Source organism: Liolophura sinensis, chromosome 6, assembly GCF_032854445.1.
Source record: "Liolophura sinensis isolate JHLJ2023 chromosome 6, CUHK_Ljap_v2, whole genome shotgun sequence".
In the NCBI taxonomy this organism is placed as follows: domain Eukaryota; kingdom Metazoa; phylum Mollusca; class Polyplacophora; order Chitonida; family Chitonidae; genus Liolophura; species Liolophura sinensis.
Window position 1 is genome coordinate 48,976,644 of NC_088300.1, and position 53,240 is coordinate 49,029,883.

The 53,240-nt window shown below is 37.7% G+C and overlaps 1 protein-coding gene across 1 annotated transcript; it reads left to right on the plus strand.

The window, feature by feature from the left end:
• The first annotated feature begins 11,289 nt into the window (after positions 1-11,289).
• On the plus strand, positions 11,290-41,244 carry LOC135468746 (uncharacterized). The gene is made up of 3 exons (XM_064747153.1): positions 11,290-11,327; positions 14,939-15,419; positions 39,833-41,244. Exons 2-3 carry the CDS (start codon positions 14,963-14,965, stop codon positions 40,099-40,101), a joined length of 726 nt encoding a protein of 241 aa, XP_064603223.1. The 5' UTR covers positions 11,290-11,327; positions 14,939-14,962; the 3' UTR covers positions 40,102-41,244.
• Positions 41,245-53,240: the final 11,996 nt, after the last annotated feature.

A 53,240-nucleotide genomic window follows, 5' to 3' on the forward strand; every position in this document is an offset into this window, starting at 1 on the left:
AGATACATATCTTGATTAGAGCAAAACAGTTTTCTTAAAACGTTCTGCTTTCCCTTTGAACTGGGACTACTATATATACAATTGTCTTAGGTTTTAAGCCCTCAATGTGACGGTTACGTATTACTGTACACGCTGAAAGCTGTGAAGATTACGGATATGGGTACGTGCGTAATTGTGTGAAACATAATCGGCGTGAAACTGAAAAGCATTCAAGTAAAATCCTGGAGACAAACGAATACACTTATGACTTTCCGTGTATTTTTATAGTCCTTTTTTAAGTGATTTTGAAAGGAAGTCTGACACACTAAACCGCTCAGGTTGGCCTGAGTAAACCAGATCCGACTGAGTCTTGCATTCTTGAGTTTTCAATGTAATAAACGTAGCCACGTACTTTGAAACTATACTTTTTACAGAGTGTAACAGGGAAAATGCCAGAAAACAGGCCTGGGGCCCAGAGTATTTAATGTTGGTGGCTGGTATACATATTAGAGGCCTCTTTCACACAGCTGTCACGACGTCGCAAATTTCGAGCTCCGACGTCGCTGGACTATGTGAGATTGCATGCCATTAGCAGCGAGTCGGGCCATAGTACAAAGTTCTCAAGGTTCCACTCGGGATTGTATCTGGCACAACAGAAAAATTTCACTAAAACTGTACAACTAATGTTTGGCATACATTGAATCCACAAGTTATCCGATTTCAAAAGATGTCACAACTTGCTAGTCAAACCCCCTTCTAGCAAATAGTCTACCGGTTGAAAATTTTGAATTAAGAAGTCAAACTGACGCCCGTCCTGTTTTATGCTCGAAACTCGGGCAAGGTATACACAGTGCCGGCTGTTTGAAAGATCAACTGTTAACTATGAAATCCAATGACTACAGTTAAGGATCCCTCTCTAATATTTGACGGTAAAAGAAAAACAAAAATAAATTCCCGAATAAAAATCTCGTTGGAAAAAATTTCGAACCTCTTTGCCTCAATCTTGCTCGAACTAGGCAACAGCTTGATTTCGAAACTTGGAGCACGTTGGTTTGACATGTTCGATTCAAAATTGTAAGCAGCTGAATTACTGCGAAAAGGAGTGACAGGACGACTAGGCTAATTAGTCCCTTGATAGTTGAGTTTGTGACTGTAAACAAGTGCTTAAGGATCTTGTCTCAGTGCATGTCATCATGCCTGAAAAACGTTTTCACGACCATGCAACAATAAAGAACAAAAACACGCAAAGTAAACTTTATCTTTAAAATTGTAAAACAACAATTATACAAAGACGAATTTCTTGTCCAAAAAATAAACCATATTTGTTAATTAAAATCTGCACCTTTTATCAATACAGGTTTTGGTGGAAAAGTATTAAGAAACGTCGGAAAAACCCTAACATTTCTGCATGGTTCTGTGTGCTAACTTTTGTCAAGTAGTTTGTTAGAAGTGGACCTAAAAGTCATTGAAAAAATTAATATCCACACGTTTGTCCATAAAAACAATGTTCCGCCATCCGGATTCGCCCTTAATCCTGAATTTCATCCGAATCCTAAAGAAGGCCGTCTCACAAATTTCTTCGTGGCAGATCTGAAATGTATTTTGCGATGCCGTTTGAGGTTACTAGATTGGCTGAAGGCTTTCTTGCATATCGCGCATGTGTACGGTTTCTCCCCTGTGTGTAGGCGGGAATGTTTCTGCCACGATGAATAGTTCGAGAAAGCCCTACCACAGTCATGGCAAGGGTAAGGTTTTTCGCCTGTATGGGTCCGTATGTGGGTGGTTAGCGACGGCCTGTGGGCAAACCGCCTGTCACAGTGTGGACATTCGTAAGGCCGTTCTCCAGAATGGATCCTCATATGCACGTTCTTACTGGCTCTGCAAGTGAAACGTTCCCCGCAAATGGTGCAAATGTGTTCTACCCGTTTTCTCCGACGTTTCTGCTTCTGTTGACGCCCCGCGCCAGCGTCACTGACATCTCTTGTCGTCGATCGCTCATCCTTGTTTCGCTTTGCATCAGTGTCCAACAAATCCGACTGAGGCTCAACTGTCGTAGTGTTCTTTCTATCAAGACTGTTTATAATGTCGTCCAAATGTTGGTCAATGAAGATAAGCTCCTCTAAATCTTTATCAGCGAAAACGGTCCCACTTAAATTGAGGGAAACAGATTCGTTCACGTTTTGATGGCGAGAATTCCCAACTTTCTCGTCTTCCAGTAGGTTCATTGCGATTTTGGAGTCTTTCATCAATGGCACTGCGAGATGGCCTTTCCCGGCTCTCTGTAATTCCCTCTCTAGCATTATTTGACTCATCGTATCCCTGGCAGCGGCAGAAATGTTCGGTTTAGATAAGTACTCAGACTTACCAAAGTTCTCTTGGTCTGCATTGTTCGTTGGGGTTTGCCTGGAACAAGAGCTTTCTTTGTGAACATATTTGAGGTGATGGCTTTGCCATGGTTTCTCACTAGTCTCGTAACCTGTTGCTGTTTTGGCACCGGGAAACAAATACCCTTCTCTGCACTGTCTTAAGCTTGATCTTTTGTCCTCCATTATCATTTTTCTTACATTTTCAGCATTTAAGACTTCTTTACCATGGACAATTTTTGTTGGGTTCTGCGTTCTCGACTCTGCGCCAAAGATTGGTGACTCTGTTCTTTGCGTCGTGCATTCCAAATTCTGATTACCATGTCCCAAAGAACTCGGAACCGTAATTTCTTTTTGTTGTGATTGTGGAATCAGATGAGATGCAGGCGAAGACTGCAATGAAGGTTGATGGAAGAGAAGGTACGGAAGCTGATGTTGATGTTGGTAGTTTTGATTGCGTGAAGTATCGTTGCGCCTCGGCATCCCCCAAGGCTGCTGGGAATATCTGGCCATTCCATAATGCTGATACATATAGTGGCACATCCATGGGTTCCGAGCTTCTCTTGCTAAGTTGTACCATTGGTACTGTTGGTGCAATGCGGCGTATCTTGCTTGGTACTCATTAAGTCCTTTAGCTGTATACGGATCATGCATCGCAGCCTGGTGGTAAGCTTGGTATTTCATGGCATCTGAAGTAGTATACGACCGGTACCAGTTAATCGCTGAATCACCTGTACCCTGGTAGTGAGCCATGGTGATGTTATTGCTTCTGTTTCAATCTGAAAAGATGAATATACAAATATGTTATTGACAATATATTTATTTGTGTCGTTGGTGCTTAGCACAACACTCGAGAATTTTTCACTTATGCGATGGCGGTCAGTTTAACTGGTGGAGGAAAACGGAGTGTGCGAGTAACCCATCTTTGTCACGTGAGCAAACGAACTTTCCCCCCATGTGACACACAAATATGCGCAGCATATCGGTGTCAGGATCAAACCGAATGCTTAACCATATACACCGATACACACATCGATTATCCTACGGTAGTGAAGGGACCATGCTGACTCATGCTGGCCCAGACGGTTTAAGCTCAGTGGCCGGTTTCATGAACCTCATTTAGCTAAGTAAGCCCTTAACTACCATGGTAACGTATGTTGTACAGATATAAAGTGCACTTAGATAAGGGTAACTTAACACTAAGTAAGCTTCATGAAACCGGGCATTGTTTCGCAAGCATGTCTGAGCCCTTTCACCATCAAGGTCGCGATAATATATATATATATATATATATATATATATATATATATATATAAACATATTTATTTGAATGGCTTTTTTTATACTTGTATATTCTTATTCAAGAATATTTAACTTATACGACAGCGGCCAGAATAATGGTGCGTGCATGGGAGGAAACGAGGAGTCAGGGAGAAAATTCATCAGTACGCTGTCAGATATGATGAAATAAATATTCTATTTATTTATTTATTTATTTATTTATTTGGTGTTTTACGCCGTACTCTAGAATATTTCACTTATACGACGGCGGCAAGTATTATGGTGAATATAATAAGTATACTAGCATTAAAGGATGATATCATAACAATCGAATTAAATGTTGCTATATAGGCATTTGTTTAAACTTCTTAACAACAATTAAATATTGCAGTGGACAAATCAATGCTCGGTTTCAACACATTTCAAGGAAACAACAAATGGTTGAATTACTTTAAACGAAAAATTATATAGTATTTAAGGTACTCACGTACCTGTAATCGTTAGTATGTAGGTATTCTTCTTTTTTTCCGTCGTACTTAAACAACTTTTCAGTCGTGTGACGACGAGGAGGCATTAGGTATGAGTGTGCATATACTGCGTTTTCTTCGGGCATTAGATCAAGTGTCAGCTATACATCGGTGCAGCTAGTCCTTATCCGGGCAGTTTAGTATACGATTAGCCTCATTCCCCAACCTCTACGCATGTGAAAGTGCAACCTTCAGTGAAATTTTTGGTACATTTGTATAAAACTACATTGGTTGGATTGGTCAGTTACAGGGCCTCACAAAAAGTATGATTTTAACAGTCTGCAAAGAAGAATGTCCAAAACAGGACAATGGTGTGGAAAGCTGCATATATTCAACATTTTCAGTAAACCCTACGATTTCTACCCATACGTGTACACGTGAATGTGTCAGGGGAACTTGGTTTAGATGCACAGCAGGAAATTTACTCAAATAATTTATCCTTCACGCATGTGAAAGAGCAACCTTCAGTGAAATTTTTGTACATTTGTATAAAACTACATTGGTTAGATTGGTCAGTCACAGGGCCTCACAAAAGTATAATTTTAAGAGTCTACAAAGAAGAATGTCCAGAACAGGACAGGGGTGTGGAAAGCTGCATATATTCAACATTTTCAGTAAACCCTACGATTTCTACCCATACGTGTACACGTGAATGTGTCAGGGGAACTTGGTTTAGATGAATATCAGGTAAGTTACCCAAATAATTTATCCTTATAATTATTACATGTGTGTACAGAGTTTAAAGCTGCATCAGTGATATACTAGGCCGAAATGAATACTCAGGACTACCAATTTTTAGCAATGTTCTGCGTAGTAGGGTTATTTATTTATTTATTTATTTGTTTATTTATTTATTTATTTATTTATTTTTTTGATTGGTGTACTCGAGAATATTTAACTTACACGACAGCAGCCAGTATTGTGGTGGGAAGAAATCCGGCAGAGCCCCAGGGGAAACCAACGGAAGAGTTATGAGGAACAATAATTAATTAGGTGCTTTACAGAGATGCCTGGTTCAGTGCAATACAAGTCTACGCTACGTGTGGGTAAACTGAATTAAAATCGCAGGAAAAGCATAATTGACAGGCACACTCAGAATTTAAAAAACGACAAAATTATGTAAAACACAAAGAAAACAAAAAAATAACAGAAAAAAAAATTGACAAACAGAAGTCCGAACTAATAGGAAATACCGCAGACCAGGTAGTCAACAGGTCTATTTTGTATACTTGTAAGTATCACCCCAAGCGTCAAAGCCAGCGCAATACTATTTTGAATCTCAATGTTAACCTCTCCAATTTTCTGCCCTAAAAAAGATTATTTCCATCAAATGATTAAATAACCTGACAATCCTTTGTCCCAGTAAAAATTTCTGTTCCTTATTCTCAACTATATGGTGAGACAGGAGATAAACAAGAATTGACATAGTCATGTCTAATGATACTTTGATTGACCGACTGATTGACTGACTGACCGACTGATTGACTGATAGATGAATCTTACATGGCTTTATGCATGTGCCCTTATAAAATAATCTTTATAGTGATCGTTATAACACAACCAAAATGCGAATTCCCAAGGAAACCAAAATGCGAATTCCAAAGGAAACTAAAATGCCTCAGTTATTGAGCAAAATCCATGTGCTAATCATATCTGCCTTGTGTGTTGAAAACATACTTTTCGTCTTGCATGAAGGACTATTTAGCCTGACCCCATAGTGAATACGTCAGAGCAGAAAAAGCATGCAATTATTCACAGAAAACAGAGATCGGAATTCCCTCAAATAGCGTTACTAATTAATATAGAATCACATGTACTCACAATACTGGCCTAAGCTTTGCTTTGTACAGAACACGATAAGACAACCATCTCTGTTGCTTCCTGGCTTGTTCTACTTCACAGCACATGTCACCTGCGCAACCGTCTGCGCTTGTGACGTGGATTAAGTGCTAAAGTAACTGGGCAGTCACATGCAACTTCAGCCGGGAGCTGCCTGATGTGAGAACAGGGGCAGCAACTCTGTAAGGCTTATTTTATGCAACACCACACAGACCTGCCTAAGTTACCTCCAAGGTTAAGTTCAGCTGGAAAAACGCACATAAATTTCTGGGGTTGTCCTACCCCATCTATATTGGCACAGAACAGTATGTGCGATAAAGAATGTTTTACCTGCGAAAACCTTATCAATACACATACACGAGTTTTTCCTCTGTTGTAGCGAAAGTATACAGTTTAAATATTCACTGCATTGTTCAGGGTCGGTTATCTCCCTTGGGCAATGAGATCGCTACACTCAAGGAATTAATCCGGTAATTTCAACGGAAACTCTTTTGTCTGAGTGATGCTAGAATGTATTATGTTATTATAACACAATATTATGTTATATTCAACATAATATCCTGCTAGTCTAATAAAATCTTTATGTTATATTTAACAGAACAACTTGCTACAATAACAGAATCCATTCCAGCATCACCCAGACAACAGACTTTCTGTTAAATTAACATATTAATTTCTTGGCCTGTACTGAAGACAACATGAACTGTATTAAAGTTATAATAAATTTATTTATTTATCTGGTGTTTTACCATATATTTTACTTATACGATGGGGGCCGGGCACAACACAAGGGAAACACATGGCCATCCAAGGATTAAAAAGGATGAAATCCTTTGATGTGTGTTTTGGCCTAAACTTTATTGAAAACAATGTCCTCTAAACAATTAAGAACAGAAAGATCTCTTGATGAGGCATAATTTCTTTCAAGGCTCTGTAAAAGCACTGGATGGGGGTTTGGAGGTAACTCATCTTGTTGTATATGTTCTTTCTTCTTGCCCAGTGGTCTAATATCCTGGAATAGTACTTAATACAAAAATTGTCTGTGCAAATTCCGGGATTCAGAACGAGACAAGGGTCATCCTGGGATAAAAGTCGTATATCTAGAACGCACCACAGGTGCGGGGTACGTAAAAACCTTACACAGGGCACAAAATAACAGTTGTTGTATAACTGAACAACTCACAACTTACAAAAATTTTAACCGTGTAGGTACTGTTTTTATGACTTTTTTTTTTTTAAGGTGTGCGTAACTGTTTGTTTTATACTTCTTATAACAGTACATCCTTCTTCGGAGAAAGTGAACATGTTCTGCTTCTTTTCGTGAAGACAAGATACATGCCGCTGGCTGAATGCTTCTCCATGAGAGCCGTTGTATGTTTAACTGTGTGTTTGAATGGAATTTAGGGTTACTTTCAAAATTATTTCGATCTTATCAAAATGTGTCTCGTTGTAGCAGGCCGGACCCAATGCCGACACATTTATAGAGCTGCCTCACTGCAACGCCATGCCGAAGACAAAACACACACCACACTCCACCCAATCACAATATACAGCATCACACCAACCGACCATTACTTTGTCCAATCTTCGAATGCTGAGGGCCAAGCCAGACGGCACCAGATGTTGAAGTGTTTCATGTGGAGTCCATCCAGGATTGAACCTCGAATATACCGTTTAAGAGGAAGGCGGAACAGATGCCCATCGTTTAAGTATATAAGACTAGCACAGGACTACGCAGTTCTAAACCCCATAATGGAGTATGGGTTAACATATAAATTGTCCCTGTTTGATTTTAAACATCTTTAAAATTTAATTTTTGGTAACAATGTTAGAAGGGCCTGGTCAATTCGACCAAACCAACTTTGGTACAGATGCGTCCGACCAAATAATGGGTCGAAAAAAGGGTCGAAATGATCAGGTATCTTAGGGTCAGATTTTCTTTGGTCGCCAGAATAGGGTCAAAGTATCCATTAATAGATTGGCCCAAGGAATAAATACAATTTTGTTTATAATCTTTGCCATGACCCTATTTTGGTGACAAAAAAATGCAACCACAGAAAATGCGAACTCATTTGTTTTGGTTGCTTTGCCCAAAAGTAATGGTTACTTTGACCCTATTATACTGACCATTAAAATCCGACCATAATGGCTCTGATCATTTGGACCTTTCTTTTAATGGTTACATTGACTCTGTTTGGGTGATCAAATAAAATCTGACCCTAAGATATCTGTTCATTTCGACACTTTAATGTTTGGTCGCCCCATTATTTTGGTCAAACTTGTCTGTATCAAAATTTGTATGTTCGAATTGACCAGATCCTTCTAACAGTGTACAAATGAAATAAATCATAGTATGCATTTTATTTCCAGTGCAGTTGGGTGCACCGGCTGTAATATCTAAACTGGCATTTGTGACGCACAATGTCAGCTTACTACATGTACCTGGCACCAAAAAACAATCTGTTAAATTTAACAGAAGTTTGGTGTCTGAGTGAGTGTATGTATTCTGTAGCGGATGGCTCTGTTAAATAGTGCACATCACATATCATATTAATTCAACACAAAGATTGTAACAATATGATATTATGTTGAGTATGACACAGTATTATGTAATGATGACAGAATACAATCTAGCATCACTCACACAACAGATTTTTGGTTAAAATAATAAGATTATATTTTGAACGTACAGGCCTACATGTATATTCATCTACTGGTAACTTTCCAATAGGGAATTCCCCTATATGCCAGGACTTGCCCAGACTTGTTTCGCTTACAGCCTAGATCAGAACAGTAATACAAACAAATCCAGGTTAACAGGAGATTATCTGCACAAATACAGATTGCTTGGGAAAGCTAGATAGGTCTGTAAACTGAGCGATATGTCCTCTCTTGTTAACTGTCCTTCGTGACCTAGATTGTGGATGAATGAAAGTTGGCCCGGTCTGACCTAGTTGTTATTACCTTATAAGGCACACCGAGCCTCCCGTCGTAGTTTGATTGGCTCAAAGTTATGACGCTTCATGTGCGAGTTGTTGGCGGTTGGGGATCATGACAGGACATGTTCAGACAAGTTGAACAAGTGGTTAGATCCTAACGCCGCTCGGCATTGTTTCCTTTATGTTACCGCTTCATAAAAGCACAGCGTGAGATAGTGTCATTCATTAATCCATGGAAGGTAGGTCTAATTTGATAATCCTTACTTTTTGTAACCCAAGACAACGGTTTTTTTTTTCTCCACAACTCTGGACAATTTCTACGCTATGCTTTTTTGGCTTAATAACACGTCTGTATAAGAGGACAAGTAAGAGTTTCTATAAATAGCTCCGTGTTGTGGAGTCTGGGTGGGTGAAGCTGATTCAATCACGATGTTAAACATCTTCTCGGATTTTTGCCATGGCAACACCACCCCACGTCAAGGAGGATAGCTGTTCCCTGGAACCTTGCTCAAGTCACTTTTGACAAAAGTTCAGCATAGGGCGGTTTGTGTTCCGCCTGTTTTATTGAATGGATTTCACAATTCACAACTGCACTGCCTGAAGTTCGCAAGTAGAAAAAGTTTGTAGCTTTTATTCTAAGTCATCAAGTGCGTTAAATCTGCACGAATGGCGTTAATAATATAGGTATTACAATCGGCTATTGTGCGGCAAGTTGTGATTAGCACGTGATACCTTATTACATTATTAGGCGTATTCGACCCATTCAGGCGTGTAATGTATTACCGAATCGACCACGTGTGGTATATTACTGACTCCATTAAGTGGTGTAATATATTACTGAATCTAATTACACGTTTATACATGTACTGTTGTATATTACTGGCTTGGTAACGGCTTTACGTCAGGGAGTTAGTGGTTACCTGATTAGACAGGGTGGTTTCACCCAGAAAGTATGCGTTTACCACTTAAGCCATTGACCATTGTATATTCCACGAGGCCGTGTGTTCGGCTCCAACAACTGCTGAGTTGGCTGTACTTTTGGAAGTTGTTGATGTGTCTTGCGAGGTGGGATAATTTCTCAGGCCGTGCCTGATTTCATCGCCTTATTTACCTGACTGTCGCAATATTCTTGAGGAAGTCGACAGTTATCAAATTATCCAGTAAATAAATATGTACCGATTTAATGACGGATTTATACACGGAAACTCTTCAACTGACACCATTGGTTAACAAATTTAAGCATATATATGGTGAATGGGTTTTACTGCAAAATGTAAGATTAAATATCGTGAATACTCTTAAGAAAGCAGTAACCCTACTATACAATTAGAGCGAGATAAAGTGAGTTTCCCTTTTAAATCAGTCGCTCATGACGAAGTTATGCAGATGTTATCTTATAAGCTAAAAACAAACTCTTACACAATTAGTTTTCACACCAAGCTGAACCCACACACATTCCAATACGGCTATAAGCTATTTATGTGATATCCATGTAAGATACATTTACAAATTACGACACGCTTTTCCACCGTGCCATCGTGTTTGGGATCCTCTTAATCAATTTCATACCTTATTCGTCCATTCTTTTACGTAAATTCCCACATCTACATACATTATACCGCTGACTTTTTCTTCCATGCATTCACCTATTGCATACCGTACAAGTATGTCTTTATCGGATATACATTTTCTACACTGTAAACAAAGCAAGTAAATAAGCAAGTATATACAATTGATAACTTCTATATACCCACTTCGGACATCGACCAACTTGTCTTTCCTTTTATAATCTGACCACTGTTAAATAAATATAAAATAAAATAAGGTGCCATTTTAAGTAACGACTATATGCAGAGATATCCTTCGATATTCCTGAACGTTCTTCCACTCAGAACCCACACAAAGTCCAAAGTCACGTCTGCTCGATACGTCTTCATAAACTACGCTTAACACCGGTCTCCGTCGGTCCTAGAGACGCCCCCAGGCTTGTATTTATGCCTACAGCATGGGAATTACACCTAAAGCTTCCTGCGCGATTGTCAGAAATAGATGATGTTAATGATATAAACAATCCATCAACTATCTATCCACGTCAATGTTTCTTTTCCACTTGTTTTTCGTCCCAAGCGAATGTGTAGACACTTGCCTCCTATATTTGTTTTGTGTGTGCATATATACGACGGGATGTGAATTAATCGACAGTATCAACGGAAAGAGACTTTTGTGTAAGCTTAAGTCCAGACAGGGATCTGCCTCCCATGCACACAGACAGACGTGGACCAAGGAGCAGCTAAAAACGCTCGGTCAGAAACAGACGGACATTGCATGCATTGTATTCGCACCCTGGGTACAGTCACGAGTTCGAATCTGAACACCTCCTGTCTGTCAATGATTGGGTGGTAAGTTTGAGTGACAATCTCAATTCTCCGTTTAACCCTCTCTGTGTATACAGTAAATGACATGCCATGGAGTTTTTATCCATGGCTAAGTTGTACATTTTTGCCTGACTGAGAGTTCTGTTGATCTTGGAAAAGAGTTTTGAGGTTTCTTTGGCTGGTAAAATAATATTCTGTACTGGAAAAATGTAGGTACCAGAAGCAAAACTAATAGATTATTATCTTTTTTGAGTATATATTTAATGTGCAAATATTGTGTTTACCGTACAAAGTTTGGCACGAATAACAGTCTCACTATAAGGAAACTGTGCTTGTGTGCACACAGGTATAGGCCTATATAGCAGCAATACGCGTTTGTTTGTTTGTTTCGACTGCACGTGTACACGACATCGAATGGCAGTTTTAAGAATATTTCATTTATTTGCAAAGAAATGACGTACATACGAGTTTGAATACTATAAAGTTTCCAGTAATCATATACTACTTCAATACTGCAGTTTCCTGTTGAAAGACCTACCACAGAACTGTTTTATATACATCAATCGATCTCAATTTTATCGAATCGGCGGGTAAGTTTTTACACAGAAACAAGTCATTCGTTGGTCAGCATAATTTAGAGTCTATTCCATGGCTCGGGATTTAAGGGACAGCACTGGACGTCACAGTAAACAGAAGTGTAGTTACATGTGGCATTATGTCTGTTGTTTTCGGCTTCAGTGGTACTTCAATGAGAGGAGATACTCGCTGCAATGAGATCACATGAACATTTGCCTTATGTTATTCTATGTGATGCTTAAAAATATTTCTCACATAATATACCACTGTGGTCAGAAAACTGGACAGAGCCATATATATATGGAAGCCGTCAGATGTCTAACAAACATCCTGACGTAAAGCTACAGTCGGTCAATAGGGATCAGGCGATCCCATTGGTCAACGGCCAGCTGTTAGCGAGCATAAACTGAATGAATAATCATGGCTTAACGCCACCTATGGCCTTCGATGTGAAAAAGAGAACATCTGAAACCAAACGAAAATTGATGGTCATATTTAAAGCAAGCTATAAAAACAACAACTTAAAAGTTAAAATTCACGTCCAAAAATTTCTTCAGTTAAAATTCATGTCGAAAACCATAATTAAAACAGTTATTACATTTTATGATACTTACCAGTGGATCACGGACTTAGAAAGTGAGGCCCCATCAGAATAACGTAATAATTAAGAAAGAAAGTTATATTAGGTACGCCAGGCCTTGACAGCCGTCATTCCTGCTTGTATACACTTGCATGCACGGGCCAATGTCTATAGAGTCAGTTTATGTAAGGACCTAGCAGAAACTTTTACACAATACAGGCCTATTGATTACTGAATATGAATTTGATGTTTTTCTCGTTGAATGTTGAAGCTAGCAGGCAGCTCTCTTCTTCTTTTGCCATGGCTCGTATGTATATGTGCTCATCGTTCATCATTTGCACGCAAGTCTTGTGTCCACTTGTTTACAGGCATGCACACGCAATGACCGGAAATATATACCCATATGAAGCTCTTCATAAGGAATTCCAGTGTGATGAGGATGTTATTGGATATAAACAACCACTAAGAAACAGTAGTAGTGCAAAGTTCCTCAGATGGTTTAATAAAATTCTCGACGGCTTTCTGAAGTACTGCAGAGATTACTGATAAAAGGCAGATACTGACAAGCAGCTATGTAGGTTTGTATCCACTGGTGTGGAATTTTGGTCCTAAATGTAAATTATGATGCATATTATTATCTGTGAAACATTTTAAATTTCGTGTCTCACAGTTATATATGCTATGTACAAAGTTTAAATTACATTATAATCCGATTAGTTAATTTGATATGTGAAGACATTCGCCCGTGTTTGGATGAAGAAAACGTGACCAAGTCGGCGGGATAACCTGACCATTTCTAGACTGTAAGTCGACATAAGCTCAAACCAGGAGCAGTATAATGGTCTACAGTGAACAACGTTTATTCGGTCGCTATTGGAGGAATTCGCGCCTACTGCAGCATTTATAAGGGCATGTTATTCATGCCATGGCGTCGATATATGCCACAAGTATTTATTTTAGAGAATAGTTTATCGTTTAAAGTTATAAGATTGTGCAACGTGCATATGCAGCGCTCTTAATTCCCGAATTCCGCATTACCCGGGGTTCGATATATAGGCTAGGGCTCTATCAAACTGTTTTTCATCGGTTAGGTGCTTACTACTCTCTACAACACACTATATAAGTTCCAGCAAACGAAGGCTACAAATATCTGCCAGAGGAGACTAGATGCTTACATGCATGAACAGTCGAGCCACAATTAACCAATGAGGTCGGGCGTTCAAACCCAAGTGGTATTTTGTGAAGGTATAGTGCACCGTTTCCTCCACACACAGATATTAATTGTTGAACACTGCTGAGTTCAACATTTCAAACATTATGCATGTATGTCTAAATGCAATGTTTTCAATGTCCCTGAATTGTTTCATGGTTCGATGATATGCCCTCGCGATATGGCTGAAATACTTTCAATGTGATCTCATTTTGTTTTATAATTTAATCATTCTGATGGCTCAGTCTTCCCCTCAATGCAATCTGTCGGTGTTTTTTGTTACCTGCATTGGATTACTACACGTCTTTGGGGTCTCAGGCAGGATAGCTGTCCCCAGCTGTACCGGTTACCTCCTCCACTGAATCTGCAAGAGTGGGGTATGGGAGATATTCTGTTTTTGTGAATATTTCTGCGTTCACCCAGTGAAAATTTCCGATTGTAAAGATGGCTGTTTGTTCTGTACTTATATTTCTAACCTTTCCAGGCCTGTGCTAAATTATTCTTGCTGTGTGAGGAAGTAAGTTTGATGGAACAGCCAGTTCAGCCCGAGACTGAATTGAAGCTTCAAATTTTAACAGCTGTGCTATCTGAGCGTAAATATAGAAACAGGGGAATTTTATAATTTCACCAGCGGCCTATTGAGTCACGTTTATATTTAGACAGCCCCAGACTATAAGGTCAATGGAGGATCGTACTGATTCATGCTGACCGTGGGTTTGGGCGGGACCTCAACGAGGTTTCTTTAGGGTCACGTGGTTTGAGCTATATGTAGTAGGAACGTAATAGGTACGTCTTTATCGCAACAGTAGCGTTTATTCAGTTGAACTGTTGGATGAATGATAAGCAGACCTATTGCATCAGCTTGTTTAGCCTGTCTTTTACAGGTTAAATTGACGGAGAGGTATGAATTCTAGCCATTGTCTAAAGCCAGGGAAAGCAGTCTGGAAATAATATCATATATTGCTAAACATAATATGCTTGTAACTTCATTAATTTGACCTGAAAGAAGACGTCACTGAAACAAGATTTGAGGAAACCTGATCATAGTAGCTGTGTTGATCCCCTAGTTCAGATCTAATCATAATAAAGGAGCATAAATGAACACGTTTTTTTTAAGCCCAAATATATACTGTAATCTTTTCGTTTTCTTCGACAAGTGTGGCCAACTTTCAATTGCCAATCTGCTTGCTGTTTTATTTTTATGTTTCTTACTTGAATTTTGAATTATTTTAGGGTTTGATACTCACAGTTCTATACTTGTGTTATCAGGTTCGATGTGTCTGCCTTGACAAGATGAAGAGCGAAATCATTTTACCTATCATTTTTACCCTCACCGTGGCAGTGGCAGTGGCAGAGGGCGAAGTTTACAGAAAGCGACAGTGCAAAACGGGCAAATATTTCGATACTTCCATTAAACGGTGCAAACTTTGTTCAATTTGTCCACAAGACCAAATCGTTCGTATACCGTGTGGTGGCACCAGTGACGTTCTTTGTGGCGATTTTACGGAATTCAGTGAATTTAATCAACATGCAGGACAGGGTTTGGTTCAAAACACGACCTTGGCTAACAGAGACAATCAGCACAACCAACAGGACACGCTGTCGCCACAGCCTGGCTGGATAAACATGACAGTGGTCATTGTTTTGTCTCTAATTGTAGCATTTTTAACATTTGGTGCCCTGACATTCTATTTATGGCGCAAAAGGCAGGCGGGTACCAAGGAGATCACCACCGTTGTCTACCAAATAGGTAAGGTCATTGATTTCTGTGATACGTTTATAAGTCCGATTAATTCGCGATCAACCATTTTGCAGTCTGCAATTTTCTTCCGCTGAAAACAAGATTTTCTTTCTTTTAACCAGCTAATGTTTTCCGCCCATCAGATTTGTAGTTTGTCAGAAACAGTTTTTTGTCATTCTGTCACACGACAATCACCTGCTCTTAGTGATCTTCCTGGTAACCAAGATTTTTAACTTCCCTTAAACCATTGTCAGGTCGTTAGGCTTTTAAAGACTGAGACTTTCTCCACGGTTATTATCTGCTCGTTCAAGCCAATCTCCTGTGTTCTTCGCGCAGTCGCAAACCGCCTCATTGTCACGCGCAGCGAGTTCACGCGGGGAATCGGAAGGGGCGTTGATAACAGATTATTCCGTGCGTGAAGAAAGTTGATCTGCCTCCCTGCTCTTCCTCGCAATCCTGTGTGGTCCAGTTTTATTTTCCCACTAATCTCGGTGTTCAGAAAACGCTATAATTAAGCATGCACGTGGTAGTCAGTAAAGAAATCCATGCCAAGATTCCAAATGTTGCCACCTGTTACCTTATTGTACAGTCAATCCTTCCAATATTAGACTGGCTCTATACAACATCATATTATGAGAACAAGTGGGTTGTTTTAGCCGTCACTCGCAACATTATACCTAAGATGAGTCTTTGCTTAATTATTTCAGCTTTTAGGATGTACCTGTAGGATATGCTGGAATTTTAATACCTTTAATACCCTAAATGACCATAAATTTCGTTCATGACTAGCTTGCCCATTTTTCCTGATTATGGGAATTATATTGATTTTAGAAAAGTGTTTTGAGGTTTGCTTAGAAAATGGTATGATATTCTCCTCGAAAATTGTAAGTTACAGCACCAAAAAGTCATATTTTGTGACATTTATTTGCCTCTAGAAATGCACTTTTACATCCTGTAGGGTATATAGAATACATATACAAGTGTGACTGTATATTGTCAGAATAAGCGCAGTTAGAAAGAGTTAGTACAAAGTTGATACAAAGTATTTGGTACATTACCAGTTAATGTTTCGTAAGGGAAATGAAGTATGAAGTTTGCTGGAATAAGATGAAGAAGTAGAAATATGTCAGGGTATCTTATTTTTATGAAAAGAGATTAATTTATCAATGATGATGTTCAGTGTTTGGCACTCTGAGTATTCACATCTGAAAAGATGAGAAAGGTATTTCAAAAATATCATTGTCAATAATACAGCATATGTTCAGTTGAATGATTTAGTACATTGGGCCTGCCTATGATTAGTATGAATGGTGAAGGGGTAAGTTTGATACGCAAACGTTGAGTGTTGATGTACTAAAGCAAACAAAGAGACACTGAGTCATCAAATAATTGATATTCATCCAAAAATACATGAGTTACATGTATGGAAAATGATTTATAAATATTTTCTCAAGGATTTAAGAAGGTTGTGTTTGGACATGAGTTTGTCACGTTTTCATCCATGCGAGGTATTCCCTCATTATCTAAGCTGAACTGTTATCTGACAGTGTAATAAGGACACTGGTTAGTATGCATATTTTTCACATAACTTATGCATTTGACTGTTGCCATCAGCTGGTTGCATAAATTAGAAAGCTTGATCTACCACACTGATATTAGTGTTTAATGAGTCATACAAATCTCTTCCTGAAATAAAATCATTAAATAAGATGATTTTTCTTTGATAAAGGTGAATTTCTATCAGTAAAAACAGGGCTTTAGAATTTAAACACAGGAAATTAAAAGTGACATTATTTAAGTAAATAAGCTTTTTATTGGATTGTTTTGAGATTCTCAGCAGATTATAAAGGAAGTGACTAAAGTAAGTGAATTATATGCATGAGCAAGTTGTTATGTAATGAATGTTATTCATAGTGGGTTTTATTAGTAATTTTAATAAAATCATTTTGTGGGAAATTATACAAACTGGGACAATTCAACATTTATTCTTTCCAGTTTTTATTTTGAGTTAAACTGATAGAAATTGTATCTGAGGATAAACTTTTGTCTATCTCTGATGATGTATTGAATCTGTCTTACTATTTCATAAGTTTTTCATGTATACTTCATGTAAATTCATGAATTGCTGTTATTCCTCAAATGGCAATCACTGTGAATATTTTCATTCTGCGATAGCTGTCAGGTTTCTGGGTGGTGGAAACCAGCAAGAACTCTGACAAAACTTCCACATTTTGCCAAGTACCTGACAAGCGAACTGTCTACATTTTATTTTTAATAATTGCTTCAATCTGTTTGAAACCCAAACGGTGCGGGTCTGCTGAAAACAATATGGGACAAATCTTAAGACAAATTTTAAATCAATACCCAAGCATTAATCTTCTGAAGAAAAAAGAAAAACAAACTACAAAACAGAACATTGCTAATTCTTACGATCCATTCTATCGAGGTGCATGAACTATTCACTAAATTTTACAGCAGGATGTAGGGCAGTTAAACCTTTATATCGAGACTGCTAACGCTGAATATCGCTGAAGAGCCCTCTTCATGGAAGGATCGCCCACTTCCTTTAGAAAAGCTCAGCCCAAATATAAAGCTGATGCAATGGTGGTGGCCTATTTGCTGACATAGATCTCTGGCTAAACAGAAACATGTGGTTCATGTTGCCAACACCAAAAACATCTAAAGTGCTTTTACAAGGGGGGTAGTTTGCAATCAGTGTTTATATAAGTACCTCAAAGCAGGGTCCTATTTGTCGCAGTTACATACTCAGCAGGATTTCATGATTCAGACCTAGAGTTTTTTCTCCGTTAGTTGCATTCTTTATACACGTTTTGACATTCACTGTTGTATGCTGTGTTTCCTGTTACTATAGTCCAGACTCTGTGCCTGTTGTGGCCTGTAAATGGGTGTGTTGCTTCAAATCAAATTGGTATTAATCTAATTTGTGGCACGTACATGTATGTCTGGCATTTCATTTGGGTCATCTGTGTTTAGATGGTGGTTTCTGGGAAGAAGACGGTATGGGGTATAGTTCATAAACCTTGCATTAATGGAAAAAGTATTTATACCCTAAATCTTCAACATTTTTGACCAGTACAACAGTTTCTACCAGTACAACGTTAAGCCTAATTTGAAAGCATAGTTCATAAAATATTGAAGACTAAAATGTATTGTTCAGGTAGAAGCACTTATGAATTCCAAAGAAATTCTTAAAAAACCTGTTTGAATCAGATAATATTCCTCCAATAGTCAAAAACGTGTGCTATATTTGTGGTTGAATTTGTTAAGGATTTATGCTACGGCACACACATTGCACAACTCCAGCTTCCAGATCTGATGACCTCACCTCTCTGTCATGCTTTTTGCCGAAAGGGATAACAAATCAAGAGAGCAACTCTACCACAACATATTAATTCGAGAAGATACGCTGCCCAACAGACATATATTATTGAAACAGCATACGTATAGCTACATATGTACAACACTTCAGTGGATTTACTCTGTTAAATATAGGTTGGCAGCATGCATATCTCTTGAAACAAGTTTTGCTTCCTTTTTTGCAGTTAGGTATAGTGTTATCATACTCACAATTACATTGTATGAAATAGTAATTTGTCAACAGTACATGCTGTCCCCTTGTCAGGTTGCGTGCAGGTACATGGAAATTGTGTACAAAGATCTCTGTTTATTTTAAATGGATTATTTACATTGGAGACCATATCTTGACCCATGCCCCTGGTCTTTAGATTTTCCCCAGAGTAAGACCCATTTGGCCATGAGGAAAGGGCATCAGAAGGAGAACATCATGGGAGGGTGGGTACAGGACAGGAAGTGAGGGAGCATGGGCCCAGGTGGGCCTGTGTACTGTTAAACCAGATCAGATTCAGCCCCATCTGGTTTACATTGTAAATGTATGCTGGTCAGTGGAGCACAAGCTTGGTGTAAGAGATGGATGAGCTAAAGGGATTTAGAGTCAGGGTGGGGTCTGAAAGACACAGAAGATATTAAAGATCCAGAGAATGGAATATAGAACTGTATTTCACCCCAAAAGTGCATTTGTTTAGAGGCAAACCAAGGTGATAGAGTATTACTTTTTGGCTAAAATTTGTGTTTTCCCAAACCTCAATATACCTTTCTAAGATCAACATAACTCTGAATAACAGATTTTTAGGTCAAATAAGCAGTAATGTGAGAGTGTGGACTCAGAGCAAACCTTGGACACTGAAATGTATCAAGATGTGTGAAAACTTGAGAAAATCATTCAGAAGAAAATATGCTGGTTTATCAATGAAAAAACATGTAAAGTCTTTCATTCAAAGGCATAAAAGTTCTTTAACAACATCATTTTGATGTGTATTTTGTAAACACATTCTTACAACAGGGTTGCAATGCCACCTTTACATTTTTTTCTAGATCTGGCCCAGGTACTGTCTTTTTATTAGGATGATTAAAGGAGTCAGTTGGTACCGGTACCACAATGAATAATCGCCTGTAGGCTGATATGTCATCTAATCCTCTTGTCGGGCATCAAAATAACTACAGCAATAAACAGATAGGATCACATTTAGCAAAAGTGTAAATTAAGTATCTTAAAGTATTATATTCCCTTATGGAGTTTGTCCTTTTTTGCTTTCTGTAACTGATGAGCGCATTTAACACATTTAAGCTGTTCTAGGGAGAAACCATACTGACTACATTAACATTCATTGAGTTTTTATCACCAGTGTGTTGGAGAAACTCACTAAAAGAAAATTAAATAAGTGGTAGTAATTCTGGCAAAACCTGGCGTATCTATATCTGATTCCATCCTAGCCATCCTCATCTACACCTGTCCATCAGTTCACTCTGCCCAACCTCAAACTGATCATCCCTCTAAAACCTGCCCTACCCAGCAAATCATGCCTAGTACCCTTAAGAATCCCCCCTAATGGGTACCCTTCATGAAGAAGTGGGGGGTAAGGATGCTTCCCCATGATATAGCAAAGAGATCATCATTAGTGATAATCTTATACCAGAAAAACCATTTCCTGGTTGGGCATGTGCAACTCCACGTGTCTTATGTCATACATATGTTATTATAAAAGTGTGCAAATGTGCTTGAGATGAGTTTTGATGTACAGAACACTGTCATTTCACAAATGTTGACATAAAACATGCATGCAGATAGCAAAGGAGCAGCTGTTTATGGGTTTTCAGTGTGTGTTTATCAAATGAAGGTGTTGTGAAATTGACTTGTGACTTCATTAGATATCATTTCAGTGAAATGATATTTCAGGTTTTCACCCTTTTTTAGGTGTTTTCCAAGTAATTTTTTGGAAATTTGCCAATCCACTAATAACCTTTATTGTGGCTTAGATTAAAGAAACAATCAAAATACTTTTTTTTTTCTTCAAGATTTCAGATAATTGTAAGGAAAAATTTTACAACATGCTATTTAGAAAAAAGTAGGAAAACAAAAACAAAAGAACTGATTGAAAGAGTATTTTTGTTTCCCTTTAATATTTTGCTACGGTTTTAGGGGGTTTGTGGATGGTATAGGAATGTCTACCAGAGTCTGCAAATTACCATCTTCTTTCAAGTTTATGGGCTTTTCCTGTGGGAAATAAGCCACCCTGGTCCACCCCACTCCTCCCAATCCCCTCCCACAGCCATCAGTCCCTCACCACCACTCATCACCTTTAATTACCCTCAGAACCAGGACTAAGGGTGACAGAAGGGCCTGCCTCTGTCAGCAAGCCCCCATCTTTAGAGTGTGTTAATACCATCCACTCTGAATGCCTGGCACAAATCAGTACATTTGAAAACTAGAGTAAAATCTCTGCTGTGGAACGTGAATCCTGGGATTACCCTCTCTTCGGAATACTCTGATCACACATGTAGACTAACGTGACTGATGTAGAACTTCTCACACATTTGCTAAAACCTTTAAGTTATTGGGTGTAGAAAGAATACATAACTTTATTTCATTTCATTCAGTTTATTATTTGTATGCCTACAGAAGACTAAAGATTGAATAATTCTGAAAGTTCACAGTAAAGCAGTTGCAAAACAATTATTTACTTGAAAACACTTGTTTTGCCACAGTATTTACACATGAAGTCCATGAGATAACAGTGTTGAAACTTCATTCAAGGTTTTTACATTAAAGCTCTCTTGTTGGATTCCACCAAGAGAAAAAGGATACCTTTATCTCATCAGTTCCCTGAAACATGGTCCCTCCCCCCTCCCTCTTGCCTAATTTGCCCCTCCTCCTTTTTGTACCCCATCTCTAAATCCCATTAAAGTGCCACCCAGTTTGAATTTCCCATAGCTGAACATAATGTACATCCATTAACCCCAGTAGAGTCACCCCAACTCAAATAAACAGTTTAACAAGGGGAGGTAATTATCATGCTATCAGTGATGCTTGAAGCAGGCTTTTGTCAGGCACTGAAGATACATTTACAACTTTAACTGCTTAAAAGTTTTGATGAGATGAACAGGGTTACAACTCCAGAACAACTGTACACTCTAGTGACATTACTGTGAAAAACGTCCTGTCATGAAGTGGTCACAAAGGCAACATGTTATCAACAGAGACAATAAAGAAGAAAGCTCATTTTCTTGAAGACCGCTACATGTAGGTGTATGTATTTTATTTTGGAAAGAAACATGTATTTCTTAAGCATTTTTTAAGTGAAATTAAAATATGCATGCTTTTTAAATAGATTAGGAATGTAATTATGTTTTTTTTAAATATTATTTTGTGCAAAGTTAATTGCCGTAGACTTGTAAGCTTTGGAGTTAAAATGTGCCCATCATATCTGTATATTGCATTAAAAATTTAAACTTTCCAGACATCAGTATATTGATCAGTTACATGCAAGGTATGCAGAATAAACTAGATCTTTTGTCTCTTGAGATTCCCAGTCTTAAAAAATACATTCTCTATATTTAGAAATAAAATAGTTGTATTGAAATACATCAATATACTAAATGTGAGTGAACACAAAAAATGCAGTCATGTTGAGTGTCAAAAAGAGCAGAAGTTAAGAAGTCTATGAATTATTTTTTGCTGCAAATCACGACAATAGTTAAACAAAAGCCACGCATGGATATGAAATATATAATACAAAACAGTTTTAACAAAAATCTAAGAAAAATGTAGAATTAATTAAGTCTAATAATTTTCACTAGCTGTTTTTTTTTTTACATCATCATACTGATGTGAAAGAATGTAGTAATTGCCTACTTGTACACTTTACTTACGATTGTCTTTTGTTAACTTTTTTCTTTTTTTTTCTTAATTAACATAATATGAGTGAAACTTCTTCTTTCCCAGAGAAGCTGCCTGTTTCATTAATGATTTTCCTTGTTTTACAACATGAGTGAAATATCTGGAGGATATTTGATTTCTGCTAAGATAAGATTGAATTTCAGGAAGCAAATGTCAAAACTTGTGTCATCTAACAGCTGGCATACTTCTGTACCAGAGATAAACAGTCATTTGGTCCTTCCTGCTATATTCTTTCTTTCCACTGAGGGCCTTTCAGACTGTCTGTGTACAGTGCTGCATGTATGGTGGACAGTTTGACAAACCAAGAGAAACAAATTCTGTTTGTCTGTTTCCACAATTTGATGGAAGGATTTATCAGTACTTTGATTGGAAGCTTTGTGATTGTTGATATAGTGTTGTGGTTTGGAGGCTTTTGTGAATGTTTTGATTTGATTATCTTTTGTGGGTACAGAATTTCTTGTGATTGCTAAAATTGAGGAGTATGTTGCTTTGGATTTTATGGTTTGTTGTTGTCATTCTGAATGGAGGGACTGATATAATTGCAGTGAGGAGTCTGTTGGATTGATTGGTCTGTTGTAGTTGCTACATGCATGTTTGGAGGGCAGTAAGTATTGTTGCTGTCTTGATTGGCTTGTAAACTTTGTTGCCATTTGAGTAGAGGATATTTTCCATTTTATTTGACTAGAAGACTTCTTTCTTTGTTACAGGATGTGAGTGATGTGGTAAAATTTGTTAACATTCATTTGGTAGAAAGGTTAGAGGCCATTCTTTCCTTGCAGTATTTGCTGTTATTTCTGGGGGGAAGAAGTTTGTCTAGAGTTAGATTAGTGAGAAATTTTGTTATCTGTACAAGGACTAAATGTCACTGCAGTTGACATTGATTTCTGTGAAGGGTTTTCTACCATTATCCTGTACATATTGTTTGTTGCAACTTCATTGCTTTATAGAGGATTTGCTTTCAAGCTCTGTAATGGTAGAGTGTACATTTCTTTCTTTACAGAATTTGTTACCAGTTATACAGATGGCCTGTTGCAGCTTCATTTTTGTTACTCGGTGGGATTTGGAATCAGTGTTGTGTAGAGGTTGTTAAACATTAAAGGGTTTGTTTTAGGGTCTGTGTGTAATGCTTGGTCTTTGACTGTCAGAGGACTCTCTACCCAGCCCATCACTTCTTACCACTCTCATCCCCAACCCGGTGACCTTACCCCACCCTATTTTTCAGTCATACACCACCACCACAGACTCTTTCCCTCCCACCCTCAGACCTGTGGTAAATGACTGTAATTTGGTTTTAACAACAATTAGTTTACAGGCCATGTTTCATCTCTTGCTTAATTTAGTTTAAGTGAGCAGCTGGGAGTGGATTTAATGCCTGGCTTGTTCCAGACCATTTCTGCCTGGAGCAGGCAATGTGATGAGAACACCACATGGGAGTCTCCATGGCTTGTGAACCAGGGTGACAGGGCCAGATATTCTGTGCTTATCATTTAATAAACAGCTTAATCATAGCGGTAGAACCAAATTCTTCATTTCAAAAGCTGTTACTATTTTTTTGTTCTCATATTGAGATTTTTTATGTTTACAAACCTGACCATTGTTTGTACAAGAGAAAACTTTCCAGACTTGAAGAGTCTTTACATCTGTAGGCCTACATGTCAATGAAATTATGACACACCAATTATACATCAACTTAATATATTTTAGTAAAAACTATTTATGTAAAAACTGTATGTGCATCAGTATGAAATGTGTTGCTGGTAGTATCAGTTTGTCCTCTCTTTCCCAAACTCTTAGGGCCTTTTTTTAAGTCATAACAGGAAATATAATTGTCACGTTACTGATCTGAAAATTATTTTACATAAAAACCGTCTTTAAGCAGTATCATATAGTTCCATATATTAGGACAATTTTGAAGTTAATATTTTTTATTTCAATGTGTTAGTGAGCTTTATTGGCCAGTTCTTAGATTTTGCATGGTAACATAAAACCTGTTTGAAAGAAATATGCTCCCTAGAATCTTTTGATTTTGAAATTTTTTTTATAACTAATTATTGAACGTCATTCTCAAATGTGCCGTGTTGTATTGACAATTCCCTCCAGTTCCTGACAAATCATGTTGATTTGTCGTCGCAATAAATATTATCACAGTCAACATGTAGCACAAGGATTGATTTCCATTTTTGAATGCAGTGACGTTCATTTTTTCATTGTGTTTCTTGAAAATAAAGCTATTTGCTTTGGCACAAAATTAGATGGAGCCGTTAAGAGTTTCCGATGCTGAATTGAGTGCCTGTATGGATATGCCTTTTGTTCAGGTAAATGTACAAATATATATTTACATATTAGAGCGGTCTTGCCAGTGTTTACCTTGATTAAGTGTAAGGAATAAGTGAAATTACAGTGTGGAGGTTTTCCGGGCTTGTTTTGTTACATTGACAATGGACAATGACTGCTTTGCAAACGAACGGGATTAAGTCAGCTGCAGCCTATTTTCTTTTCGCACGCCTCCTCAGGAGATTTCCCTGTTTTCCACCAGTTAGACTATTTGCTCGGTGGAGATGCCCAGTAACCACAATGACATTCATACAGGAGCAGACAGACACTGTTACACATGTTTCGGGGTGGTCAGTGCTGATAATACATTGACCCCTTTATTTCAGAACATTCAAAGAGCAGCCTAGGCTCAGTTTTCATGGTCAATCAAACAGAGCTTCTAAACAAATCATTTGTGTCAGTTTCCACAGAAAACCACAAAGTAACCAATCAGAATAGTTTATTGAGGTGTTGAAAAGTGTCCAGCTAACAACAGGGCTCAGTTCTCACCTATTTTTACACCTCATTGGTGATCAACAATACATTGTGGTAAAGCCTTTGCTGGCTTGGTCAGTCCTTTGTCCCCTGTGTTGCATAATACTTTTCTGGACTCATTACTTGATGTGGTGAAGTAGCATAGTAACCCACTTCATGTGAATACTGGTTTGATTTGGCCACTTTTCACTTGAATTTGATTCAACACTTTTCTCACCACAAAGTCAAGTCCTTACAAAAAGAGGTAGCCCTAGTTGCTGGTAACCTATTGTCTGAGAGCTGTTAAGGCAAATTAAGTTTGTGATAACTGTGCCCCTGCTGGCTTCTTGCTCAGAAAAGTGCACCAGTGAAGAGCAATGAGTGGAATATAATGATAGTCAGATTGAGGCAGGACAATTTATCAGTGTCTTGCACCTTTTAAAGATCACAGACTGTCGGACATAAAGACGGGCAAAAGATACAAAAATATCCCAAAACATGAATACCCATTAGCCTGAGACTGTCTTCTGTCAAGAATAGAGTATGTGCTGGAGATTAATGAGCTTAGCAATGGCAGGCCTCTAATAGACAAATTGCTTCAATCATCAGCCTGATTAAATACATGTTGTTGTTTTAAGAGAGTATAACACAATGTTTCTGAAGGGGTTCAGCTCCTTTTCAAAAAGATGCGATGAAAGCAAACCCTGATGCAGGTTTCTGTTCTCACACGTGGCCTGTTGCATCGATGCAGCAATGAGAAGGTGCGTTACAAAAAGTGTTGTTACTTCTCCATGTTTTGCTTACTCTGGCTATCGTGCTGAGAGAAAAACAAACAACGTCCAACAACTGTCTTAATTCTGCACTCACTTCCGCTTCACACCGGGCCACCCCTCGCCAGGAATGCCTTTGTCGGAAACCTTTGTAGTAAAATGACCCAGAAATGTCTGGGATATTTGGAAAAGCTTTACAAATCTCCATCAGTCTAACTTGGCTAATTTCCCATACAAACAACAAGGTCCTCAATGTTGTATTTGTGTATGAAAAGGTTGCGCCCTGTCTATATCAGTTTGGCCTTGACAACACCTAATCTGACACCAGCTAACCAGACTTGGCAGAAAGATTTTAACACAAAAAGCCTAACACAGACTTAGGCTAAACCTGCAGAAAATATTTATCAATGTCGTTCATCATTGCTAACTGATTTATTGAAAGAATTGAAATCTGTGGTTAAATAAAACTCTTTCCTTTGTTTCTTTTTCTTGATATATTTTATTGCTAAGTAATTGTAAATTTGTGTAAGATTCCTTGTCTTAATTTTATTCCTATGAATATTTTTGGTGTTTGACCTCATGAATGGCCTTGGCGTTATACCCTACTTCCTCAAACTTTTCGCATACAAAAGAGCAACTTTCAGTGAGATTTATGCACCTTATAAATTAGCTTTTGGAGACAAATTGGGTTGACCGATTTCAGGGTTTGACAAAAAGTATAATTTTTGTCAGTCAACAGAGAATAATGCCTTCAGATTATACTTGAATAAACACCTTGCAAACATGGGAAAAGGTGGAAGAATTACAGTAGATGTATATTCTTGAAACTTTACCAATGTGTTCCAATGATTATCATATATTGTAAATTTGATATACTATAATAAGGACAAGTTTTCAGGGTTGTATTCTATGGTATGCTTCATTATTATATTGAATATATTCACTGTTCAATTTTTACAAAGCGATACTCTTTTAAATTTGTCATATGCAATTCAGAATGTTTAGCTTCTCTTGAATTTACTTTCTTTATGTACTTCTGATAGTAATGTTCAGATAAGTGAATATTTCTACATGCACCTTCCCAGTGTTATCGGTTGCACAATGGCTTATACCAAGATGTCCTGCTCAACCCAATGCTTTATTCATGAATGCATGAGAAATGAATTAACTTACAGTTGTGAGAGTCGGTTATGGCTTTAATGAGGCGTCCTCTTCTTCAGTCATTTTATTAGGGATCATCTGAGCTAATGCAAATCTTTAATCACTATCTTCAGCTGTAGTTCAAAAAAGGTAAATTGAGCTGGTGAGATCCGCTAATACCTTGCTGGTGGGAACTTCTGGCATAGAGTCATTGTGGTCGTATTAACATTTACTTATGCAACTGTATTTTGCTCAGTTTTCACACACCAGGACACAATCGTCCATGCCTATGACCTTCTAATTCATGCATGGAAGGTCATGTTTTCATGCCCCCATTGTAAATGCATATGGGGGCATCTGGATTTGAACCTGTCTGTAAAGGGGGAGGGGGGGGGGGGTCCTACAAAGTATCTTGTATACAATCTCCTACTACTATATTATTATAATCTAAAGATTTTTTTAGGAATGTTACATGGCTGTAATTTTTCATTTTTTACCACATTTTACAGAGTTTGGACTCTTCTTGGAATTTGTGTTCTCAATTGGTGACTGGCGCCTGTGTGTTTTATAAACACCTGGTGCGGTATCCAGTTCAGGAGGATTGTCAAAGTCATGTCACACTGTCTGTCTAATGATCTGCACCTTTTTAGAAGTTGAGCCTATAGAAGTGAAAAGAGCAATACTGTAATTCAATACTTTAACCACGCCTGGTAAGCGATGCTGATGACATTTTAAGTTTCTTCGTGCTAGCTCCTCTTTGTTTTCTGATAGATTTTTTTCTTCCAATTTTTTCCCTGCCTTTGGGATGTCTGATAAAAACAGACTGTTTGCGACATGAGATGGCCGACAGGAAATCAGCCCAACATGGCATCCAGATTACTATCAGAGAAAGGAGGAGAGACATTGAATCCTTCTGCAAGAAAAAAAGAAGAGTTTAGCGTCAATTTTTTCGTGTTGTTTGATATGCTTATAATCTCTCGTAAAATCAGCAGAGATCAAAATGTCAAACTTGCTGTCATTACAAAGTAAGTCACGGCCTTATACTCACCTTTTGAAGTCACTTCTAACGAAGACACAGCATGTTTTTTTTTTTTACCTGCCATGAAATTATGTTGACAAAACTTTGTACTGTGCATCATCCAGCATTTCACAGCATTACTTTTCTTAGGAAATGTGCCAGGCGTAGTAATGATCACTAATTTGCTATTTATCCCGCAGTCAGCTTTGACTTCGCCTGTCATTTTGTCTGACAATTTTGCATGGATTAAAATAGTATATTTGACACCTGAGGCAGTTCGGCAAATGTGGTCCATGGTGAATTGGTGGAGCTCTCCTCTGTAGGAGTATCTCTTATTGTAACCATATTAAATGAACACAGGTTGTTGTCTCTGGTTTACTAGATAATCATGTTGAAATATTACTTTCAGAGGCAGTACCATTATTTTATTGTTAATTCCTACTTTTGTTTTATTGAAGTCACAAAATGTAACCATTCTTGATAATATATATATTTTATATTTTAATAGAGAAAAATTAAGTCAACATATTATGAAATTGCTGACCACAAGAAAGGAAATGAAAATACATGTGGGGTATTACAACAAAGATATAAACAAAAAGGTTACTACTTGCTATAGAGTAGAATTTGGGATGAAATCCCTGAGGCTTAAGACTTTCATCCGTACGTTTTTATATGTACATGTATTCTGTACCACATTCTGTCAACACAATTGATATCTTTACCATGAAGATTCTGCCCTTTAAAATCATCATACTTTTGCCTTGTAAAAACATTTAGGACATTTTTGTGGGTATCGTTTTTGGTTATGCATACATGTGTTTTAGTTTGACGTCCAGACTTCTTGTCTTCGTTAGGCAGGACTGAAAAGAAGAAGCAAGAAGAAGAAAAAAAGTTGTTCGCGTAAGATGTTTTTGTGTTACGTCTCCGACACCTGATATTCTTTCACATTCTGCTTGAAGTATTTCTATTAGGGTTATTGGCAGGCAGGAATTCTGTACTTGGCGTTGGTCTACTAGGGAAAACCCTGTCATCTTGGGGGAAGCAAGTCAGTGTGCTCCTAGGCTGTATTGTTTCCAGTCTCTCTGTGCCAGATGACATTGTTGAAATTCTTCCCTGTTTTCCCAATTTTTTCTCCTCCTCATCTTTATCACATCCTGCAGTCACTCGGGGTATACAGAGTTGATACAGTCAGCACATGGAGGCTTTACCCAACTCACAGGGTTACTAGTGAAGGCCAGGGGCTATATTGGGGCCAGAACGTGCAGTATTTATAAGTGCCTCTGATCGGCTGTGACTGTCACCTCTGTTCATTAGATGGAGAACTGATTTCATTGGTTATTAAAATACTCGATTAAAATATTTTGCACATTTTAAATGATGTCATTAATGATTTTTCTAGATGGGATATATAATGTAAATGTTTTATATACAACTAACATTTCTTGAAAGTTCAGCTTGAAGCATGTTATTACAATGACCAATTTCAATACAGTCAGCAAAGGGGAACTAAAATAGGGCAAGAAGCGATTTTTATTCTTTGTTTTTATTTTGTAAATTGAAAAGCTACCTTTAGTTTCTAAATTAAAGGCGCAAACTTCATACCAGTAGACCCCTATCATGTGCAGCCTGGTCAGTCTACAAATTACTTACATTGATGAAAGAGGTTTCTATGTATACACATAAAGCTTATTATCCAACAATGGATCATAAAGACAAACTGTGAATAATCTAAATTTGTGTCTATCTGGGTCAAGGGTTGAAGTTGGGCTGTTTCAGTTACATCAGTTTTGATGTTATGAAGTGAGTCATTTTGATGCGAGTATCAGACAGTCCTGTATGAATCACTGGAGTTAGAGCAAGAAGGTGAACAACAGGTGTCTAACAATACCTGTTGTGTTATGAAATGATTTAAGCTGTTAATCATGACTTGGAAAATGATTGTGCCATAGATGTTTGTTTTCCTTGATGTGATGTGGCTAAGCTGTTATCTTAATGCCACATCCGGTCCAACAACTCTATCACTATTGTTCCCTGTAGAAGTTGGCCAGTCCATGACTCATAGGTCTGTTGATCACATTTTATATACGATGTTGACACCTTTCCAGGTTATGTAACAGCTGAGGTGAACTTCATCATTTGTTTCTTAAGATAACCAAGAATGTATAAACAAAGCACACAAAAAGTGTCCATTGTTGCTCAACATCATTTGCGCATTGAAATATAGCTACATGTATTTTTATTTTTTTTCCCACCGATTTGGGAAAAAATCCTTCCAAAACAATTTTTGATGTTTTTACATTGAATCCTCCAAAAGAAATAACTAGAAATTATTTTAGTTCCAAAGGAAAAAGATGTTGAGTGACTGCTGGACATAGCCAATCCCGAAAAGAGAAAATAATAGAAGACAAAGTCTGGTCAGTTACATAGGACCCATTTATCCTGTATTACTACATTCATAATTAATGCACAGGTAGCAGCTGGATAAACACGAAGGAGGTCTTCTGCTTTATATTTATCTCTTAAGTTTTTGTGAAGACTGTTATACTAACAGATTTCATGACATTGTTTTTTTTTTTTATTTGATTTTTTTTCTTTAAATGTTTTTATTGAAAGCATTCCAAGTATTTAATGTATAAAAATAAATGCTGAAATGAAAGTATAAATCCTGCTTATTCCAGTGTGTTTCAGATCTCTGTAAATATGGTTCTTTTTCATGATTAGAATTCCCTAAGACACTGCTTGTTTTGGGAGGGGTGATATTTTATCTCATTTAATTGCTGTTATTTTATTATTAAGAATACTTTTCTGTTGGTTTCTTTCAATGGATCTGGCTAAGAAAGAACATTTCCAAGAAGAAAATACCCTTTTAGAGCCTCTTAAAAAAAGACACTGTTATTATGTCAGTGCAACAAGTGAAATGCTTACTCCACTGGGGTTAACCTGTTGACAGTGGAAACAGGCCTGCCACTGTGTCCCCTCTTCCACCCTCCCTCCCCCCCCCCCCCACTCTTTCCCAAGTAACTGGCACTCATGGGATCACTGGGAAAATCTGTATGCCTACCCCACACAACTACTGGCCATGATTGTAGCCTCTTCACAAAGACCATAGAAGCTAACTAGAAATGGCCCCACAGTTACATAAGGGAACTGCTAGAATCAATAGCATGTTGGGCGTATACACGTAATCTGAAATACAAATGGATAAATGCAATCTAAGGCTGATCTCTGTATATTTTCTATTTCCATTTCTATGGCAACACCAACAAATGGCACAAGGCCAAACATGATTGAATATTTCAGGTTAATTTAAACTATTTTCAGTTTATTATCTGTGCATCTAATTTGATTGGATTATTGACAGACATATGCATGAGTCATTAAACTCACGTGATTAACTTGTGACAATATCTTTTAGTTCTCCTTTTGGAACTATTCTTGGAACTATGTGGTATGATAAGGCCTTGCAAATCTTCTGTCAGTATGTGAAAAGGCTATTCAGTGATTTATGTTGAATATCAGCAGCAGAGGTGAAATTAACAAACATTATGATTGCTCTATTAGATGTTAGTGTGAAAGATGAAAGTAGCAAACATCATTGATTAACAAACATTGATCTATAATTCTTTAGATGCATCAGCATCCAAAATAACAAGCTGCTAATGTTTATTGGTAGTATTCAGGTTCAGTGAAATATCTTCCAATAGTAGGACTTTAAATACTAAGTAAAAGGCAAGGGGTGGGAGGAGAGAAGGGTTAGCTCAAGAAGAGATATATAAATAGAGTGAAAGTAAATGCCATGGGAAAGCCCCTGGGCGAGTACCTACATGTAAACTACCCTTCTCACAGACCCAGGGGGACAGCCCTAACTGTGTTAACAAGGGCATACCAAAATGTAACATTAAACGCTCACAGCTTATTCTACAGAGACATGAATGCTTGTAGACATGGAGCTGTCTTCCTTCAAATTGTCATTGGATTATTTGTTCAACAATTGTAGACGTTCTAAAAATGTTTCCTCTGTAAAATGTCTTTTAAAATAGTTTGTTCAGATTGTTTGAAGATTTTTTCACATTATTCATTGGTGTATTTTTCAATTTAACTGCTTTTAAACTTTGGAATACTGATAAACTACCTGAAATAGAGGCTATCTAAATTGATACTTATAATTAGATGATCTGCAAGAATTTAATTAGTTTCTTTTAAATGTCTTGACACTGTAGTTTGTCTTCTTATGGTCTTTAATGTTAGCATTTCCACTACTTCATTTTCATGCTATGGACTTTACCATATTGTGGGAATATTACACTCTCTAAGCAGATATGCTTGGTACACAGGTGCAGTGAATAACCTGGATATCTGTCAAAAATGTTAAAATCATGTCAGAAGTGGCATTGCATTTCAAGATTTGAAGTGCATGTATAATGTTACATTTTCATGTCTTCTTTAGAAATCTCCATACATGTACATTGTTGCTGAACTTACCACATATTTTAAAGTGTAGGGTTAACTAGGGTAACTGAGGCTGCCTGCCCTCCCTGCCCCAAAGGTCAGACCTCTTGTTACCTAGAGGATAGGAAGATAAATAAACTGTTCCCCATTTGGTAAAGAACCTGCATTTATACATTCTGTCAACTGTTATGATTTTACTTATTTACTCAACTAGACATTTTATCTACCAATAGTTATCCTCTTGCAAGGTCTAGGAAGCAGTATATGTGACTGAAAGTAAACCAACTTGAACATTGTGAGCTGTAGTTCAGTAAGTACATATATGAAGACGGAAGGGTGATATGTGATGTTGGGATAAGAGATGAGGTGTTTTGTGGCGAAGGGAATTTAAAATATATATACCTAATACCTAAAATAATATACCTTATAAAGATATGTGTTGTTACCATTTGAAAACTGAAAACTGCATGTAATCACAATTTCTTTCAATGGTTTTTGTATCCATTTATACAGGTACGTGAAATGTGGGACAGATATGCTGTTTATGCATATTATTAGTAATCGAATGCGGCAGACAATTTTATATTTAGTTACCAGCATTTGTTAACAGTCAAGACGGGTTAACTGGAAGACAGCTTGTGGCTGTCAGCTAGTTTTATTGTGAGTGACCATGTCTCAGTAGATATCTGTCTATACCCAGGGTGTGTGAGCTCGTCACTACAGGGTGGGTAATGGTTTCAGACAGACAGAAACCTGTGCTGTTAAACAGGGTGACAGAGGACGGAACGGAACGCCAGCCTCCTGAAAACAGATGAGTTAGTCAGGAAGACAAGTACAGTCTGAACTTGTCATTAGTGCCTCAGACTTCCTGTTCTAGGAGTGCAGTCCTAGCTAACAATCACAGAAATAAAGCCTCCCCCCCCCCCCCCTCCAACAACTTCCCTACACCCACATCTGTCTTCTCCAGACCTAAATAAATATCACCTCATTCTGACTCCAGCCTACAGAAAAGGAAGTTTTGCCCAAGGCAATGATAAGGGATAAGTCCAGGAACAATGGACATTTGAGTGTTAAAGATGGTAGGTTTTACAGAAAACTTTTTGCCAGGCTTTGCCAGAAGCAAAGTGTGATATATAGAGACAGTGGCATCATTGTTATTTACTGCCGGTGTATCACTTTGTTTGTGTCGATGTGTTATGTATACATGTAACTCAAAATCCAGTATCCATGTGCTACACAGCAAAAGTATTCATGTGCCTCACTGATGCACTGTTCATGTGCTACACTGAGATAATATTCGTCACATTAAGTATCAATGTGCTACACTTATACAATTTCCATGTGCTACACTTATATAGTATCCATGTGCTACACTTATACAGTATCCATGTGCTACACTGAGACAGTATCCATGTGCTACACTTATATAGTATCCATGTGCTACACTGAGACAGTATCCATATGCTGCACTGAGACAGTATCCATGTGCCACTGTGAAACAGGATCCCCGTGCTAAAGTGAAACAGTATCCCACACTGAGACAGTATCACATTCAACATTATTTCAGCCTTATCCAGTGAAGCTCTGTCAATGAAGCCATAATATATTTTGTCTCCTGGAACAGTCCTTGCAGAAGGTCCTAGACATGAAACCACACCCACTAACATTTCAAAGGTTTTATCCCAAGATGTCAGTTTATTGTCTGCCGGTTGATACTTTTGTTGTTTCATCTGATAATGTCTCTATTTTTGTTAGATGATTCCAAACAGTTTTCCAAACAGTGTTATTCAACAACTCTTTCATCAGATTATTTCAATTCATTTGTCAAAGGATGTCAGTTTTTCTGTCAAAGGATTTCAATTCTCCTGTTAAATGACTTCAGTTCTCTTGCCAAATGATTTCATTCTCCTGTCAAATGATTTCAGTTCTCCTGTCCGATGATTTCATTCTCCTGTCAAATGAATTCAAGTTTTCTGTCAAATGATTTCATTCTCCTGTTAAATGATTTCATTCTCCTGTTAAATGATTTCATTCTCCTGTCAAATGAATTCAAGTTTTCTGTCAAATGATTTCATTCTCCTGTTAAATGATTTCAGTTCTCTTGCCAAATGATTTCATTCTCCTGTCAAATGATTTCAGTTCTCCTGTCTGATGATTTCATTCTCCTGTCAAATGAATTCAAGTTTTCTGTCAAATGATTTCATTCTCCTGTTAAATGATTTCAGTTCTCTTGCCAAATGATTTCATTCTCCTGTCAAATGATTTCAGTTCTCCTGTCCAATGATTTCATTCTCCTGTCAAATGAATTCAAGTTTTCTGTCAAATGATTTCATTCTCCTGTTAAATGATTTCAGTTCTCTTGCCAAATGATTTCATTCTCCTGTCAAATGATTTCAGTTCTCCTGTCAGATGATTTCATTCTCCTGTCAAATGAATTCAAGTTTTCTGTCAAATGATTTCATTCTCCTGTTAAATGATTTCAGTTCTCTTGCCAAATGATTTCATTCTCCTGTCAAATGATTTCAGTTCTCCTGTCCAATGATTTCATTCTCCTGTCAAATGAATTCAAGTTTTCTGTCAAATGATTTCATTCTCCTGTTAAATGATTTCAGTTCTCTTGCCAAATGATTTCATTCTCCTGTCAAATGATTTCAGTTCTCCTGTCAGATGATTTCATTCTCCTGTCAAATGAATTCAAGTTTTCTGTCAAATGATTTCATTCTCCTGTTAAATGATTTCAGTTCTCTTGCCAAATGATTTCATTCTCCTGTCAAATGATTTCAGTTCTCCTGTCCAATGATTTCATTCTCCTGTCAAATGAATTCAAGTTTTCTGTCAAATGATTTCATTCTCCTGTTAAATGATTTCAGTTCTCTTGCCAAATGATTTCATTCTCCTGTCAAATGATTTCAGTTCTCCTGTCAGATGATTTCATTCTCCTGTCAAATGAATTCAAGTTTTCTGTCAAATGATTTCATTCTCCTGTTAAATGATTTCAGTTCTCATGCCAAATGATTTCATTCTCCTGTTAAATGATTTCAGTTCTCATGCCAAATGATTTCATTCTCCTGTCAAATGATTTCAGTTCTCCTGTCAGATGATTTCATTCTCCTGTCAAATGAATTCAAGTTTTCTGTCAAATGATTTCAATATTTGTGAGAAGATGCCAATATATTTGTCACATGATATAAATTGTTTTGTTACTAGTGCTTGATATCATATGTATCATTATTCATATCACTTTGTTGCCTTGCTCTTGGTTTTCATATTCTCTGGTAATGTGGTGGATTAATGTAGATATAAAGGTGTAATCTTAATGGTAATTGACAAACGTGCAGGGCTGCAAAACTGCATGCAGTAGAAGCTTGTCATATGTAATGGCCCTGTGCGAGGCTTTTCTTTGTCACTACCAGGTCGAGGTCATTATGATGCAGGCAGAAAAGTCCCTGATATATGTACAACTGTCAGGCAAATAAACAATATTCTTAAGATAACATAACGTACACATTACATGTGGTAAAACCCAGACAGGGCAGAGTGATGGAGTGGCAAATCTTTGTAGGGGTGATGTTGTACGGGCGCCTGCCACAAAATTAGTGAGATTTTTGCGTGTTGACACTAACTGGCAGAGGAACCCTGGACACACACATAATGTCAAATGGGCACATTTTCTGGCCGTGGTTGAATGGCGTGCGAGTGGGGTCTTTAAATGCCCCAGACATTATGGCACAGTGTTCATGAATACAGTTATTTCTGCCTCCCACTGTGTCACTTAACAAGCTGGAGAACAAATTTTTGATATCCCAGCAAAGTAGTAGGTTTTCATAGTGTGCTACATTCAGAAACACGTACAGCCCCCCCACAGCCCCCCCCCCTAAAATAACAATTCATGTATAATAATAAATTGGGATGATCTGTTGAAAGAAATCCACAAGAATATGTACTTGTACATGCAGTGCTGTTGCAGTATAAATGCACTTATTAATGTACAAAAAAAAATCCTAGAGTTCGCCCTACCCCACCCTAATATATTTTTATGTGCCTTACATGTCAAAAATGTTTATGAGGAGAAAAGTTTTTTTTATAGGGATACACTGATTGTCAAATCAATGTCCACCCTTTGCTCACCATATATCAAATTCTCTGCTAAGTGTTACACTCATTTTACCAGAATTTGACACCTTTTATTTACAGTTTGTTAGTATAAACTCTCAGACAGTTTACAATATTGCCCCCCCCCCCCTCCCCCCCACTCCCAGTTGAAAAACAAACTTCAGTTTAACACTTTCTGATTTGCAAATAGCTGAAATTTAATGAGGGTTTTCCTATTTCAGTATGTGATGAGGTGTCATAACTGGGCGCTGATAACATGTTCCAGTAGAGGAAAATAACGGAATACCTTCTCACATTGCTGTAGGCAGAGGTTAGAAGGTTGGCAGTGAACAGTAAATATTGGAGTTATTATTTATTGGGCTGAGCATCTGGACTCTATCAGATTGCCAAACATTGCTGGGCTGGCCGAATAAAGAGTCACAAACTGTGATCAAGCCAACCACATTAAAAACTATATGCACCTGACGTAGATATAGATGTACCCTGGCTAGTGTCAAGACTTTTCTATGAATACCAGAAGACAACAGTAAATGTAAATTAAATAGTGAAATAATTTTTTTTTTCAGATGATAATCTGCTCCTTTGGGTTGATAAAAACTCAAAACATACATATATACTGTACACTTTATATACATATTCAGTGTATTTGGTGACAGAAGAGAGCAGAGAATGTGTCAATTAACAACTTAAACTTAACAACAATAATAAATTAATGTAAATGGATTTATGATCTTATTTCTCAGACTTAAAAATAAAAAATACTTTTGAAAAGAAATCACACAAATCTTTCTAATACTAAGTGACAAATCAGTCGTCATAACTGTTATTCCAGTTTTCGAGAGCATTTTGACCATCTTTGTCTGACTACATGCCAAACATGGTAAAATGATGTTATTTCTTTGAATTTAACATTCAAAATGCCGGCCTTGTCCAGTACAAATCTACCAGAGTGAATTTATACTGCATCTAGGCTTCTAATTTAAGACTTAAGGCTCAATTCTTGCAAACATTTTGTATGTACATGTATATTACTGTTTGCGCATCATCTATTTTAAAATGTAAATTACAGTAAATTATACAACATTTTATTCATATAATATGCCTGTGATGTTGTTCCAATACAAGCCCTGATATAAACCCGCTGTGGTGGACTTTCCTCACCGCTGCAATGCACATGTTACATCAACAGTTCTGCAGATGTTACACTTTAGGTTAGGATGCGTAGTTTCCTCAGTATAATGGGTCATTTGCTTGGCAGTGCTCAGCTGAAGCACAATCCGTGTACTGTAGTACAGGAAGTGCTGTGGCAAGGCCCCGCAACAAACAGGAACAGCTTCTGTGGCCGTGGCTACTGCAGGTGCATCCCAGCTAAAACACGTGTCCTGTGTCCTGTCAACTGACAAAATACAGGCTTTTTTATCCTCTTTTCTTAGTTTTTTTTTTCTTCTTCTTCTTTTTTTCTGCGTGCTGAACATGAGTGGGTATCAATGTCATATAGGATGAGTATGTTGCCAGGCAATGGAGAAAAGTGTCTTGGTTTGGCCGGGGGTCGGGGGTTTGAGGTGAAAGTCGTCCCTGATATCAGAGAGAAAAACTTGACGGACTTTGTTCAGCTGGCCCGGGACCACAAAGATGTCTTACCCTATAGTCACAAACTATTCCTGGTCATAGTACGCATTTTCATCTTTGTTTTTGTTGTTTTGGCAGTTCATGCAAATATTCTTAGCTTTGAAATATAAATGTCAATTCTTAGTAATGAAAATTATAATATTGCAGAGTTCTGAAGAGAAGACTAAAATGGATTCTGCATAACTAAATCAGCTTTATTAACATGTGGCATGGCATGGTACCTCAACACCATATGCCCACTTCATATTCAGCACATATAAATGTATGCGGAAAGAGGTATAGGCTTCAAGAAAGTAAGGAAAAAGGGAGAAAGTTTTTGTTTAGTTAAGAGTTTTTTGTGTGTGGTGTACAGTGTGCTTTACATGCTGGTGGCAGGGTCTAGTTTTCAAGTCATTAATTCTCTAATATGGCATAAGTGTGCCATTACTTGTCAACCTTTTTTACTCGAGCAGTGTTATTTCAGATACACTAAACAAAACCGTTTGTGAATTTCAATTGAAATTCTTTGATTTTGTATTCAATTAACCAGAACTGTTTGACACATGCACAACATTGCCACCAAGACATATAGAATGTAATGGTAATGGTGTATACATGTAGTTTTACAAAAATCCTCATTACTTTTCAGTTAGTGTATGAGACATAACTACAAGTAAAAAAGATCGTTACGCCATCTTATTTCTTAAATTGGTGCATTCTGTAGTTTGATTTTCTCACTCACAGGCTGGCGAGGAACTTTATCAAATCCTCTGAATCTCGGACATAAGCGTATATAACACAGGGCCTGATTAGTCCAGAGATGGTGATCTTGAGTATATAACACAAGGCCTGATTGGCTCAGAGATGGTGGTCTTGAGTGAAGAATATTACATGCACAAAATATGCATTTACTACACATGCTATGTACAGCCTTCATTATCTTGAGTGGGCTATGCTGGGGTTTTCAGAGGTTATGATGTGTTTGCAGAAGGTCATGTGTCTTTTTTATTCTTCATGCTCGGTCATATTTTTTAATCCAAGCTTTATCGAGCAGTTTTTGACAAGGTCAACACTTTAAAGGTTGTGTGAAATGTTGTTGTAGTAAGTATTGGAATTCTGTGTGTACACACTAATCTTTTGTTGTAGAATGAAAGTACAGCCAAAATTTGAGTACAGTCTCATTTAAGAAATATGGGACCGATTATGAAAGAAATCAATCAGTTTATTAAAACTGTATTTTTTACGTTGTATTTTACAGATCCGATGTCGAACGAGACTGTGGCCAATCCTCTGGCAACCACATTCCCGCAGGACACAACTTGTCTGGAAACGAACACCTTTGTTCCTGAGCCAAGCACCTCTGGGGAATGGAGGAGGTCACCCAAGAAGAATGACTATGTCAAACTTTTTCGTCCCTCCGACAAAAACTGTCGAGAGATTGATCTGGATATTGAAGAGAAAAGCATGGGAATCGTGTCATCTGACATGAAGGACACTGGAGCAAATGGAACGTCATCTCCAATTTGAAGCTGTAGAAAAGAACTAAATATTAACCTATATTACAAATTAAGTGCCAGGGCATGACGGAGAAAGATTATATACTTTAGCTGTGCTCAAGTATAATGTTTTGGAAATCTTGGAGGTTATGAGAGATTTTGTTGTCTTTACATTGCTTATTGCTGTTTATAAAGATTTGGAAACGATTTTGGTTTCTCACTTGCATCAGGAGGAGAATGGTTAACTACCTAGTGAGATAAGGTGGTTTCCTCCTTTCATCAGGAGGAGGATGGTTAACTACCTAGTGAGATAAGGTGGTTTCTTCTTTTGCATCAGGAAGAGGATGGTTAGTTACCTTGGGAGATATGGTGATTTCCTCCCTGCACCAGAAGGAGAAGGTTTAGCTACCTAGTGAGATATGGTGGTTTCTTCTTTTGCATCAGGAAGAGGATGGTTAGTTACCTAGAGAGATATGGTGATTTCCTCCCTGCACCAGAAGGAGAATGTTTAGCTACCTAGTGAGATATGGTGGTTTCCTCCTTGCATCAGGAGGATGGTTAGATAATTAGTAAGTCAGTGGTTTTCTCCTTGCATCAGGAGGAGAATGGTTAGCTACCTAGTGAGATACAGTGGTTTCCTCCTTGCATCAGGAGAATGGTTACATACCTAGTGAGATACAGTGATTTCTCCCTTGCCTCAGGAGAATGATTACCTTCCTAATGAGATACAGTGGTTTCCTCCTTGCATCAGGAGAATGGTTAGCTGCCTAGTGAGATATGGTGGTTTATATGTAAAGTAAACTAAACTAGGCGCATGAAACCTGTTTAGCATTGTACTGGTGAAACAGTGGTCAGGTTAATGAGTGAAGGAATCTCGGCCGTTGACTTAAAAAAGAGTTATGTCACAAATGATGGCAACCAAAAAGAAAAGTTTATAACATTATCTGTTACCCAGCATTACTTATTTCACAGGTTGTAAGACATAAGTTTTCAAATATAGTTTTCAGTTGTCAAGACATTTTACCCTGATTTTCCTCTGGGTTTTTCTTTCCTTTTAAATTTTTGTGTTAACCAAACAGCTTCAACTTTTATTTTCATGAACATGTGGATGCATGTATAAATACTTATAAGTACATAAGTATTTTCATTTTTCATAGCTAAAAATCATCTCTCTTAGAACCACATTCATTTGTGTGTGTATATATATATATATATATATATATATATATATATATATATATATATATATATATATATATATATATATATTTGTGTGTGTATGTATGTATGTAGGAAATTTACAAAAGTCCAGCTGTTCTATTTTCAAACTGCATATAGAAAGAATGTTTAGGTGGTTTAAATACATGTAACAAGTTTGACCAGACAATGGCAACAGTGTTGCCTATGTGAGTTACATACACATATGAAACATTTACTTAAATAATGTTAGTTATTTCGTAAGCATTGTTTTATTATATTTATATACTGTAATTCTTCTAATTTTGGGGACAGATAATAGTAGTGCTGAAAGCAAAAAATTATCTCAGTTATCTCAGTTCTTTTGGAAGTGAAACATTCTTGAGTATGGCGTAAAACACCAACCAAATAAATAAATAAATAAATTTATTAAGTGGACAAACTATGTGAGAAAAAAAGAAACTGTATATTCCTGCTACCTGTATATTGGCTAAAAAGAGCAGATCAGATGTCCCAAAAAGTAGAAGAATTACAGAAGTACCGACTCCAACAGAGTAAGGAAGGAAATAATCAAGCTTACAGACGTGAGCCATCCTCATGGACCACAGGTAACAAAACCTCAGTCCTCAAACCAAAGATTTCAGTGACTTGTAATAAATATACGTTGTGTACACCTGTTTCTTTTTCTTATTAAGAGGCTAAGCCCCATTTGCGTTTAAAAGAGCTCCAGAATTTATGAGCTGAAATTTGCATTTTGTGTGTTTTTCATGTTTCTTTTTTCAACTTGTTAAAACTGTTCATATATATTCTGTGATCATCATATATGTGTCTATCTCAATTTTCACAACATATATTTTGATATAAATGACTGGTAGAGACTTAATACTTTATGTGAATCAAGTCCTCACATCATGCTTTGTACATGTAGCACTGTAGTACACATGTTTGTGTTCATTAGTGCAAGTAATTTTTGAGTAGTTGTCCAATGTGGGCAACATAATTTGCATATTATTACATACATATGTGCATCGTTATGTACATAGTTCCAACTTATTCTGATTTTGTTTTGTTTTTTTAGTTTTTTTTTCTTTTTTTTTTCACCAAAGATTATTTGTTCAGATTTTTTTGTTGATTATTTATTTTGGAAATGAAAAATTGAAATTGCCAGAATACACTTACTCAGATTTTCTGAATGTCTTTTTAATTGCTTTCTTGTCTCAGATAAACTGAATGTATTGTGGGCTGTTCCAAAAAAGACATAAAAAGAAACTACAGGGATATCTTCAGTGCATGAGTAAGATTAGTATGGTGTTTAATCGCCAAAAAGTAGGATCTCCAATAGCTACTACATATGTTTACAGTAATTATTTGATGGTTGTTTAATGCCCTACTCAAGAAGTTTTTATTTTTAGGATGGGGGTGAGTTCTGTAGGTAAACCAGAGTGCCAAGTGGGGGGAGGCCAGTGACCTTTGGCAAATTACTGACAAACCCATATGTGGGTACATATATGCACACCATACTGGTTGAAGACAAGTGGTACCATTGTATGAATGCCCACACAACTGTTGTCAACCACTTATTGTCGCCCCACGAGCAGTGAGGAAGGGCAATCCACAAACAGACTGTCCAAAGCCGGAATTGAACCCGGGACTGGTGTGTTCTAGCGGTTGAAAGACTAGGGTTATATCCTACACCAGATGCTTGCATTCCTCCATGATTCAGAGATAAACCTGTGTGTTTTGTTCAAGTGGACATGCATGATTGAGTTTTAAATCAAGTTTTTTTCCATCACCAGTAACATATATACAATAACAGTAGATGTTCCCTCCATCACTCAGCACTATATGCAGACTGACAGGTGCTCTTTGATCACCTAGGATATTGATGGGTCTCCATAAATCTATAAACCTCTGCACAAGTTTCTTCCATCAATTAGGAGCTATTTGCTGAATGCGACAGCATTGTGTGTAGATCCCACAGGATTGCTTTGTCAGCGGTGGATTTCTTTCATCATTTCTCTCTCAGAGCATTGACCTTTTCCTGCCAATACCTGTCACCACTGTATGGCTGAAATACTGCCTATGTGGCATTAAAGCCCAATCATTCATTCATTCCAGTATTATTGTCACACACATTTCCACCTGTCGAGTATTTTATTTATTTATTTATTTGATTGGTGTTTACACAGCACACACTGAACAATATTTCAGACACAAAGTAGAAGTAATGAAGAGTATATGAAGTAAACCAGTGCCTTAGCCCTCTTCCTTGGCAAACCCCTCAAGCCATCACTTATATGATGGCCGTCAACTATATGGGTGGAGGAAACCAGAATGCCCGGGGTAGATTAAGCGCTCACCCTTGGCAAGTTACTCACCCTTGGCAAGTTACTAACAAACGTTTACCACATGTGCCATACACATACACACTTGGAAACAACATTAGTGGAAGAATGGTGATGTATAAATGGCCATACAGAGGCCAACAATTTCTAATCGTCTCCAAAGCTCCTTGAACGACGACGAGAGCACAAGGATTCTAAATATTCCCAGTTTAAGGCTGGGATTGAACCCCCACCTTGTGTGCCTCGTGGCTCGAGTCACATCTTGATCCCCAACACATTCTATCAAATCATTATCCAATCAATCTATCTATCAAAGACTTCTCCAACACCACCTCAGTCCCCTTGCCTTTTGTAAGCCTCTAGAACTGCACTTTTTTTTTTTTTTTTTTTTTGGGGGGGGGGGGCTTTCCCATTTACTATGCAATAGCACTCATCAATCATCAATGAGGGATGTAGCCAAATGTGAAGCACAATAAGCAAACACATTGCAGATGCCAGACATGTGGTAGGCATTCATTGTTTCACGAGGCTCAATATACTTATTATTTGATTTGGCTTTTTACTCCAGAATATTTCACTTGTATGACAATCAGGATTATGGCAGTAGGAAACTGGAATAAAGTCACTGCTCACTGCACCTCTCCAGGTATCCTGACGCACCTCCCAACTTAAAAGCTGAGGCCGAACAACTGGGAGCTGGATTCAAACCCTCAATCTCATTAGTCAACCAAGTGGGCTATACAGAAGCCATTAGATCCTGTGGTCAATGATGCCATAAATATGTATGAACACATGTTGGTGAGACATGAAAAGCGACAAATAGGTTTGCTTTTGATGAAATTTTATTGAAATGGTAACTCATTTCATAATAACAACAGCTCACGCACACACACACAAGCTGAAAATGACATGCCTCTGTGCACATACAGTTATACACATATATACACAACTACATGTACAATATGGCCTTCTATAAACAAAACAAAAGTAATGTTGAACACAAAATAAACGCATACACTGTATTTACACTGGAGTAACATAATGGGTGGTCAAACTTATCCATTCATAAAGCAGTGTTACTTATCTCATGTGCAATATTATATGACATACTCAGACATTATTCCAGTAAAGACCCACTGCTTTACGCTTAGCAGAAACTTAAATGAGTTGCAGATGATGGAAATAGTAAAACCTACAGCAACAGGGTAACCAGAAACATGTTCGAAATGACAAATATAAACATCAACTGGTACATGTTGTACTCCAGACAAATTCCAGCTTTAAATAACTTAACAAAAACAACAAGCAATAATAAATAATAGGTCAAGATTAGATCGGACAGATGTTCACAGCACCTGTGGTGAGAAGGTGTGATGCCTGTATGTTACATATAACACTAGTGTTAAAATGCATGAAGTAGTATACATTTTTATTTTATATACCTATCAGTAATGTTTTCAGCTATGATTTTACAATGGCTGAACATTTTTCCCACCATTTTGAGCAGAATGTATGAGTGAACAACAAACATGATGTTTCAATTCACACAATAATGAGTGTCACATATCGGATCAGACTTGCAAATAAATGAACTAAAATTTAGAAAGAAAAAAAAAAAGCATGGCTACATTGTAAACAAGATATTTCCTTCATCAAATTCCATCAATAATCAACAAAATCATCAACCTCAGAAACCTTTTAACAGGTCTTCTTATTGGAGCAGCTGATAATCTTCGTTCCGCAGGTGTAGTAATTACTGAGCACAGGTAAAAATGTATGGTCCCAAAAACAATCAATAAATTCATTTCTTAAAGCACAAACTCAGTTGGCTTTGAGAAAAAACAACAAAGACTAAACAAAACATGATGAGCTACAATTATCTGTGCCACATGATAAGATTTTTGGCCATTTTTTTAACTAAATGCAACATTTGAAAGTTTGAGATGCAAGTAAGCGTTCTTATCAATCCATCTTGGTTGCACACATGTTGTTAACACGACATCTGAGATCACAGAGTTGCATGCCGATTAATTATATGGTGTTAAGGCCTCCTATATAGCAGGAGAGACGTTCCTTCTGAACCTTCCAGGGCTTCATATCATCCTACCACCATCATAACTTCATTGCGAATTCTGAAAAAATAAAAGAGGGTAGTTCTGTCAGAGAAGAGATTTTCATATCCATGCCATTTCTGGGCTATTTGTAACAATTAAATCTGCACAAGTAAAAAAATCCAATACTAGAATAAATACAGGAGAAAGATAGCCTATAGGTTTAGCGGGTGTTGACAGGAGTCCAGCCTGTTTAAACCTGGTCGAAATCTGGCCAGGCATGGAAGATTGGACTAGCACACTGTAAACGACAGGGTCGATATCTGGCCACTTTTGTGCCATGTAGACAAAGTTTCTTTTTAATATTTTCGCTGGAGCTGTTGGCTCGCTTGGCACATTTTACAGCTCAGCTAGTCTGCAGATTGTTTTTTCTAAGTTTGAACTAGGCAGCAATCGATGGAGAGCAATCAAGTCTTTGGCTAAGAGAGACGTGCTGTTAAACACAAGGCAGACTAGTACATAGATTTTCAGTTAAGCTCGTTGCTGTTCTGTTCAAAACTTCGGACTCTCTAGTTCCATCTTAACACCAATGTTTCACAAGCTAACAATCTTACCCATTGATTGAAAGGTCCTGTTAGTGTTGACTGAACACACTCTGTCACTCCACACGACCCCAACAGAACTAGAGCCTTCTGTGATATCCTCCCAAAAAAAACATGCAGCTGCACAATGGCTATAATAAGCGGATATGAATGAAGTAAGTCACAATCTCCTGGTAACAACGCTGTTTTTGTTACAACCACTGAACACTGTACAATGCAGTCATCTGGATTTCCTGCATCGTTATTTCAGTCTTAAATCAGCAATCACTGTAGTTCCAGTTCCATCTGACTTGCACATCCATATACCAGTACTCCTTTGAATTTGCATTGAAAGCATTGTTTTAGTTGCTTGATATCATTGTAATGTTTCAAGCCTTTACGGTCATAATAAAATACTATTTAGCTGAATATACATCTCTGCCTGGTTATATCTCCTGCCCAAGAACCAATGAAGCATCCTTAAGTAGCACATTACCATGACAACTAATATATTGTACAAGAGTTCATTTTTTTAAATCACAGTCACGTTTCTTAATTTTACACACACAAAAAAAATATATCACAGACTTTTCGCAGTACTCTCCTGGTTGGGTAATAATTTTCTTTACAGTTTCCACAGGAATGGTGTTTGTTACTAACAGTCTCACACCTGACCAAAGGTGTGCTTCACAGGAGCCTTGAAATAGACGTAGTCTGTGGAGGGTCCAGGCACGACCTCGGGAAATCCAGAACTGCTACTGTAACCCGACGACTGGTCGCCGCACACAGATGGCGCAGTGTTGGCGACCATAGGCTGTGTGGCATCCTCGGACTGCTCGATGACCTCGTCCGAATAAGCTGGTACATTGCTCAAACAGCTGGAGGCGTTGTCGTTGTACACTCGAAATAGGTCCTTCTTCCGCTGAGGAGAACTGCTGGGCTCTGAATCAACATGGAGGAGAGCCCGCATGTGGTCAGTTGGGTTGAACCGGCCTCCTGTAAACACTGGCGGGCAAAAGTAGTGACCACTGGGTGGGGTATCTGAAACAAACAAACAACACATGTTAAAACATGGACTGGACACAGCATCATTTGTTTTAAAACAGCTGACCACAACACAGATGGTACAGTATCATTAAGTACTGAGGGACCTTCCATTATTCTCAAACATTTAAGGTCAGCCACAATATTCTAAAACTCATGTGAAAAGTGTGATGTGATATTAAACTTCTCGACACTGGTGGTCATGAATTAAAAGTACCTTATGGGTTAATTAATTCAAACAGCTCAGCAGATGACATTTGGTGTCCAGAAATAAGAATAATGTCTAGGTAGTATATACATGTATTTTGAGTACGTACAAAACATGCGATCTATAGTAAGGAAGCCCACCCTGGGTGGCAACTAGATGAGTGAAGAGAAGGGAGGTGGGGGGGGGGGATTGGTATCCAAAGACTAACAAAACTGATAAAACATGATATCTCTTGGCAAGGGGGGAATTAACCAGTACCAGCCTAGCAAACATGTTATCTGCCACAAACTGGCAAAGAATGAAAGTGATACCATCACTACCTAGTGTGCCTCAATGGACTGTAAACTCCTGTATAAGCTTTGTGTTACTAACATAACATATTTAACATGTGAAAATTTCACACTTGCGTAAGTATGCTTATAACTGTGTATGTTCCATTTTACTGTAACAACAGGTCGACTTGGTGAGAAAGTTTAACCTCATATCAAATGTACTATCCAATTATTGTAAGCACATGCACAGGTATGTATTACATAGATTTCAACATCTGTGTGAAACAGAGACTTCCAGCTCCTCAACTGATAAGTAAACATCAGGAACACCTGATATAGACAGGTACCCTGGAAATAAATTACCAAATTCATCTTTCACTAGGTGTCTGAATTGCTAACAACTCAGTAGTCAGGTACGGAAGTTCAAAGTAAAAGTTTTTACACCTGTGACAAGATGAAGATATAGGCTCAGGTACAGACACAGTTAACATCAACCTTAACGTGTTCATGAATGTTAAGCTTAAGAGGCTGTATTCCCTCCAGGGTATTCATCTTATCATTCACAATACACGGACCACAGGCACAAAAAAGACTCAGAACATCTCCATCAACATCCCAACAAGCAATTAGAAAACAACTACAACTCTGTGATGACCACAATACACATATGATTCATCAGCCACAGGCCTTTTAGTCGGAGAAATGACACAGGAAGAGTCACGGGGAAATAAGCACAAAATTTTTTTTAAAATGGCTTGGTTAGGAACAACTTAAAAAGTTATTTAACCCTTTCGTATTTATTTATTGGAGATGACTTTGTGTAAAAGCCTGTTGTATATCTTCACAATGTTTCCACATCACTGTTAGTAATATAGCATGATTTAAATTAGTATGTTTTTGTAGCATACCCAATATACGCAGGATTTGTGAGAAAAAATGGCTTCAAACCTAACGTCCTCTATAATTTTTTTCACATGACTGATTCAAATTTTAATCTAAAAACTTTTCCTAAAACATTTTATGGAGCAACATTTAAATCCTTCAAAACAAAAAAAAAGCCAGAATGAGCCATGGTTTCATAGCTGCATGAAATCCTTGAAAGCAACAACTGTATTCTTCCCCATAAATAGAGACTCAGATAATGACTATACTGTACCATGAATTTTAATCAACTTTATAGGAAACACTCAAGACACATTTCCTCTGAACAGGTCACATTTCATGAAATCGTGGAGCACAAAAAAATAACTCTTATCTTAGCACAGGAAGATGAGGTATGGAAAAGGTTTACCTTTTTATTTCTTTTTTTTCTTCTTACATTAACAAAAAGTATCTATGAAATTACATATAGACAGCTTTATCAGGGGGTACCCCTGGGGTATGGACATGTACCAAATCTTTGCAAAGATCTGATACATCATGGGGAGGTGATTGTTAATGAGTAACACGCCAGCCTGAGCGGAAATTCAATCTGATGAGGCTACACAAGTATGCAGTATAAAGATGCTGATATAAACTGTGGGTTTATCAACTTGGGCATTCTTTATAAGGATGTGGGGGGTTTACGCGTGCTAAAATGCCCACAACGATCAGTATGGGTCTTTTGTTGGTAAACAAATAAGGGTGCAGCTTGGAGACAGGAGATTTTTGGAAATCTTCAAAATACTAGTACATGTACTCATATTTGACTTGATTTTGAATTTTTACAGGTCAGATTCTCAGAAAATCAGTGGAACTATTCTTCAATCCATGTACATGTGTGTGCACTAATGTTCCATTTGTTCGGAAACAGATGTTGCATTCAATCCTGGAATCACTGACTGTATTGTTGAAATTCATGCATGTTTCCTGTCTTGTACATCCTGCAGTTTTCCTTTCAACGCATGGTGATGTAATACATGGCCCCCTGGTGGCAGCAATTTGCAGATGTACAAGATGCACGCTGCTAGCAGATCCTCGATAAAGCATCTGACATAACAGATGACTCATTCCCCTGCTTGTTTTTGAAGTCTGAAATTGCCTGAGGATTTAGTGCTGCAAAACGGTTTAACCAACAGACCACTACGCGCCAGGGCGGATGCCTGTGTTTACACAAATTCTTCAAGACAGTCGCGTAAAGTGCTTTCAATTTTCATGAACTGTTACCACATAAACTTTCACACGAATACTCGCAGCATGCTCAGGTGTAGAGATGTAAGTATATACACACAAATATATATATGTCTATATAAGTATAAACGTGATATATATATATATACATAAAATAACCACTTGGTTAGCATGAGTCACCAACCTATACCAGCTTAGCCTATACCACTACACATGCCCACACAGCTTCAGCAGCAAGTCAATTCAACCCTGGATCTAGACCTACTGCCTATAAATAACTGCTAGCTGTCAAAGTAGACATCTTGAATTTTCTCTGCACCCTACAATGCTGATGTGAATTTAATAAAGCCAGTAAGAGCATACTTAATTCATTAACTTTCTGTTCTTAGAGTAAATTGTGCACAGCCACACCTTCCAACCACTTGTAACAACATGTACTGCACAAGCTTAATCCCGTCCTGAGCTGTTTTCATTTTGTAAAATTTTATTCTGTCAGAGTGCGAGTGTGTACAATTTAGGTCTACAGTAAAACAGATGAAAAATATTGTTACATCTCAACTGAGTAGTTAACCCTTCCAATGCTCCTCATATCCACATTTCCACAAGTATAACTATATGAATGTTGCAGGACATTTAATTTTTTTCTCAGTTTAATTATGAGATGAGATATGACTATTTTAAACAGGATCTTGCATGAACAGCTTTTTAAGTCTCTCTGAAAACTAACATTGTTTCAGCAAAACAGCAATCCATCTTAACTGCATTCTTCTTCAACCCCTAATTGTTATTTAACTTTTGACTCATCCATCAAATTAAGCTTTTCTCACATAATCTGATGAATGTTGTAATAACAGCATATCATGCACATCATTTAGAGGGTGCATAATAACTTACTGTTAATAATGAAGATGAGGAGCTTCATTTCACATCCTTTTACCCAGAGGTGATTTTTTTTTTTTCTTCGCGATTTACTTGTCTACAGTTCCCAATCATATCTGCCATCAAATTCTGGTCATCCTTTTTCATTTTTCATTTCCTTTCAATAATCGTGTACAGGATATCAGTGTTTTAAAGACTACTTATCGACACCACAGGATGTGCTCTGTGGGGCCACCTCGAAATTGATTATTATATGTCCGAAACAAGAGTTCAGAATTGGGCTTTAAGAAAAAACCTCACGTCTTAGAGAACGGGGGCAACAACTTGATATCAGTTGACTGATCAGCTTGTTCATTCAAACATAATCATAGATTAATAGCGACGTCAGTGACTGAGGAAGTCCTATTGAAGCTGATGCACAATGCCCTCTGTTAGATTAGGCAATCATTTCAAAAACCTGCCACAACAAGATTTCGGCACAACCAACTAAAAGACTTCTAAAAAAAAAAAAATAACTGTGACAATATAGTTAACTAAGGTGATAATGTCAGCGGTTGAAGTCATTTAGTGAACAAAAAGCTGCCTGAAAGAAACAAAAACCACAGATGTTATCAGACATTGACATTTTCTCCACAGGCAAGGTGCTTGCATAATTTTGCATTATTACCTCGACGACATTATGTTTTCACCACAGGTACAAGGATTACATGTCATTTAGACCAGATCATCCGACCAGTTAAAAATAAAGCATCAATAAAATGTGTGTTGGCGTCATACATCCGGTCTCTAGCTTACTAAAGACTTTTGTGTAAAGCAGTCGCACACAGTAATACTACACTTTAAACATGCAAACACAAAGATTTAATTGAAAAATTATTTTTTATAAAAAAAAAAATTGCATTTCATGAATGGAGATAAGATACGGCTGAATAAACTATACAGGATATTATGTTGTCAGACAATAACCAGGCATGGATTAACTTCCTCCACTTGTAATTAAGTGTGCGTATTACAGTAACAAAACCTGTGTCTACTCTAGCTTAATATCACAGTACCAGCAGCATTTTGAAATACTTCCCAACACAAAGTGTGGGCATTATTTATCCAGTCCAATACTTATGATACATTCTGACAATGCGGGTAAACAAACCGGCCGGCAGATGGAGTCCTCAATTTTTTCTTTCCAAACCCAAAATTACCTATAACAGTGAAATAAAATATCTGCTGCCCCAGTCTAATAGCTAACATGACGATTATTGGCTTAACCCTAAACCTCCATTAATGTTTCCTAAACTTGTTCTGAATTAAGGTAAAAGGAGGAAGGGTTTTACCAGCTTTCTTTTTGTCAGTATTTTAATTTACCCATCAATGTACTTGCCCTTTGAGGGTGGCCAGTAGGTTTGTTTTCTTAAGTTCCAGGGAATGTAACTCAAGCTGACAAGGGTGTGCTACAGAACTCTCTTTTAACTAGATGATCTGAGAGATTCCCCTGGTGTTAAGACAGACAGTGGTGGTGGTAGGGGAGGCAGTTAAGTTGGGTAGGGGTAGGATGGGAGGTGGGTAAGAGGGGGGGGATACTGTCTCAGAAAAGATGGGAACAGAAATCACCTTCCCTTCTACACTAGCTGCTTTGACAGAAGACACATGTCTGGGCAATCATTTCAAAACACCCAGGTCTGGAAGCTGAGTTTCTCTTCAAGGCTGTGGGAAGATCCAGAGTCCCCTTCCCCCACCCCACACATTTGCTATAAACCCTTCCATCTTCCTCCCTGCCCCAACCTTGGAGGTCCTCCCTAACTGTCTTGTGTGAACCAGTTAGAGGGTATCCCAGACCCTAGCAACCTCTGGAAAACAGGGAGCAAACAGAACACATCAATCCTTCTGGAATCAAGCCCTACCCTTAACACGCCTGGGAGAATCCCTGAAACTTGTTAAGATATCATAAAAAAATGAAAGTCTAGTCTCGGCTAAAGTATGTGTAAAGACATTTTTCACTGATGGGATAGTTAAGCTGTAAGCCAGGATGTTCCCAGAACTATGGCTCCTGTACATGACAGAAGAACAGGTGTATGCACAAGTGATGTACATATACTGGTACACACAGGCTACCATAAATAATCCACTCCAATGATAAATCGCTTCACACAAGGCAAATAGTTTGCAATCCTCCTTAAAAAAGCTTTTTTTTTTTCACCTTTTAAACCAGCTGCATGGACAACTGAGCTTTCCCAGGTTTCAGAGAGAGCACTAAACAGTTTCAGTAAACCAATAATTGGTTTGCAATATAAAAGAATTTTATATACGACAAATGGATTTGATAATTCAGAAAAGCAGCCTGAACACTTAACAGTCTTGTGTAAAGTCTTTGTAGTGATACCCTATCCTTTTGTCCCCTCCTGCTAATGCATGTATAGTACTTGCCTGAATATTAATTTTTACCTACACTTTCAAAACTTAAATGCCTAAGCGAGTGTCAAATGACAC

Excerpts from the sequence above, each read along its gene's own strand:
- LOC135468746 (XM_064747153.1), top strand. The coding sequence starts at position 14,963 with ATGAAGAGCGAAATCATTTTACCTATCATTTTTACCCTCACCGTGGCA. Across the intron at positions 15,420-39,832 it reads CACCGTTGTCTACCAAATAG|ATCCGATGTCGAACGAGACT; the intron begins GTAAGGTCATTG and ends TGTATTTTACAG.